General features: G+C 40.3%; 3 protein-coding genes across 3 annotated transcripts; all 3 read right to left on the bottom strand.

Annotated features, from left to right (window-relative positions):
* Window positions 1-225: 225 nt before the first annotated feature.
* Window positions 226-21482, bottom strand: tfg (trafficking from ER to golgi regulator). The gene is made up of 8 exons (XM_034694031.1): window positions 21316-21482; window positions 18317-18530; window positions 18129-18212; window positions 13188-13334; window positions 11718-11885; window positions 11439-11585; window positions 1596-1688; window positions 226-1501 (listed from the first exon to the last, which is right to left on the bottom strand). The coding sequence occupies exons 2-8, from the start codon at window positions 18498-18500 to the stop codon at window positions 1077-1079; spliced, it is 1248 nt and encodes a 415-aa protein (XP_034549922.1). The 5' UTR covers window positions 18501-18530; window positions 21316-21482; the 3' UTR covers window positions 226-1076.
* A 1157-nt stretch (window positions 21483-22639) lies between these two features.
* jagn1a (jagunal homolog 1a) lies at window positions 22640-25247 on the bottom strand. The gene is made up of 3 exons (XM_034693814.1): window positions 25034-25247; window positions 23778-23878; window positions 22640-23662 (listed from the first exon to the last, which is right to left on the bottom strand). The coding sequence occupies exons 1-3, from the start codon at window positions 25175-25177 to the stop codon at window positions 23200-23202; spliced, it is 708 nt and encodes a 235-aa protein (XP_034549705.1). The 5' UTR covers window positions 25178-25247; the 3' UTR covers window positions 22640-23199.
* A 7499-nt stretch (window positions 25248-32746) lies between these two features.
* On the bottom strand, window positions 32747-41625 carry col8a1a (collagen, type VIII, alpha 1a). Its single transcript, XM_034694042.1, has 3 exons — window positions 41551-41625; window positions 34954-35251; window positions 32747-34683 (listed from the first exon to the last, which is right to left on the bottom strand). Exons 1-3 carry the CDS (start codon window positions 41623-41625, stop codon window positions 32747-32749), a joined length of 2310 nt encoding a protein of 769 aa, XP_034549933.1.
* Between the last annotated feature and the right edge of the window lie 19323 nt (window positions 41626-60948).

The following is a 60948-nucleotide window of genomic DNA, read 5'->3' as shown; positions in this document are numbered from 1 at the left end:
GCCACATGTCCCAGCCAACCACAACCCACAGGCAGGAAAGCAAAATAGAAATACCAGCATTACCACAGTTTTCCATATCAGGGTGGAGGAGAAGAGGAAGAGAGAAGCCAAACTTAACAGAGACATGAACTCAGAAACCACAAGGAGAGAGCGAGTGTTGAGGGAGAGACAGAGGAAACGAAGGGCCAAAAGCAACTCGGTATCAAAACAAAAAAGGAGTCCAAGTGGGTCTCAATCATTTATTAGGTTCAAGAAAAAAATGTTACAGTTTGTACATAAACAACTAATCTCACTTAAAGGTGGAATTTGATTTATTAGTAAAAACCAGTGATAAGATAAAGAGAAAGAGGGAGGGATAGCAGGCTTTACTGGAGGTGATATAACAAGCTAAACAAAAGAAGCCTTCTTTATGACAGAGGGATCTACACTTCCCATCAGCCATCACTCAGCTAGTGTTCCCAACATGGGGCAGTTCAGTTTTGTTGATACATCATTAATACCGACATGGTGGTGACATTGATCAAATAAAGAAAAAAAAAACTCAACAAACAGACAAAACAAACAACAAGGGTAACTCTCATTAGAGAGTGTGTTTTTTTTATGAGTGCATTTCCACAGAGTAAACAACAGGTTGAGATGTCTGTCATTGACATGTATGAAAAGTGCAGAATCTGGTTGCTGATCTCACTCCCCAATGAAGTGTTACCATGAAGAAAAAAAAAATGATGACAGTTGTTGTGCAACAGCCTGTTTTGGTCTTCCAGGTGTGTGCATACAGACTTGTTACATTTTACATTGACAGATACAGGAGGGCAGAGCTGACAGTGGCAGAGAAAATAACACCAAGAACAAACACCGGGGCCAGGACAGAGTGGTAATTTGGACAGACGGCATACAAACACTAACCATCAGACTTGGGGAGTTTCTTGTTTCATATTTGGATTTGATATTTTGTACGGGGGGGGGGATGCAGAGCAGTAGTTTCCCGCACCCACTCCAAACAGTTGGAGCCACATAACAGGGAAGGGGATCTAGGGTGTGTATGTGTGAGGATCAGTAACATCCGCTATCCTTTTTTACCGGTATCCAGGGCCTGGCTGAGTGTAGCCCTGGCCGTAAGGGGGGCGGTTGCGGGCATATGGGTTAGCAGCTCCTGGTGGTGGGGTGCTGCCTGGAGGTGGGGTGTATCCAGGGCGGGGTTGGTACCCTGAACTGGGCTGGGAGCCAGGCGGCATGCTGTAGTTGGCGGGCTGTGAGGCCTGGGAGGTATAGTTTTGGGGAGGGAAGGCTCCTGGTGGATACTGCTGGGCTGCCTGAGATGGATGGGGCTGCTGCTGGCCACCCTGGAAGCCTGGAGCTTGAGCAGGAGCTGGGGCAGGGGCAGGAGCCTGGGAGGAGGGGGGAGGGTAGTTCTGAAACGGCTGCTGCTGCTGCTGCTGCTGCTGCTGTTGTGGTGGCTGTGGTGGGCCGGGCTGAGGGGCTCCGGGTTGAGCACTGTATCCTGCAGAGAGAGGGAGGAAGTGATTGTAGTTAAGGAAAGGAGCATCAAATATTTCATCACTCATTCATCACCCCCGGACTGTTTTTGGTCTTACCAGAGTACTGCATGCCGTACTGCTGCTGTGGTGGGGCACCTGGTTGCTGAGGTGGGTATCCACCTGGAGCCTGGTACTGCTGGTACACCTGACCTGAAGACACAGGGACAAGACTCATGAGTACACGAGAAACAAGATATATTTTAAACCATAAGGAACGGTTATCTGTAGAATACAATCCCCCTTAGGTATGCATTATATGTTGCATGGAGACTCAATCCAGATGTCATTAATCCACTTTCCTGTACAGTGAACCACATACACCTTCAGTTCAAAAACTTTATTATGATGTACCTTTATTCTTGACCAATTCCAGTGTAATTTAAAGGGATATCTCAGTTTTTTTGAAGTGGGGTCATATGAGTTACATTACACTATTGCTCCTGCAAGCCACAATGAGTGCCAGTGAGCTCTTCCCCTTTAATGAGAAAATTCCCAGAGGACCAGCAGGCAAGCTAGGCTATTTTCTCTGGGCGTGTGACGGATATATCTGTGCTCATGCAGCGGAAGAACACCGGGGTTTCTGACGGCAAACTGAATAGCTCCAATTTTTTTTTACCGGTGCATGCAATTGCACTGTGATGAGTGCCTGGACCATATTTTCTTAACTTTGGCGAAATAACACGAAATAGGCGGCCCCGTCGGCAGAGAAAATGGCCTAACTTGCTTGCCTGCCGGTCCTCTGGGAATTTTTTCATTAAAGGGGAGGAGCTCACCAAAACTCATTGTGGCTCGCAGGAGCAATAGTGTAATGTAACTCCTATGACCCCCACTTCAAAAAAAATGAAATATCCCTTTAAGTGTGACTGTCACCTCCATTATCATATTAGGTAGATTCTGTACAGCATCCCTATTCAATTAGAGGCCCGCGGGCCACATGCTGCCCGAAAGCAACTGCCTAGTGATTGTGACTTGGGTCCGGCAAGAAGAATTTTTTTACTATGACTGACAAATGTTATTCTTTTATTGTGTTTATGCCCTTTTGGATGTGGCAATACATTAATAAACATCCAGTGTGTTTGTTATCTTATCTATTTGTTTTTCTTTTAAATAGTTAACTTTGCTCACTGTCTGCTAAAAATGTCTGGCCCAGCTCATGTCCTTAGTCTGAAAATCCGGCCCGACCAAATATTTAATTGAAGAGCCCTGCTGTAGAGGCTCCATTTCAGAGCATTTAGTGAAGTTGCTACCCGTGAAATTGAAGAAACTGATTTTATCATAACGGCACAGCCGGTATAACTTTGGAGCAAAATTTTGTGAAGCCTGATAAGGTTTTTGGATTGATTCTGAGTAGCAGACATCTCCTGTCTTGCATCAAAATAATACGAACACGCACTGTTATTAAAGCCATATCATTTTAGTAATAAAACCCACTGAGTTTATATCTGTGAACGAAATGTTCTGAGCGGTTTTGTTCCAGACGAGAAGAAGAGGAAAGATTACATGAACATCCAGGAGACAGACACATTCCCACCTCGTGAACATCTGGATAACGTGCCTTGAGATGTCATATTCATCTTGCTGGTTGCATTTACACGTAGCTCTCACTGACATCAGGTCCAACATGTAAATAAGCATAAATGAGTTCTCTGTATTCTCACGAAAAGCACCTGTGCATCTGTTCAGAATAGCACACAACTGCTCCGGTGAAAACATCTGCAACCACTTCATTGCAGCTATTTGTTGAAAAGGGTCCAGTACCCACAAATATTTCTCTATGCTACATTACAGTGAGAATTGGCTCCCAGCAAGAGAACAGCACGCAGGTGCCTGAGCAGATATAAACACATGAAGAGACAAAGACAAAGATTTAATACTTCAACAGTGATGCTAGCATGTTTTCCCTGTGGATATACTTTAAGAGGACAGATGTAAACAACTCTGTATTAGGGTGCAGAGCTGTCCTCTGCTCTGCCAGACAAGTCTTATGTTTGCAGACAATAACTTCCTGTTAGAGTCTTAGCAACATGTCTTCACAGATCCTCACTGCCTACATGCACATGTGGGGGACTGTCAACACTGTCTCTACAACTTAAATCATCTGAATAACACACCATAAATATCAACTTTTATCTCCATTAAAACCTGGAGCATGAGGTTACACTTATGAGGGTAGCTTGATGAGTAACCATTAACATTATGCTTGACAGTTCAAATCACCATTGCAAATCTTTTTTTTATGTTTCCAGAACATGGAAACTTTTACTCCTTGTTATTTTAACTCATCAAGTGTTCCAATATTTTCTCTGAATGTTTAGCAAATACGCGAGGAATTGGCAAACTAGTGTTCTCCCTAAAACGAGGCATGAGCTGTACTCCCAAACGCCCCGCCTGGCATGGAAGTGGGGTGATGAAACTTGTAAAGCAAAATGAAAGAAAGCATAATGAAGCAAGGCACGTGTGGGTTTGCAGGTTTTTGAAAGTGCTGGTTACACAGTTTGTACACTCTTGAGAGGTTTGAAAGGAAAGAGGCTGAAAAGTGACTGTCGACACTTAATTATTAAATCATTTCTTACTGTCAGAAAACTTTGATGTCTTGCGTCACATTTTTTTATCCAATCTAGAATGTGCACGAACATTCGTTGAAATTGAGGTAGCGGGGCGTTGTTTGCCTATCGGTCTAAGGGCACACTCCATATACAGAGGCTATAGTCCTTGTTGCAGCAGTCACAGGTTCAACTCCCAACCTCTACCATTTGCTGCATGTCTTCCCCAACTCTCTACTCCCCACATTTACTGTCTCTCTCAAGCTGCCCTATCCAATAAAGGCAAAAATGTCCAAAAACATAACTTTAAAAAAGGGATATGCAATAAATTAACAATAAGTTAAAGCTGCTGTTGGTAAGAATGGTGTAAAAACGTTGCTTTTTTTCTGCTAGGTTAATTTAGAACAAAATATGACAACTCAATTAGGTATGTCCAGGCTGGGGTTAGCAAATGTTTGCTAGCTTAAACTGTTTTCAAAAGATTACTGCTTTGTTTGTTTTTGCTAACTTAGCAGTGCCCTGGTGTTAGCTTTGTGCCAAATAAAATTACGTGCTCGTGAATTTATCACAAGAACACATTTGATGCCTAAAGCTCAACTAGTTTTCAGACACTTTAGGGTAACATCTTTGATACAAACTGTGGGACAACCATGAGAACTTAGTTAGCTCTGATTTTGTTTACTTTATGGCTGATGTTCAGCATAACTTACCAAGACTCATTTTAAACATTCAGACACTTATGTTTCTGTTATTTGCTTCATAAAACAGTGAGTGAGTTCTGGAAATATTTTGTTAAACTAATTAACCCACAGTTAAAGCTGCTGTTGGTAGGAATGGTGTAAAAAACGTTACTTTTTTTCTACTGGGTTTGGAGAAAAGGTCATAATGCCCATTGGTACTCATCGGTAAGTGGAGTAATTTGAGACTGTTTTCCAATGCCTTTGTATCAAGCAATGTTATTATTCCCCTCGTTCCCGTTATGACGGACCAATCATAGCTAATCTCTAATCCTCTGTCCTGATTGGTTAAGGGGCAGCCCCTACTACGTCCTCCGATTGGTTATGAGTCCGGCACTATCATGACTGCACACGCCGATCTGTGTTGGTGGGCTAAGAGGAAATCTGGTTGGGAGGGAAAGTGTTGACATTCGAAGTCCCTCTCTCTGAACAGATGTTTACTCTGTGACTACCAACAGCAGCTTTAAGTGTGCATATCAGTTCTAGTATATAGTTCCTAATCTGTCTGCAGTAAGTTTTTCACAAGACCTACATTTTTAATTTGTCTGTTCTCAATCTAAGACAATTACAAAGCAAAGCAGGAGTGCTGTCCTTATTCAGCACAAGGACTTTGTGAACTTGATCAAGCTTACTCTGATTATTCAAACTGTACACACTCTAACGTATAAGTCAAGTCTGCAGCATGGTTATGTTCATAAACTGTGTTTTTTCTAAGTTATGCATTTAAGTAGTCTATTTGCAGAGTGGTTTCTGCATATTCATACTGCAATGGCTATAAAATATGATTGATCGTGCAGCCTTATAACCTTTCACAGATCTGATCTGGAACAACTAAATATTTAGATCGGAACAGTCAACCTCAATAGGTTCTTTTTTAAAAGCTATGAAGCGATGTGGCAACCATCTGTTACCTCACTGACAGCACCTTTAAAGTGAACACCATGGTCTTTATTGACCGAGGAGGCATGTGTGTTAAATTGGCTCCTCCACTCTATAATCCATTATGTTTGTTACGTAAGGCTGATGGAGTGATTCATGGCAGCTCCTTGACCTGAGGATTTCATTGTACTCCAGTGTAACGGAGAGGTCAGCTATGGGACTGCTGAGTGCTCACGGGATGTAGTGATGACCGGGGGGTGTCGGTGAAGAAAGAGCTGCTTTGCTTCAGGAGAAAGTCCCAAAGTTAAGAGAAAGATGTTGGTTGGAACAAAGAGACACTTGGCTGTAGCTCTGCTGACCTCCATGCATGCCTCAAGAAGGAGTCATGAGAACCAAGTCCCATTTTTAAATAAATATTTTACACCGATCACACGTCTGCCCATCTGATAAAAACCCTCAGGCTAACGTCGGAGCTGTTGCTGCTGCAAACACGTTTTTATGTTTCTTTTTCTTGCACAGACGTTAATTAGAGCCAAAAGCCTATCAGCAACTGACAAACAGGTTGAAATCTTTAGCATCTTCTGGAACTTGTTAGCAGCATATTTTTGTTAACAAGGAAACTCAGTTTGCATTACAAGGGAGCTTAAGGCTACTTTTTAAAAAGGGCCACACATGCTCTGCTGGCATCGATCTTAAACAATATTTATTTTAACTCATAGACTGGAGGCTCTGATTTGCCTTGAGACTGCTGTACTGACAAACAGTCTGTTAGAGTGAGGACAGGGTTGAGTGGGAGAGAGGGCTGGGTAGAATTTAGTTTAATGTCTCAGATGAGACCATCTGCAGCCTTGGGTGTAAGAAAGAAGAGGAAGGGATGCAGAGATTAAGAAATGTTTTTTCCAAGTTGGATTTGGAGATTTTTCTAACAGCTTGTAACAAGTTGTTCTCCAGGAAGAGGTGCTGTTGAGCAAAATATCACTACACTACTGATCCCTACGGGGGGAAATTGTTGTAAAGGGGTTTGTTGAAGTGTAGCAGGCTTCATGTTTGCCTGAACGGGAGCTTTAGTTGAATTTTGTCCTAACAGGCAGTAAGTCTGCATAAATCAGTGAATATAGCTGTCTAATTTCTATTGTTGTTGTTTTCTTGTTTTTCTTTCAATTGTGTTTGATGCTTTAAAACTATTACCACCAAGCTGCTGGCAGTTCTGGATCAGGTCTTTATAAGGTTTAGTCTTTGCATGGTATAGTTTCAACCTGCATTTGAGGATGCAGCAACAAAATGTGCTCTCAGACTATAGTTTTTGGATATGATTTTAAGCCCATGTGGTGACTTCTACTGCAGAGTCATGTGTGTTTTTAATGCAGTGCTGCCTGAGGGCCTGAAGATTACGGCTGTCCATTATCAGTTATTGCTGTTGTCTCTTTTGTACAGAAAGGTATCCAGATTCTCTAAATCTTTGAATGGTATAATGTGGGGATGCACTGAAAATTTCCGGCCGAAAATGGCCAAAAAGTGCATTTTCGGTTTTCGTCTGGAAGACTTATATCACCGAAACAACATGGCCAAAACAGAATGTTTTGATGATGTGACAAGACTCGTCATTCTGAACCAGATGAGGGGCATGCACCCTCGTTGTCTGATATGTTCAATGAGATCCTTGATTTTAGTGAGGTTAGTTCACAGTCATAGCCATAAATGCAATGGTAGGGGCGACCGGGGACAGTTGTAACATTTTTGACATTTCTCTCAATAACTTTGAGCTCTTTTAACCCAGTGTGTTCAAACTGCTATAAAAACTAGCTTCAAGTGTCTGCTCATAAATGGCCTAGAAAATGTCTGTGCAACACAAACAGAAAATGCATGGCTTAATCTCAAATCCAAGGAGTGAAATGTTACAACTGTCCCCGGTCTCCCTACTAATAATATGCATAACAATTTCTTTCGGTGTTTTGGTTTTCGGCCTTGGTTTCCTCATTTTCGGTTTTCAGTTTTGGCCAATAATTTTCATTTCAGTGCATCCCTAGTATAATGACATGGTTGATGTAATTCTCAAATTCTTTGAAATTTTACAAATCTTTTACATTTTTCTGGAATTGCCTAATTATGTCTTCACCCATTCTCTCACGGAGCTGGGATCCTCTTCCCATTAATTCTGGAGTGTCTTTTTTATATCCAGCCATGTTACTACTGTGTTTCAAATTAATGTAATTAGTTGGGAGATGTTCTTCAAGGTGCTTTTTTGTAGCATTAGACAACTTTTTCAGTGTTTTGTTGTCCCTGTCGCCAATCTGTTTTTATCAACATTTTTACACAGCATCCACTCTTATGGGATGTTGCGTTTGTAGAAGTGACTCAGGTGGGTGTATACTGGTCATTGTGTTACCATGTCTAAGAGTTGATTGGTAAAACTGGTGGAAAAATCAGTAAATATATCACTGATACCAATTAGTGAAGAGATGTGTAGTAATGATTCTCTCTCTCGTTGTCGTCAACAATACGACATGTACATGTCCTGTCATTCCTTTCAGTCAGCTAGACATGCAGAACCTCTACAGACTGTCAGACCTCCATGATAGCATCCCTACATCTGGACACCTAAGCCCTGTAAACAAGTACTAAAAAACAACAGCCACAACATATCGCTTGGTAGACAAGACAGCCTGTTGTTGTTCTCCTGCGCTCATGTTATGAAGGGAAGAGAAATAGATGGGAACAGATTGTGGGAACAGCTTGTGTTGAGCTGACTAACCCCCATGAGTGAACACATCTCTCTTCTGGACAAACGCAAATCTTTTTGAGCCCCATGGAAGGCCCTGTGATGCTACCAAGGCCAAACCACAAACCTCTAGTTAAAAGAAGGAAGTCGTACCACATGTGAGCTGATCCTAAGTACTGCAGGTGTGGTCAGGACTCAGCAGTGTCTGCACACAGAGCATGTTACAGCTCTCATGGTGCTACCAAATGCATCTCCTTTGTTTCAGTGGATTCCTAATACGACTCGGCCAAACCACAAGCTGAAAACAATCCGCTCCTCTTACTGCTATATGATACACTTCACCTCTAAGGCTGCACCTGTCTGGATCTTTCTTCACAACACAAGAAGAAACAAGCCAGACACCTCCTTCAATAAGATACTCAGTTATGGAAATCAACCCGTGCTATTTGAACAGCAGACATTCCCCCTTCTCTTGAAATGGATCCAACAGTGGTACTGTGTTTAGGAAATTGAGTAAAATGAGCTGTGTTTGTTTTTGCCAACACACAGCCGGATTCAGATTTGTTTTGTTTATCTTCATCTCTGCCTTTGGTTGAGGTCCAACATGTCTGTGTTAAAGATCTGACACAAGGGAGAGCTGGGATAACGTCTGCCAAGTGAGATAAACTCCATGGATACTCTTGTTTACGCAGTGTTGACTCAGATTCCAAAGTGGTGTAACTTGAGCTTGATCAGCAAAACTCCGCTGCTTTGAAAGAATAGAAGTGAATCCAAAAAAACAAGGAAGAGACGTTTGCTTAAAGTCTTTGAGTAAACTAAGTAAAAATGGCAGTTTGGTGGTGCCTGGCACATTACCTGGTCCTATTTTTTACTAGGAATGCACCGAAGTGAAAATTCTTTGCCGAAACCGAAAACCCAAAAATGAGGAAACCAAGGCCGAAAACCAAAACACCGAAATAAATTATTATGCCAATTATTATTGGGGAGACCAGGGACAGTTGTAACATTTCACTCACTTAGATTTGAGATTAAGCCATGCATTTTCTGTTTGTGTTGCACAGGAATTTTCGATGCCATTTATTGGCAGACACTTGAAGCTAGTTTGTATATGTGTTTGAACACACTGGGTTAAAGGAGCTCAAAGTTATAAACAGAAATGTCAAAAATGTTACAACTGTCCCCTTTCTCCCCTACCATAACATTTATGGCTCTGACTATGTACTAACCTCACTAACATCAAGAATCTCATGAAACATATCAGACAACGAGGGTGCATGCCCCTCATCTGGTTCAGAGAGACGAGTCCTTTTTTCCTGTGCTCTGTTCTCCTTCTCCTGCACTGTGCACTTCTCCGTCTGCAAGCGGGTTCTCCGCATCAATCATGGCCTGGATCATTTCTGGTGCGTGCTGCTTTACTCCCACATCCAAGTAATGATCTTTATAACGTGGATCAAGTAAAGTCGCGATGAAGTGCAGAGGATCCGAACAGATCTCAGTGAAACATGTGCTGACAGACTCTCAGAGTGTACTTTTCATTGTTTTCACTCCGTGGTCCGTCTCAACCTCTTTGCTTATAAGACGCTTTAGTGCTGCAATTAGAGGAATAACGGATGCAGAGATGTTGGCCCTTATCCAGACAAGCGCATACTGGCTGCATTTTTTGCTTTTGTCATCACAACATTCTGTTTCGGCCGTGTTGTTTGGGTGGTAAAAGTACTTCGGCCAAAACACGAAAATGCACTTTTGGGCCATTTTCATGCGAAAATTTTCGGTGGCCAAATTTTCGGTGCATCCCTACTTTTTACCTTAACAAAACAACACACTGATAAGTATCCTCTTCCCACATGTAAAGTTAATTGTTTCACTGCTTGCTAATATTAGTTTTGTTTCTTGTGTATAACTATTTCTTCTTTTCTTCTTGTATGCTTTTTTTTGTTTTTTTTCTATTTTTGCTTTTACATGTTAGAAATAAAGACATCAAATCAAATTTGTCCTTCTGTATCTATCCCACTGTACTGTTTGGCATCTAACATACAGTAGGACTACACCTTGTCTGACAGACTCTGCACAGAAAAACCGTCATCTTCCAAAAACACAACTTTGTGTAGGAACAGTAAGTGTCTGACCACAGCTCACAAAAGCCTTAACTCATAAAAACGACACAGTAAAAATAATAATAGCTACACATGATTCAATAAACTCTAACTTTTACTGTCATAAATGTAAATATGTTTTTGTGGTTTTTAAATATAGCCTGTTGGTTTTGTGGTAGAGATTCCTTTATTATTTTAAAGCTGAGAGAGGAAGTTGGCAGCCAGGAGGCGGACAAGGGTTGCCCTGGTGATACAGATGGAAATTAGCTTGTGGCTAACTCTGTTAACTTTTTCAGCCAAATGTATTTTGACGACTCAGAACTCTTACTTTCCTTCAATGTGATGTCTCTTTCTTTGTTACATTATACAATGCTATGTGATTACATCAAGATTCATTGTACACAAATCTTCTCATTCAAAAGAATCATGTCATGACTAACTTTTAAATGATGGAAAAAAAACCTGAGTTTAGTAACTTATTTATCTGGGTGATAGTCTGTTGTATCCACAAGAACAAATACAACTACAAAAAAATTAACAACCTAGCATTTAAATCAAGTAATACTCGATAAAACTCAACAGGGGAAGCATATTTAGACAATTTACCCTCGATTTATTAGACCTGATGCAGAACTTCTCTGGAAAATAACAGCTTGGATCGTTTTTTTAAAGCAACACATTACAACTCACTCGACAGGGGTGACATTTTTATGAGGCTATGTTGGTGGTTATGTAGGAAAAACGTCCCATATAACAGCACCACCACTACATGAGGTGTGATTGCTTAACCACTTGTACTAAATGGTCTTGAATTCCCTGTGGTCTTTTGAATGTAATCCAGTTGTGAGTCTAACAGCAACAAGTACTTTCATATGTGTATTTGGGATTTCCTTGGAGTATACAGTTGTATGTGTGTGTGTGTGACTCACCATCCATGCTTGCTGGGGGTCCCTGCTGTACTCCAGGATAGGGGGCCTGAGGTTGTGGGGGCACTCCTGGCTGAGGGGGTGCAGATGAGGCGGAGTTGATGCTGTCAGGGGTTCCCGAGCGCTCCTCTGGGGCAACCGCTGGGGGAGCTACTCAAACAGCACAGAGGGAGACACACAGGGTTTGTTTTATTCTTCAGATGACAGCCAATAACTGACTCAACATCAAAGTTAAAGGTATTCTCTGCTGCTGTTTTGTATGTGTGTTATAGTGTGCTATACCTGGGGCCTGGTCTTCACTCAGGCCAAAAGCGGAGATGACATTCTTGCTGACCTCATCCTGGTTTTTCAACGGGTCGAAGGCTGACATACTGGCTGCGCTGACTGGAGTGACCTGTTTCGCTGCGGGGTCTGTTGCCAACACTTTGCCTTCACGTCCGTCCACTGATTCTAGAAACAGGAAATGTTTGAGAGACAGCAGAGACACAAACAGAATGAGGTAATTTGTGTAGGAGTGTTTTCAAAAACTGTTGGATCTGAGAGTAAACACTGTCTAAGCCTCATAAAAGTCCTTCATTTCAATGCTGCATTTCACTGAAAATACACCTGGCCAGATTGCAAACTCTGAATCTTCCCTATCTAAATCAGTCCTCAAGTCAAACATGAATCTATACTTGGTGGCACAAAGCTTGTTTGGACATGGGCACACGTTCCTTACAACAGCTTTTGTTACAGTTATGATGGGTGTTCTTTCAGACTGAAACGTGTGGGTGTGCATGATTGCATTCAACCTGAAAAATCAACAATTCTCCATATGAAAAGAGTTATTAAATTATTCACACAATAACTGGCTCTCATAAACCATCTCAGTGCAGTGCTAGTATTCCTGTGGGATATACATGTGGCAATATGAACAAGATTTAATTGTTGAGGAGGAGGCTGAAGAGCCCGGATCAGAAGGACAGTCCATAATGTTAAAAACATCAAAACACCTGCATTGGTCTTTATTTGACAAGTACAAACCTCCAGCAACTGTAGCTTCTGTTAACATGAAAACAGAGCATGCACAACAAACGCATCATACATGTCTTGGATTTTTGTAAAAATGAATGAAACCAAAACACAAGCAGGGGATTTCTCAAATAAAAAAATACTGTGTTCCTACTGCTCTACGATTGGCTGATCTGAAAGTCTAGCTTCAGCCTCTTTATGTGTGTGCGGGCTTTTTTTGGCTTCTCCCGAAATTTCTCGTCATTAAAGTTAGTAGTTGCTGAATTTACTTCAAGTCTGTATCACTCTGGTTCTTATTATCAAGCACCAATGTTTTTGTTTATTTTTTTGTATTTGCAATGTGACGGCCTCGGGCTGGCCTTTGTTTGTGGTTTTCCCCCTTTCCTGGCTCAGTTTTTTCAGATAGTTATGGGTGGAGCCTTCCAGTGAGCTTGTCAGTGATGCAGCACACCTGAAGAGGCTACAAAAGCAGACCTGCAGATCTCTCTCTCTCCTTCCTAGCCTGCAGACTGCCTTTACTTTTTGTTTGAGTTTGAGCTGCTGGCCAACAACACATTAACATACTTAAACTCAACACTGCATACATTCATGTACACTGTAAAATGTTATGCACTCTATTAAATTAAAACACTTTGTACTGCAGACTATGTGTGATCTCCCTTTTTGTCACACTCTTTTGAGCCAGGTTGTGAGAGCATTAAAATAACAGATTAGAAATAAGATGTGTGTAGGACTGGTTACCACTGTCAGGTGCTGTGGCAGCCACACCAGGCTCTGAGGGGGGCTCCAGGCTGTCCAGGAGGTTGTTGACTTTATTCCTGAGCTCGATGAGCTCCCTGCGCAGGTGCTTCACCTGACTGGACTCCAAAGGCCGCGGCTGACCATTAACTGTGGAGAATGAAAGACGAAGACACAGGTGAGAAAAAAATGTATGTTGTGTTGATTGTTTAGCGTATGTCTTTGCTCCATCTCTGCACAGCTGACTCTACTTGTGTGTTTGACCTCATGGAGGTTGATGGATAGAACTCGGCTCGTGATCGCTTTTGCAGAATAAAACAATCGCCTCATCTGTACCGTTATTAATGGGGCGTTTTTCTGCATTACTGAGTCTGGATCTCATTAGTTGCACTCATTTCCCACTTGGGGCAATGTTGTCTTGAACTTGAACTTCTTGTTCACATAGATCTTGGACTGGATCTGGGTTATAGCCATGAGTTCTTAGGAATATCTGGGTCAGACAGCAGAGAAATGTGTCAGCAATCCGGCAGATCACCAAACCACAAGTAGAAAAACCAAAAAGGGATTGTAGAGGAACGACAGCTTGTGAACTTTATACTGGGGCTAAATGATTTTAGTGAAAAACAACCAAAGAAAGCCAAGAACACACTTTGTTGTTCTCTGCATCAGACACACTGAAACCAGTGATATATATTCAAGTCACCAGCACTTTAAAGAAGAACGTTATACAGTATCATCTGATCGCATTAAAAAACACAGATAGAAACGTTGTAGTTCATTGATCTGGAAAATCTCTCAATTAAATATTATGAATGATGATCTGCCTCAATTCTATTGGCTCCATGCTGTAAATACCTGGGATTATAGAGATCATCTATCACATGGCTGCATCTACAAAGCCTTTCATAATAACAGTGAGGTGGACAGAGGGAGTGAGAGCTTCATCCTCACACCTTCCAGCCAGGTATTAAGCTAATGATGGAGCGGGGTAATGCTGGACATACAGGGCACTGGTTTAACTCTTAGTTTCATTATTTCAAAAATGGATAAGTTACAAAAGAGCAACAACGTAGCCCCCATACAGAGTGAATGAAAAGATATGAGCCAGGCTGAAAACATGTTTTATTTTTCTGTAAAAACTACAGGACCTCGTGAGGATTCCTCTGCATCTTACTGCCTTTATTATCATTTTACTTTCAATCCCATTTTATTTTCCTTTAATTGTTTTCCTCTCCTAACACCTCATGTACTGCCTTTATAGCTTTAATTCATCTTGATCTGTTTATTTATTTTACAGCTTTTATCTGCATATCCTTAAATGCTTAGCTCTGCTTTGTATGGAGGCCCTAAAAGGACATGATTAAATACATTTATTTTCTCTGTCTTCTCAGGATAACAAGTTAATTTCACTGGTTTTCTCAAGATCTCGAGAAAACACAAAATAATATTTCATTTAATCATGTTATTTAAGGGCTTCCATACTAAAAATAAAAGCAGAAATTGTACACATATGGTAAAGAGTAACTACAGGTAATAGGAAAGGCCTGTTTTCAGTTTCTGTGGGGTTTTTTTGTTTGTTTTTTTCTCAAACATTGTTTAGAAAATTTTGCCTAAGTAAAGAATAAAAATCAATATTGTTACAAGACATTTATCTTACAGGTTGAAGATTAAAAACACAAAAAAAGAGCTTCGTTCTCTGGATAAAACGATTTAAATGATCCCCTTATAGAGAAAAATAAGTAGAGATCTTGAGATAAGCTTTGTGAGAAAATAAAATGTATTTAATCCTGTCCTTTTAGGGCTTCCATAGTTTTGCTTTTATTTCACCTTATTGCTTTAACCCCTCTTTTAATGCTTAATTCCTTTTCATTGCTTGTAGCCCCTTCTTATTCTTTCTTTCCTTTTATGTTTTCAATTGTCTTACTTTCTTGGTCCCTTTGGTCTCAGTTCTCATTGTTGGGTTCTTGTGTTGCCTGTGTTGAATCATTGTTTGGGTATTTTGTGTTCTTTTTCCAAATGTCTGATTTTAATTTTGTTTAAACTCTGTCTGCCCTCTGCCTCTCCTCAAAATCGGTTGCATTAACACAACTACATTTATTTACATATTTTTTTAAAGTTATGTTTTTGGGTACCCTTGCCTTTATTGACAGGACGGCTGTAGAGAGACAGGAAATGTGGGGAGCAGAGAGCGGGGGAAGACACGCAGCAAGCAGTCGTGAGTCTAACCGGCGACCTCTGCAACGAGAACCACAGCCTTCGCATGTGGGGCGCCAAGACCACTAGGCCACCAGTGCCCCAACACAACATTTTAAACTGTGTGACAAATTGTTGTTATTGGCTAGAAAATGTATTTTAATAAACTGGATTAAGGATAAACCGCCAACTGTTACGCTGTGGTATCAAGAGTTATTTAGGGTCTGGCGGCTGAATTTTCCTTGTTTTGAAAGTAGGGTATGGCACGGGGGCAGTATTTCATTTATTTATGTATTTTTCTTGTATTTTTTCTTCCTTCTCTTCTCTTTCTAATGTAAATTGCTTTACATAATCCACTCCTAATGCACTGTTTTAAATGTGTAATGTGATATGAAGGCAAGATGTAGGATTTGATTTAATTCTCTTCTGTTTGTGGAAAAACAAAAGCAATAAAACTGTCTGCTGTGTTTGTATTTATGTGCCCTGCCGTTTGTGAAGCACTTTGTAAACCGTGGTTTTTAAAAGGTGCTATACAAATAAAGGGATTATTATTATTTGCAGCCAGACTCAAGTGGACAGTTATGGAACTGCAGTTTTCTGCACTTCTGAAATTAAGTAAGTTGAACACATTTAATCCTACTTGAACCTTATAACACCGTCAATCTGTAGCAATTGATAAAACAGTTCCTTACAGTTCTGTCGACAGTCTTACCCACAGCACACGAGTCACTCAAACTCCTTTGACCCCTTATTTTCCAAATATAAATTGTGACAGATGACAGCTTGACTGGAAGCAGAGCACGGGGAACAACATCATGTTGCCATTACGGATTCAAGAGTGAGCATGTAGTACTGTTATTTTAGCTTTGTGTGAGCTGTTTGCAGATTTCAAATCTTGTTTAGCTTTTTGAATTTGTAAGAGACAAGGCCATGGTGTGTCATGGTTTTGATTTATATTGTTTTCCCAGCTGATGGCAATATTCTGATAATATTTTGTCAGATTAGAGACTCAATATCTTCAAGTTTGACTTTTGTGCGTCACTTTGTTCCAATACTGGGGAATCTATGGCACAACTTAAGGTCCTGGTGGAAGGGAGGAAAGCTCAGAAATATGATTTGGATTATGAAAATACTACAGAAAGCGACTTTTTGCTGCATATCAATGAATGAAAAATTGCTCAATGAAAATTGAAAGCACTTTGTGTTATCAAAAAATCTGCAAAAAAAATATATATATATGTAATATGTATCAAATATATTTACTCATAATGTGGGGACCTTTTATGGAGCGCTTTCAGCAACTTCAGTCAATTTAAGAAGCATCCTCCTTCTTTGTCTTTGTCCTTACAATCTTCATCTCTATAACCTTTTTTTACATTCTTTTATTTTATGTATTCCCACCCAAATGTTGTTTTTTCTTGTACCACTATAATCCTCAAAAAATAACTGACAACCTGACTTCCAGCACTAGAACGCTGTTTACTCCAGGACTGTTCTACTAATGTTTGCACTATGGAACCCCTATATGGACATTGGGACTGTTGGGTTATGTGGGAAGGGTTTTGTGTTAGATCAAGTTGATCTCATCGTGCAGTTTTCTGTGTACATTTTGTATATTTGTTTAAATAAAAAAAATGAAGGCAAAAAAAACATTTAATCATTACTGTACAATGTGCCCATTATCTTCCTTTTCTGTATTATTATTATTATTATTATTATTATTATTGATAGGATTTGATATAGCACTTTTGTAGGCACTGAAAGTCGCTTTACAGAAAGTGCAAAAAAAAAATCAAATATATAAAACAAAACGAAGACAGAGGTGGGGCTGGCGTAAAGGTTGTGTTGTAGGCTTTTTTTGAACAGGAAGGTCTTGAGGTGGTTTTTAAATGATTGAAGAGAGTCAGAGTTGCAGATGTGTGGAGGGAGAGAGTTCGAGAGAGTTGAGGGCAGCGATGGCAGAGGCTCTAACTCCCTCAAATTCTGTAATTTACTGCAACTCAATCAAATTTTTTTTTTTAACGCTACATCTATACATGCTTTGAGGGCAAGTTTGGATGAATGACGTGTTTATATTTTGTGATGATCAACTTTCTGTTAAGGAGCAGTGATCAAAGTTAACATTATTTACCCATAACCGAAAATAATTGCAACTACAGTATGTAAAAAAAGAAAGACTTCCTTATGCAAGATTTTGTTGCTCCACAGAAAAAAAGCCCACCACCAAAAGTACCAAAAGTTAAAGGGTGAGGCTAATTGTTGGTTTGGAAAAATGATTAATCCTTATGTGGCCTACACCCAAAGTCACACAGCTAAAGCTAACTACTGAATGGTTTTGGATCAAGTCGGACCTGCACTGTTTTAAGATTAGGATTAGGAACCTGTATAACTGGCCAAAGAGTGCGTTTGTGAGAGCATCCTTGTACCACCCATCACTTCCTTTGTTGACTGAACCAGTGATGAGGAACCTTTTGAAAACTCCAGCCTGAATTAGTCAGAAGGGAGTGCAGAAAACTGTCCTTTCAAAAAAAAGGGGCTGAGGTTTGTTGTGTGAAACTTAAGCTGGACTGCCCTCCAGTGACTGCTTGCTGTAACAGCTGCGGGAAACATCTTTGAATACGACTCATCATGAGGTCACAATCACATGATTTAAAGCAAACAGCACCTAGGGGCTGTATGTTTGGACTCCTCAAGGCAAATTTCGTATGTGTTTGTGTAAGTAAGGTCAACAAAAGTGAATGAAAATCTTACCAAACAAAGTGAGTTTGAGTATTCTACTGCACTGAATGGCGAAGGACAAGTCAGAGCTGTCGAAGATAGTGATGAGGTCGTCATCTACAGAAATGGAAAAGAGAGATCACATGATTCACTGTAGAGGAAATGATCTTCATCAAAGATCTTACGGATGATTTCAGAAAATAGTCGGATTCCTGACTTACCCTCGTCCTTGTACTTAATAGTAACCTCGTCATTACTCTGCAGCTTCCCTCTGAAGACACGCTGCATCATCAGCACCAGCTCATCGTAGGTGATGTCTTCGTTATGGATAGGGATGCGTCTGATGTCGTCACCCAACTGGGCTTTGATGATCAGCTTCCCGCTCAGGTCCAGCTGGCCGTTCATGGTGCCGTCCGACCTCTTCTGCTCCCACCACTGAAGAGAGATGAAGTAGTTTAAAAAACTATTTACTAACAAGTCTATTGTCCTCAGTCTCTGATCACTTCATACTAATTTGAACCTATTTGAAATTCAATCATGCAGCGATGACTAACCAGCAGGAAAGTTATTATTAAAACGCAACATGCTGAGCCAAAGTAAGACTGCAGTTTTATTTATTGGTATAATTTAAATCCATCTTTGTAAAATAGTATAATTGCACATTACACAAAGCAATAGCATAAATATATCTTTATCATTACAGTTGTGTTCCAACCTCAGGAAGGCTGATTGCATATCAGGAGGTTAGAAGGTCAGAAAGTACGATTACGTTAACGGGGATAACAGGACTTCTCTTTATTAAAGACTTGATTTGAAAAGTCTGAATCTTTGACAGTCTCCCTGCAAGGTACTGAAAAATGTCCTCAAGTCACTTTATCCTTATACTACCTAAAATCACATCAAAATCAAATCAGGACTCTTCTTGTGCTGTCACATATCAGTCAGTTTCACTTGAACTGCAGAGTCTAAGGGTCAAACATGACTGAGTGAGGTGGCACAGACTGTTCCCCTGTTAGACTTTGACCAAAAATATCAATTGATTTCAGAGATGATCAAAGCTTTCTATGTTTCGTGAACCTCTGGAGGAAAGAAAATGTGTTCTATGTAAACGTAAAAGTTAGAATTTCTTTTCCCATGTTATGCTAATGTATAACTGCAACATCCTATATATATATGCAAACAACTTATACAGTTTAAAAAAATACTTCCTATATGAACTACCTATATAAGCTAGCCTTAACCTACACTTTCTAACATGAGTCTTGAACATCATATTTATTCTCAAATGTATTATTTTTTGATACAACTAATAAACATGATTCAATACACTTTTGCTTCACATGTTTCTACATGTCTTGTTGCCAAATAATCCATCCTAATCCATTTGTTTTCATGTCTTCAGTATCAGCAGCAACACAAATATTGTGTTTGTATCCTGTTAAATTGTTTGTCTACATTTAAACAGTTGTGGACAAAGTACACAGCTTCATTACTTAAGTCAAAGTATAGATCCTACTGGTCAAACATCACTCCAAAAAAAGTGAAAGTTGCTCTGTCAGATTATTACTTGAGTTAAAGTACTTGCTTTTAAAAACAGAGAAGTATTCAAAGTATTTTTTAAACTATCTCAAAACTTTGTATTTTCACAAAGCATGAGGCAGTCAAGAATACATAGGAGTACATTCTGTTGCATTATGTTTATCTAGAAACCATTACTTGAAATCTCTAAAAACTACCATGGAATAAAAACAGACACTAAGTTACTCCAAGCACAGACAACTTAGTTTGAAATGTTCATCTGGAATGAAACAAATGTTACGTAGCTCAACACGCTTTCTCAGGTTGGACTGTGAATGTTTGTATGTTTGTGCAGAGTGGGAAACAAGGGGAACATTTCACACAATACATATCATTCTTCATTTCAAAAACCTCTAACATGGGCTGAAGATATGGCCATGGGTGCTCAGGTGGAGAATTATAGCCATCATTACCACCTCTACATGAACTGCCTGATCTGAGTGAAATTTGCTCTGTGTTTGAGCCACCGTGGAGATGCATGATATACAGGTACGACTAAACCACTGAAACAAACAGAACTACACAAACACATTTTACTGTCTTAGGGATCAGATTTCAGAAAAGAGAAGGAAATTCATGAGCTGACTTCAAAGCAAAGGTAGTGAGTAACTAGAGCATTGATAGACATGTAGTGGAGTCAAAAGTACAATAATTGTCTTCTGAATGTAGTGGAGTAAAAGTAATAAGTTCCCCCCAAAAATAATACTCAAGCAAAGTACAGATACTCAAAAACTGTACTCAAGTACTTTGTTTCTGTCCACCAGCAGTCTAACATGTCAACGTAGCTCTCTGATTGTGTCATGCCACCACCAGTAGGATTAACTCTGACGTTTCTGCTGATGTTTCAGGCCTGACGATATAGACCCGAGTGGATTTAATTCCAGAAAATGCTCCGGCTTTGGCTCTCCATGCCAGATGAATAATTGGCTGGATGCTAGGGATTGTGTGGTAGCTAGCTTTTTTAGCATGCACTTATAGTTAATGGAGACAACAGCAAGCTGATTTCCACCAAACTGGCCCTACTACATTAACGATTAGGAGCAGAGTAGAATCACACCTTTAAATGACAGCGTTTAAAGGCAAGTGTGGAAAACAATTGTGAAACATGCTCAGTCATCTGTCAGCGGCCCATAACCAGCAAACTAATGAGTGCTAACGCTTTCAGGGCGATTTCTTCAATGTGTCAATTGTGGAATATCATGCTGAAAAACACTCATAATAGTTGATCTCCTCTTCCATAGCTGCATAAATGTCAATGAATCAATCTGCTCTCATTTCACTTATTAGCAGTCAAAAACAGTTTCGTGCGTGACCGGTTATTGAAACATGACATGAATCTTCAGCCCTGACTAAACCAGAAATGTCTTAGAGTAGACATGTATCAACTGTGTCTTCCCCAGAATCCAGAACAGGTCGGATAAGTGTGTTTTTGGGTAGGTAACTTCATTCGAATCTTCTAGTCTCGACACCTGTTTAGGCGAGCTAGCCTAGCGTTAGCTCACTGCGCAGTGAATTCAACATACATAGCTAGCTAGCAAGCTAAACACTTAGCTAGCAACATAACACCAAACAGGGAGGACATATAAGTGTAAACTAAGTCCCATTGTCACTGGAGCCCGAACAATGTTAAGTTTGTTTTTACCTAAATCAGACGACTTGACCACGCTGTGTTTCACAGGTTCTCCCAAACCGTGAAAGTAAAACTGGTAGCTAGCCTAGCTTAACCCGGGTGCCAGCATCAGGAAGTGTCCTCCAAACTGTCAACGTCAACCAGTACGTGGCACTCATCCTGCGCAGTCGCAGATCAGCTGGGACAAAGTACGATGATTGACTCACCTGACAGTAGAGACAATCACATCAAATGTATTGAGTTGAAGAGTTGTCCTTTGATTGTCACTGTTTACAGTGCACATTTGACTGATGTATTCAGATTAAATACAATACAATTTGACGTTTGGTGTAATATTATGGAGCTATTATTGTGGCAAAAGTATTTAAATATGTATAATAATAATAATAACAATAATAATAATAATAATAATAATAATAATAATAATAATAATAATAATACATTTTATTTATAACGCACCTTTCGTTTCAAGAAATCTCAAAGTGCTACAGGCACACAGTAAAAAGGAGGGAACAAACTTGAACATTTCTTAAAAAGAGTACTTAAAATAAGTTAAAAGCCTCTTTAAAGAGGAAGGTCTTTAAATGTTTCTTAAAAGCAACCACAGCCCGTGGGGTCCTGAGGTGGCTGGGCAGGGAGTTCCACAGACGTGGTGCAGCAGCACAAAAGGCCCGATCTCCCATGGTCTGGATCTTGGTTCTGGGAGGGTGGAGGAGGTTCTGATGTGCAGAGTGTGAATTCTGGGTTGGGGTTTGCAGGGTGAGGAGTTCTTTGAGGTATGGTGGGGCGTTTCCATAGATGCACTGATGGGTGATAAGTGATTATGATCCACAAATGTGTACAAAGATCCACAAATGGGTGAAATGATCCACAAATGCATACACACATCTAAAAATATGTAAACATATTTACAAATGTGTACATGAATCCACAAACTTGTACACAGGTCTGTAAATGTATAAGTTACAAGTGCACACTAGTGATGAATTTCTTAAAAGTCTAAGTGTTTTTTTAGCAATGACCTAAAAACACACACAAGTCCTCGCTTACAACTGAGGCATTCCTCTCATTGGCTGTCTGACTTTAGTTAAAGTTCTGCCATGTATGATCCACAAATGCGTAAAAACACACTTGTGTGAGGCAACGGTTTTAATCCCCTGAACTCAGGCTCACAGGTGCTGTGGATCAGTTCACACATTTGTGAATCTGTGTTTAATTGTGAATCTGTGGACGTATTTGCGGATCTTTGTACAGATTTGTGGATCATAATACACATTTACAAATACTTTTGCTACAATGATAGCTCCATATAATATGTAAAACAAATACATATAGCTGAAGGTGTTAACTTTTTTAATTTTTCAATGGCAGACTCAAAGATGCATTCTGTATAAAATACATTTGGAAGATAGCCTTTTATGGGAGAGGCAAAATCATCACATTTAAGGCAAAGGTAAAACTAATAAATTAAACAAATAAAGTATCCATTTTTAAGCTATGATGTATCTCTTGAAATAATTATGTCAATTGTGTAATTGTATAAACATAAATGTAAAATTCAAACATGTCCTGGTCTTTCTGAATAAGCTGTTGTTCAATAAAGAGGAAAAACTGCTGTTATGACTCATTATGAAGAGAGTGCAAATGCAGTGAATGCCAAAATATGTGGGCTAGACACCCATCATCTGCTTTCGATAAATAATGAGGACAAAAGATTCAGGTATGTACATGATACTACTTCTTAACCTATTTTAAATATGTGTATGACAGCAGTTGTAGTGTAGGTATGATGTTACATTATGATGAAATAAATAGAATATATAGGACTCATAATTTATGCATAAATACAGATTTAAAAAGAAAAATGATTTTGCTCAGTAAAAGTTTTTTCCTCCATTATTTCTTCTTCTTCTCCTGAGTGGAATCGAACCATGAGTCTAACAGCTTTTTCATGTAATATAACTGCCAGGCATGCACTTGAACAGCAACCACCATGATGAGGTACATAACAGTCACTGCGGAGAAACCAAAAATGAAGCGGTAGGCTTTTCCGTGGCGATAGAGCTGCTGTGCTACAGGAAACATCTCCATTCCACCATAAATGAGAGGTGCCACAGAAAACAGCCCTCCACTGATCATGGATATGACCAGGTAGCTGATATTGTTCTTTGGAAGTGAAAGGCTGCTGCAGAGTAGAGGCAGAAGGCTGAGAAGGTAAGGGTACTCCCACTGGTATGGCATGGACACTGTGTCGTGTGACACCAGGTCGAAATGGCTGACTGTCATCTGTGCTGCTACCAGCAGCCAGATGAGAAGGTGGACCAGGTTTAACTTCCGCACCTCTGACTTAAGGGAAGCACTGTAGAAGAGATAACAGATACACTAGATGAATGAGTGATCCTTGGTGTTAATTTAACTACTCATAGTACATCCATAGTTAATGGCCAATATTCAAAGTAGATGAAGATGCTTGCCTCATTTGGTACTGTGGTGCCACCCTTTCTCTGTGTTTGAAGTCACTTCCATTGGTACCAGCAGCTCTGGGTCCAAGGCGTGATGTCATGATGAGGAAAACCTATTGACACACAAAACAAATTGTCTTACAGACACCAATACATTAAAGTACAAGCATTGCAACTGTTTTCACATAAAATTATGCAATTAGTTTGTCAATAATATATCTAATATATATGGCTTTTATGCAGAGTTTAACAATTGTATTACTTACCTTTTACTGTAATATTGATTTAAATGTTGCTTTATTATTTTAGTAATTTTAACTGTTATCTTATTCTATTTTTATTTATTTATTTATTTAATTTATCTACTCAGTTTTATTGATATTTTTAGCCTTAGTTTTATTTTCAGCTCTTATCATTACCCTTTTTAAATCTATTTATTTCAAATATTTGTATTCTTAATTTGATGCTTTAACCTATTTTAAATTCACATATTTTATTGTTGGCGTGCATTAGTTTCTATTTTATTTTGTTATTTTAATTTTTCATCATATTATTATTATCAATATTTTCCCCTTATATGTCTTGCCATTATTTTATTTCTGCTTCTTTCTTGTTTTTCAATCACTGTAAAGAACTTTGGGTTGTATTTGATTTGTATGAAAGGTGCTATATAAATAAAAAAATACAAATAAAGCTTGATTGATTGATAGATAATATATAATCAAATACAGCCCAAACTCATTCAAGATGTTACAATTGTCAATAAAACAATGACATTAACATATCCTTCAAACTGGAAGCTTTAACAGTGGAATATTTTTGATTCTGTGCTTAATCCAACAATTTATCAATTATCAAACTAGTCCCACACATTTTTTCTTTTAATGTAACAAACCCATTTAACCCTTTTACAAGCTAATAATATATAACAAAGGACCAGAGGGCAGATTTAGCCACAAAAAAATGCTATCAGAAGGGAAAAATAAGAAAATGACACAAAACCTGCCATGATAAGCGAGGCTACTACCTTGTTCAGATACGAAGGTGAAACGAATATCTAACTTTGAAAAAGACTCACATACGACGGATGATATGGACTCTTTTACCGATTTGAGGAAGGTTAGCGTGTTAGCTGCTACTGCTAGCTTTCCTATGTCTACATTCCCTTTACACGCACACAGTCTCTGTCTGGACTGTTCTTCTACTGTTTATAAAAATCACAAATGAGCATGACACAATGATGAATTCAGTTCAGTTATGTTGCTTACCGTTGCGTATTTTCTAAATCGTTTGGCTGAGTTCCTTCTATGATCTGTACCAACAAAAGATGAGATGAATGGATGTTGTGAAAATCTCTGCGCATGCGCATACACTCCTAATCCCCTTAGCACCTCCCACCGCAGCATCAGCATCTCTCATCAGGCACTAGTGATGTGTCATGATCAAAAGCTGCGGATCTGAATCAGAAGAGCCGCCTCGCATCCAGAGAGAGCCGGCTCCCAGCTTTTCCTTTTGCTGCTTAGCTCTCACAGTGCTCAGCCCCAACTCTGCTAACAGCAGAACTTTGTTTTGATTGGCCAGTATGGCGGCCATGCGGCCAATCACATGTGAGGATATAGGATACAGGTGATGGAGGGGAGGATGTGTATCGTGGCTTCATCTGTTCCTTCTGAGAGTGTTAGGGTTCGGGTTCTTCTCAAAGACAGGGCAAATTCTCACTGAAAGGAGAAATCGGATCAGCCAATCCAAGCTGAGGCATCGGATTTTTCTCAATGCCAACCTGAGGACATTAATGATGTCTGCTCAAGTTTGGTTCTGGTTCTGTTTGCTTGAGTTGAGTTTGGTTCTGGTTCCGTTTGCTTGAGTTGAGTTTGGTTCTGGTTCTGATTCCATTTGCTTGAGTTTGGTTCTGGTTCTGTTTGCTTGAGTTTGTTTTTGGTTCTGGTTCTGTTTGTTTGAGTTGGTTCTGGTTCTGTTTGCTTAAGTTTGGTTGTGGTTCGGTTCTGGGTTCTGTTTGCTTGAGTTTGGTTCTGGCTCTGTTTGCTTGATTTGGTTCAGGTTCTGTTTGCTTTAGTTTGATTCCGGTTCTATTTGCTTGAGTTTGGTTCTGGTTCTGTTTGCTTGAGTTTGGTTCTGGTTCGGTTCTGGTTCCGTTTGCTTGGGTTAGGTTCTGGTTCGGTTCTGGTTCGGTTCCGGTTTTAGTTCTGGTTCGGTTCTGGTTCGGACTCATTTCTGGTTCGGTTCTGGTTTGGTTCTGGTTCGGTTTGCTGGGGTTCGGTTCTGGTTCGGTTCCGGTTCGGTTCTTGTTCTGTTCCGGTTTTGATTCTGGTTCGGTTCTGGTTCAGACTCATTTCTGGTTCGGTTCTGGTTCGGTTCTGGTTCGGTTCTGGTTCGGTTCTGGTTCGGTTCTGGTTCGGTTCTGGTTCGGTTTGCTTGAGTTTGGTTCTGGTTCGGTGCTGGTTCTGGTTTTGTTTGCTTGTGTTTGGTTCTGGTTATGTTTGCTTGAATTTGGTTCTGGTTCTGTTTGCATGGGTTCGGTTCTGGTTCGGTTCTGGTTCTGGTTCTGGTTAAGTTCGGTTCTGGTTCGGTTCTGGTTCTGGTTCGGTTCTGGTTCGGGTTCGGTTCTGGTTCGGGTTCGGTTCTGGTTCGGTTTGCTTGAGTTTGGTTGTGGTTCGGTTCCGGTTCTGTTTTCTTGAATTTGGTTCTGGTTCTGTTTGCTTGAATTTAGTTCCGGTTTACTTAAGGTTGGTTCTGGATCTGGTTCAGTTCGCTTAGGTTAAATTCTAACCCTAACCCAAACCCTAATCATAAACCTAACCCTAACCCTAACCCTAATCCTAACCCTAACCATAACCCTAATCCTAACCCTAACCCTAATCTGAACCCTAAACATAATCCTAACCCTAAACATAATCCTAACCCTAACCCTAATCCTAACCCAAACCCTAATCCTAACCCTAACCCTAACCCTAATCCTAACCCTAACCCTAATCCTAACCCTAATCCTAACCCTATCCCTTACCCAATCCTAATCCTAATCCCAACCCTAACCCTAACCCTGATCCTAACCCTAACCCTAATCCTAACCCTAACCCTAACCCTAATCCTAACCCTAACCCAATCCTTACCCTAACCCTAACCCTAACCCTAATCCTAACCCTAATCCTAACCCTAACCCTAACCCTAATAATAACCCTAACCCTAATCTGAACCCTAAACATAATCCTAACCCTAACCCGAAACCTAATCCTAACCCTAACCCTAATCCTAACCCGAACCCCAATCCTAACCCTAACCCTAACCCTAATCCTAACCCTAACCCTAATCCTAACCCTAATCCTAATCCTAACCCTAACCCTAACCCTAACCCAATCCTAACCCTAACCCTAACCCTAACCCTAATCATAATCACAACCCTAACCCTAACCCTAATCCTAACCCTAACCCTAACCCTAACCCTAATCCTTACCCTAACCCTAACCCTAACCTTAATCCTAACCCTAACCCTAACCCTAACCCTAACCCCAATCCTAACCCTAACCCTAACCCTAACCCTAATCCTAACCCTATTCCTAACCCTAATCCTAACCCTAACCCTAACCCTAACCCTAATCCTAACCCTAACCCTATTCCTAACCCTAATCCTTACCCTAACCCTAACCCTATTCCTAACCCTAACCCTAACCCTAACCCTAATCCTTACCCTAACCCTAACCCTAATCCTAACCCTAACCCTAACCCTAACCCTAACCCTAATCCTAACCCTAACCCTATTCCTAACCCTAATCCTAACCCTAACCCTAATCCTAACCCTAACCCTATTCCTAACCCTAATCCTTACCCTAACCCTAACCCTATTCCTAACCCTAACCCTAACCCTAACCCTAATCCTAATCCTAACCCTAACCCTAATCCCAACCCTAACCCTATTCCTAACCCTAATCCTTACCCTAACCCTAATCCTAACCCTAACCCTATTCCTAACCCTAATCCTTACCCTAACCCTAACCCTATTCCTAACCCTAACCCTAACCCTAACCCTATTCCTAACCCTAACCCTATTCCTAACCCTAATCCTTACCCTAACCCTAACCCTATTCCTAACCCTAATCCTTACCCTAACCCTAACCCTAATCCTAACCCTAACCCTAATCCCAACCCTAACCCTAATCCTAACCCTAACCCTAACCCTAATCCTAACCCTAATCCTAACCCTAACCCTAATCATAATCTGAACCCTAAACATAATCCTAACCCTAACCCTAACCCGAAACCTAATCCTAACCCTAACCCTAATCCTAACCCGAACCCCAATCCTAACCCTAATCCCAACCCTAACCCTAACCCTAACCCTAACCCTAATCATAATCTGAACCCTAAACATAATCCTAACCCTAACCCTAACCCGAAACCTAATCCTAACCCTAACCCTAATCCTAACCCGAACCCCAATCCTAACCCTAATCCCAACCCTAAACATAATCCTAACCCTAACCCTAACCCGAAACCTAATCCTAACCCTAACCCTAATCCTAACCCGAACCCCAATCCTAACCCTAACCCTAACCCTAATCCTAACCCTAACCCTAATCCTAACCCTAATCCTAATCCTAACCCTAACCCTAACCCTAACCCAATCCTAACCCTAACCCTAACCCTAACCCTAATCATAATCACAACCCTAACCCTAACCCTAATCCTAACCCTAACCCTAACCCTAACCCTAACCCCAATCCTAACCCTAACCCTAACCCTAACCCTAATCCTAACCCTAACCCTATTCCTAACCCTAATCCTAACCCTAACCCTAACCCTAACCCTAATCCTAACCCTAACCCTATTCCTAACCCTAATCCTAACCCTAACCCTAATCCTAACCCTAACCCTAATCCTAACCCTAACCCTAACCCTAACCCTAATCCTTACCCTAACCCTAACCCTATTCCTAACCCTAACCCTAACCCTAATCCTTACCCTAACCCTAACCCTAATCCTAACCCTAACCCTAACCCTAACCCTAATCCTAACCCTAACCCTAACCCTAATCCTTACCCTAACCCTAACCCTAATCCTTACCCTAACCCTAACCCTAACCCTAACCCTTACCCTAACCCTAATCCTAACCCTAACCCTAACCCTAATCCTAATCCTAACCCTAATCATAACCCTAACCCTAATCCTAACCCTGACCCTAATCCTAACCCTAATCATAACCCTAATCCTAACCCTGACCCTAATCCTAACCCTAATCCTAATCCTAACCCTAACCCTAATCATAATCACAACCCTAACCCTTACCCTAACTCTAATCCTAACCCTAACCCTAACCCTAATCCTAACCCTAACCCTAATCCTAACCCTAACCCTAACCCTTACCCTAAACCTAAACCTAAACCTAATCATAACCCTAATCACAACCCCTGTTTCTGTTCTGTGGATATGTTTGCAGTTTTATTGTTAAATTGTGCAATAAAAAAGTTTTATTAAAATAGTAAACAAAGATTAGAATGGTTTTGTCAACCCAAGTCACTTGTTGAATAAGAACAAGGGGGCATTATTTGATATAATCTAACCTCATGAAGTCAAATAAAACTTTAAAAAACCTACAGTTTACTTTCACCAGATTCAACCACACTTAATGCTATGAAAATATGACAATGACTAGGGTTTTTATTTATAGACAGCTGTTTAAATCCCACGAATAGCCCATTGTATATGCTTTTCTAACTTATTAATCGTGCATCCACATTGATTAATCAAGGCTCATGGTTTGTTCCGGAGCTGCTGCCCACTCAGCATCCCAGGAACTAGGGGTGCAACGGATAAAAAAACTCACGGTTTCGGATCGGATCATGTTTTTGAGTCAGGGATCGGATTATTTTTAGGATCAGCAAAAAAAAAAAAGAAAAAAAAAAGACAAATATAACTTTGTTCTCCATTTATTTTGTAAAACACCTGTAAACTTTTGCCCATTAAATAAAAACAACCATCAACTCAAAATGTACTGTGGGCCCAGTCCTGCGTCATTCACTGCATTTCATGGCATGGCAAGTGAAGGAGCAGAGGAACTTCAAAAGTCTCACTCCATTCTTCTTTCATTTGCTGATTTTCACCGTCCACTTTTCTTTGAGCTGCAAACTTGGAACACACCGTTTTTGTGCATTCTGGGGTCCTATAGCTGGCAAAGTGCCAATATGCGAACTGCTCCATAAACGAAAGTGAAAGTTAAAAATTGCACTCGCAGCATTGGACTCTGAGTGAACCAGTAACAGCCTGTCTGCGTATTGTTGACATGGAGACAAGTCCCGGTAAACACGCGGTGACCCGACCTAAACACAGAGTGAAGGGATAACAGTTCGGGGGCCACAAAGAGGCGGCAGGATGCGCCCCGTGGGCCTCGTATTGACGGCCTCTGGTCTAGTGGGTGCGCGACAGAATTTCATAACGTGGCTCAAGCACATTCAGTATTCACTGTATTTGACAGGGAAACCAAAATGCTCCCATACATGTGACTTAAGAGATGCAGGAGGGTTTTCAAGGCCCTCTGCTCCTTCACTTGCCATGACTACCGCTGTGCTTGACGAGTGAGTGTGGATTGAACATGCAGTCATTAAGTGAACACGCGCAACTTTTTTCATCAACCGATCCGTGGACCACGTCCGTGCCGAACCGTGGAGAGGCATCCGTACAGATCACGGATAAACGATGATCCGTTGCACCACTACCAGGAACTGCCTGCTGCTGACAGACAGCTGTGGTCCAAATGTAAACAGAGACTCCCCTTTTTTCTAGAAAGGAATTCTGAATGTATGTTTATATATTCAGACAATTTTAGTTATCTTATTGCAGTTATAACAAAACAAAAGAAAAGCGTAGTAGAAAACTTTCAGACCCATTAGGGCCTCCCCTCCCCACTTGGGCCCTAGGTAGTCAGTCCCACTTTCCCCCCCACTAAGACGCCCCTGGTTATGACTCCACTTTGCTGCTGCTGTTAAGAAGCCAAGGCATCTTATGCATTGCACATGGGTAGCCCATTTATGATATATTTTATACCTGAGTAAAGATGACCATGGTTCTGGTGTATTGCATGCTGCATTTTGTTATCTCATCAGTGTTGCTTATTTGCATCTGATTAAAACATTACCAACAGACAAGGTTACTCTTTGAGGGAATCAGACTCAAAGTGTAGGTACCATTGTCAAAGAGGCAGCTCCTATAATCGCACAAGGCTTTGTCCAAGAAGTTTTATTTGCTAGTGGGTTTATAAATATACACAACAACAATTTTAATTTAAACATTTTTTATTTAGAAAAACATGGAAAATAATAACAAAACACAAAACATAAAGACAACAAATCTTTGGCTATGACATTATTGACAATAATTAGCACCGTGACAATATTACAAAATTAGCACCATGTTTAAAAGGAGAAATGGACCTATGTTTTCCTTTGAAAGTTGTAATATTTTATGTTCTGTCATTGTATGGAAGAGATCATAAAACAAAATAATAAATTATGAACAGAACTGTTGTTTTGCATCCTGCAGCATTACATTTTTTCTTTGAGTCAGTTGAAATACTTTTAATTGTATTCTTCTATAAAACTGTCTGCAAGACAAATTTAATATGTAAAATATAGGATGCTGAAGAAATTTCATTCACAAACAACAATCCACAATTAGATTTTTTAATGCAGCATCCTGTCATGTTTAATAAACTGCCTTTCCAAATGATAATGGATTTGGGTTACAAAACAGTTACAGTATATAATTTGCTGAATGTTAAAAACAAACTGAAAAAACGAGTATTGTGTATCCCGTGTTAAATAAAATGCTGTAGTTACAACTGTACAACTGTACACACTGACAGGTAGGGTTTGTGCTTTCTGATATTTACCATGACCTGCTTACACCTGTGTAATCTTGCAGGTTAATTTAGCGATACAGAGTATGGTGTCACCTTTTCCTCATATTATGGTATGGAGTGGTTTTCATAGTTCTGGGCAACATGGTATGTCTGTTTGACCTTTGCAGTTTTGCACAAAATTTAATAAATCTACATGCAAACATTGAAACATACATTGAATTAATAATACATTCTCATTCTCTGAATCTCACTCATGGGAGCAATTGTCTGTCAGCACCTTTTATCATGCGTGTGCTTATTTCATTTTGACACTCGCACTTTATGTGCTCCTACAAACACATCAATTGCCTTAAGAATCCCCCCCAAACCAGAACAGCACAGGTGCTATTAGGTTGATAATCATCCTTTGATAATCAGAATTAGACTGAATACAACTGACCTTAGTCCAAAACTCAATCATTTGCTGGTTGTATGGACAGAAATTCAAATACTCAAAATATATGCCCCAATAGCGATAATGCGGTCTTTCTGCCTGATGGCCATTATGAACAGCAATGAAACAGTTTTTATAAAAAGAGAACATTTTAATTCCCTCCCAAAATGAATACACCGTAATGTTTCTGACTGAAATTCACATTCTTCACAACATTGGATAGCTGTATGTTTTTATGAGGGGCAGGGTCAAAGTTCCACACTGTTTCTACATCATTGTTTGACTTGTGTGGTTCGTTGTAAATTCTGTCGCATACATGATACATATTTCTTTGATTTGGTCCCACAATGAGGCGTTTGTATTTAATGACCCTTTTGGGGTTTATCACTTAACTTTGTGTATAATACTTTTCAACCATTCAAGGGTGTGACATCTTTTTTAATTTCCCCCAATTATAAGATATTAAGGCTATACAGTATGAAAGCTGCTGTATATGCAGACAGACATACCTCATAGTATTTTATAATTACTGCTTATCTCTGATGACTAGATCAAAATTTGTTGACTTGCGAGTAACAAGGTTGGTCATCTCAGGTGGCTCACAACCAGATTTTCTTACATAAAAGTATATGTTCCCAGTTTGCACTCACTGGAGCTTTTCCTGTCCTGCAGTTGGTGGTTTTACATTGGATACAACAAATACCCAGAAAAGGAGGAGTGCACATACTGCCCAGCATAAAGTCCTGAGGCCTGATCTGAAGGCAACTGTATATACACAGTGTCCCCAGGTTGTAGAGGTAATACTGCACTCCCTGATGCTTGATCCAGGAAACCCTTCTTGTATTCATCATAAGTATACATCACAGGCTCGTTGTTCCTCATCAAAGCCACCCACACATTAGCTCCTTTGCAATGAACATGGTAGGCAAAGTAATAAATGCCTGGCATATCACAGGTGAAGATTCCTGTCTCAGGGTTGTAGTTTTGGCGACCATTGTACAAGAGCTTTTCAAAGATGACTGGAGTGCCCACAGGTGGAAAAGGAGTCGTTGCTATAGCTGTGAATGCTGGCATTTCCAACCCACTGGGACCCATTGCCTCTGCCCCATTACCTCCATATTTGCCCATCTTACCATAACCACCAGTCTTAACACCATCTAGCCCAGGGCCCATCTGAGAAAGCACTCCAGCCATGTCAGGAGACAGACCAGTTTCTCCAGGTGGACCTGGGGGTCCGGGAGGCCCAGGCTGACCTGGTTGTCCAGGGGATCCTGATGGACCCTCTCTGCCTGGTGGTCCTATGGGACCAAGGAGACCTGGAATGCCCTCACCTGCAATACCTGGTGGACCAGGAAGACCACCGTCTCCTTTTGGTCCTGGAAGACCATAAGGCCCAATTGGTCCTGCTGCACCATCCATTCCAGGAATTCCTTTAGGACCTTGAGGCCCTTCTTCACCTGGAATTCCACTTTGTCCTTTTGGTCCAGGAAGTCCTGAAGAACCAGGATTACCAGGTAGACCTTTATGCCCATTGTCTCCTTTGGGACCATTTGGTCCTGGTGGACCCCTTGGGCCAGGCTCTCCCTGCTCACCAGGAAGACCATCCTTACCAGCTATCCCAGGAGGACCACGTTCCCCCTGGGCTCCATCAAGCCCTTTAGGTCCTCCTTCACCACAGTCTCCCTGAGGACCAGGTGCACCTATACCTCCTGGGGGTCCAATTGGGCCAGAAGGACCTTGTGGACCATTTGGTCCAGGAGGTCCAAGCATACCAGGTAGTCCTCCATGGCCCTTGTCTCCTTTTGGTCCTGGAGATCCAGGTAGCCCACCCATACCTTTATCGCCCTTTGGTCCTGGGAGTCCTGGTTTACCAAATCCGGGCAGTCCTGGCTTTCCAGGCAAGCCAGGTGGTCCTGGATGACCTTTTGCACCTGGCATGCCTGGCTGTCCTGGCAGACCGTTTTGACCTGGCTTCCCTTGACCAGGTAGACCTGGTGGACCAGGCTGTCCTCCATCACCAGGTGGCCCAGCTGGCCCTTGCTCTCCAGGATGCCCTTTCTCTCCTGGAGGTCCCAGTGGCCCGGGACCCCCGTTCAATCCTGGCTTACCAAAACCAGGCAACCCCCTTGGCCCAGCAGGTCCTGGGGGCCCTGGGAAGCCTTTGTGACCAGGTTGGCCTGGCAGACCCATCCCCTTGTCTCCCTTGGGTCCTGGTAATCCTGGTAGTCCTGGAAGACCTTTGTGTCCTGGCTCACCTTTCAGGCCTGGCTGGCCTGGTAATCCCTGTACCCCTGGTTTACCTATTCCCGGTAGTCCAGGAGGTCCTGGGGGACCCTGAGGCCCTGGCTGTCCAGCTGGCCCTTCTTCACCTCTTGGACCCATTTCTCCTTGGGGGCCTGTCTCCCCTATTCCTCCTGGCTTGCCTTGTAGTCCTGGCAAACCTGGTTTTCCCACTGCAGGCACTCCAGGTGGACCAGGAGGTCCAGGTCTTCCTAGGGGTCCTGGCTGTCCATTCCCTGGAGGTCCAGGAGGTCCTTGAGGTCCCTCTGGCCCAGGAGGCCCAACTGGGCCTAGTTCTCCCTGTGGAATCCCCTCAGCACCGCTAGGGATTGTCTGACCTATGATAAATGACATGAACATCTCTCAGAACCAGTGATGAATTTGAAAAGACATGGACAAAATTGTGATTATAAGTTCAAAGACCAAGTGCCCTCCTTCACACATAACCAAAACATATTAATGAAATGTCATTAAATGCTAAAAATAAAAATACATGTTGTATTCACTGGCATCTCAAGTAGCATTGTAACAATTTAAAATATATCATTTAAAACTACTAATATTCTTGTGGGTTGTTAATTTCTGATGATGGAAATGTTTATTTTTACCTTTGTCTTGACCACCATTGTAGCTGCCCCCTTTACGAGGATTTTCTTTGCCCTTCTGCATTGGGATCTGGGGTAGCTCCTTCCTGTAGTGGGGATATTGCATGTAGGGCATCTCTTTGCCAAGGTACTGCTGTTGGGGGTAGCCTTCTTTGCCCATGCCCATGTGGTGCTGCATTTGCTGGTATTGCTGAGGGTGTTGCTTGTGTCCATAGTATGCCCCAGCACTCACATATGTGAATACTACAAGCTGTAGCAGTGTCAGGAGGAGGGGGGCAGGGAGGGGAGGCATGGCCAAGGCCTGTATGAAAGGTAGAGTAAAAAAGGTAAGTACACAGTCAATCATATTTGAAGTAACAAGGATCACCCAAGTCATTGCATTGAAGGGAAAGAGATGCCACCCTTTGTCTCCCTCTGTTGGAGAAACATTCAAACTACATTTTGGTCTTGTGAACAGTGGTAGTGTCACCTTTGTGAGATAGTCATAGACAGCAATTTATAAGAAAGCTTCTTTATTAGCCATTAACACTGTGTTACAATTTAAATGCATTTCTAAAAGTGCCAATTAAAGGGGCATAAAAAAGGGGCAAAATACAACTTCAGCGACAATTACTGCAACAAAAGCAAATTTCTTGTATCAGCACTTGTAGCACTTTGCAATTTATTGATGAACAGGTTTTGCAGACTTTTCGGTGGAAAGTTGGATAGCATTTTGAATTTCAACATGGATTGCCCTTAGAAAAGTCTTCAGTCCTTGAACTACCTAGACTGCAAGAGATGTGTGATACAAAATAACATTCCGAAAAGGAAAGGCTGTGCAGAAATAACCTTGTAAGGAATTAACACCTTGGATTGTCTTTGGCTCAAAATCAGACACCCTCTTAAGTGACTTATGGGGGCAGTGATGTATATACACATTCATATACACAAGTGTTCCAGTTAAAAATAGTTTTCTTTATTGATAGGGCTGCTTGTATCTTTTCTTTTCTTTCTAATGGTTATATATATATAATCATGTGTTTGTAATTTACAGCCCAATGCTTGACAGAGAAAGGGGCTGTTCTTGTCAACAATATGTATGATGTAAATTACTCAATGACATGCCTTCCCAGGCTGGGATGAACTGCATTTATTATGGTGTCCACAAGAGGGAGCCATATTAAATATAACAAAGCCACTGTGATGCCTTTGGAGGAACTGGCTGAGACGCCTATAGTCCTATATAATATTTATTTAGTCCTGCTGTGAAAAACAATCCAAACAATGGCTTACACATTCAAGTGCTGCATTAGATTGAGAACTATTGTTTTTACTTACGTTTTCATTCATTGCCTGACATTTTATTTGTATTTTTAAAAGGCTGTGATGTATCTGCCACCTCAGAAGTAACTTATCATGGTGCACACTATCCTGCTGATTTTATTGGAGTATTCTTGTCATTTCTGCATCATAGATATTTAATTTGGCTTGACACTAAAATACCCCAAAACTATTTACACTAAAAAATTATTTGATTAGAAATACATTCTGGGTTTACATTTATTTAACCAGGAAAACCTCATTGAGATTAAGAATCTCTTGTACAAGAATGTCCTGGCCAAGATCGGCAGCAGCACGTTCCAACAAAGTTACAGACAAACAACATAGAACTCTAAAAGATGACAACATATCATGATTTTCAGAACAAAAGTCATCAGTCAAAGGGGGGGGGGGGGGGGGGGGGGGGGTTGCATTAGCTTCCTAGCCCAAGACAAATTTGCTTTCAGCTGTCCTTTGATTGAGTTTCTTTTTACAATAGCCTTTTTCACCCTGTCTAAGTCAACTCATCTCTTGCCACACTTCCCGTCTAGGTTAAACTGCACACCTAACCCCAATTTTATTCATTCATCTCCTCTGTAGTTTTCTAATTCACATCCTAAACCACATCCCCAGCGTCCACTCCATCACTGGCTCTTTGGATCTTTCCAGGCCTTTGACCTTTTCTCAGTGGACTGGTGTTTTTGACATGGCCATGCCACTGTCTCCCTTGATGAGAGCTGGCCTTTGAAAGAAGCAAAGGTAGTTTCCACAGCGACAGAGGCCAGACATGCCAAAGAGGCCAGATGAATGCCACTGTGTTTCCTCAACAAGAACTAAATCCAGTTTTTTTTTTAATGGAGAAAATGCATGTTTTTCTAGTATTGTAAATAGTGATACCAATCTGTGTGGGCAGAGTAACCTAAGAGGTTAGCTGTTTCTATTGTCTTGGTAAGGCTGTGTTAAGATCCTAGGATGTTTACATGGACAGCATCTCGGACAAGACTTAGCTTTCCCTACCCTTCATCTACTTTCAAAGCTCCTGTAAGAAGTTTGAAGTTGGCCTCATGCCTCTTTATGCCCCCAAAAAGCAAAAAAGACCATGAACAAGATCAGTGGCTATTTCTATACAGCTATTTTTAATGTCTGAATCCACTGCAGGGAGGGTAGATGTCAGACCAAGTGATCAACTGCAAGCTGCTGATGAGAGCACATTCACATGATCTGCAGCTTAGTGAGTGATACGTTTTGACATTTGACTGTTTAAAGAAAGCAGAAAGAGATTCTTTGTCAAAAAACACAAATTTTGCATGAACAAGTCAGAATCAGCAAAGACTGCTTTGTCCACAGGGGGGCGCCAAAATCAACACATAAAGTTCTTAATTGGTTTTAAAACAAAATGACAAATTAAAACCCAAATATATCCACTCCATGTCGATGCTGTCAAATGTACAAAAACGTCTCAACAAGTTAATGTTAATTTGATAAACTAATAGTATATCCCCTATTATGAGCACATAAAAAAAACTAAATGAAAAATGTTACCACCCCTTAAAAACATCAGTGCCCAGTGTTGAAATGGGGTCAGCTGTGCACGTGCGTGTGTGCGTGTGTGTGTGTGTATGTGTGTGTGTGAGAGTGTGTTTTTGAAGAGTTTGAAATAGTCAGACAAAACCTGTGACTACAGATCAGAGGCACCGCACGAGTGTCTGTTTAGTGTCACAAAGCAACACCATGATGTTGTCATGGTGACCACACAGAGTGATGGAAACACCTCCTGTCTTTACCTGCTGAGAGTCTCTCCAACACATTATTTTACACAAGTGTTATGTCCAGGGTGACTTGTTTACACAGTCTGAACAGTCAAATCCACATTTTAACTTCTTGCAGAAGAAAACAGAGAAAGAAACAAAGGACTGCATAGCAATGAACGTATAAAAAGCTGGGGGCGTCCCTTGAGATAAATCCATACAGTTGTAAGAAGTCACAAAATAATGTGACACAACTGTGAGAAGTCGTGAGTGACATGTTATGAGCTGTTACTCACATTTGTGAGATTTACAGTTTTGATTTTTATCACACTGGTGCTAAACCATTTGGCCCCATCAGTGATGACTCTCTGACAAGCTGCTATTTGTTACAGAGACTAAACAGGAACAGCAACCATGTTCTACATTCTCATACCAGGCAGATACCAACACTGTCACCCAGCTCACACCCTTTGCAAAAGTGGTGTGTTAATGAGGCCAGAAAAGATAGTCACGTGCTCAGTCAGTAATCAAACTAATCCAGCTTGGGCACAGTTCAGCAACAAAGTATAATTCCAATAACAAATCACTACAAATCTTGTCCTTCTCTGTCGCAGCTTTAATATGGGTGTTGGTTGGCACTGCAGTTGATCACCACCAAGTGCGATCTTTGTTGTTGAAAAATGGAGCAAACCACAGCTATGCTAGTGTCTGGTGCTATGCTCAGACGATGTCAAGTCCATCATCGAAGTTTAAAATGCTAGTTTTGCTAATCAGTACTAAACAGAATGTACAGCTGAGGATGAAGGATCAATCAATCAATTTATTTTTAAAGTTTAGTCATGAAAGAAAAGTCAGTTTAGTTATTCATCAGAAATTGGTGCTAAATAGAAAGTTAGCTTACAAAATGATCATGTGGGGCACTTAAATATTGGAGTCACGATTGATGGCAATCCATCCAAAAAAAGCTGAACCCTACTACTTAAAAATACAAAATTCAATCAAACTGTTGAGTTGTAGGAAAAGTAAGGAGATAATAATTATTTATCCTTCTGGGATCATGAATGTTAACGCCTGTTTATTTTTGATGTTGTCGAGATGTTTTTGTATATTTAACCATGTCACTTTAGGGTTAGTATTGGGTGTGCAAATACCAATGCAAAACTAACCAACTAACTAACTAACTAACTAACTAACTAACTAACTAACTAACTAAATAACTAAATAACTAACTAACTAAATAACTAACTAACTCAGGCAAAAAACTATACAAATACAAATTCTCGTTTCTAATTCCATATATTCACAGAGGCAAGTCAATTTGACATCCATTCTCAGGCACATCAGATATTACTCCTTAATACCAGACGTGCCTGCAAAACTCCTCCCCTCCTCCCTCCTTGGTAATGTTTCAGTCCAGATTCTGCCTGAGCATATTCAAAAACGTACTTTTGCAGTGGATTTCTGAGAGACCATTTAGCAGTATGGTAGCTTAGCTACTAGGCCGCTAACTAGGTAACAAGCTATTTCCTTTAATTTAGTTGAATATATTGATTGTTAAGTGAGGTTGTGTGATTAAAAAGACCTTGTTGTTGTATTTTAACACATTGAGAATCTTAGTGCTGTCATTCTGTTTAAATATGGTGAGTTAGCCTCACCATCAAGGCTACAGGTTGTTTCTATCAGGTTCCTATCCACCCGTAAATAAATACCATAGACTGCATAAAATATGGACGTAGTATCCGTGACATCACCCATCTGTTTCTGAAGAGCTGTTTTGAGGCCAATCGTCGGCGGCAGCCATATTGCTGCTGTCGAGCGATTGTGAGGTAAAGAGGCGGGCTTTGAGCCTCCTAGAAAACAGCAACAGTGTTCCCGCCTGCCAATCAAGTCAGCTGTGCCTCTCATTGGAAGACTCGCAATCTAAATATCTTCAAAATTGCAGCGCTGGAAAAATATTCAACCCTCGTACAGTGTGTGCCTGATCGAGAAATGAGCTATCCAGACTACACTCGTCTTTTGTACCAGGCTGTAAACATGTTTATTTCTGCTGTAAAGATCGTCTTTTTCCCATTCATGTGTATGTGGTTTTTGTTACTGCCGGAGCCAGCCTCAAGCGGATCCTCGATGAACTGCAGTTTTTAGCACTTCCCCATTGGACTCATATTTTTAGACCGGAGGTTGCCGCTTGATAAATGAACTTCCTTGCATCAACACTAGAGGCATTAACTGTTTATTTACAGATCTACAGACATCAGTCACATAAGTAAGAGGATACAAGACTTCAAGGCTCAAAGTGGCGTGCCATTGAACAGTTCCTCTCAGAAAATACTTGTTTAATACTATTCATGGAGACCTGTCTCCATGTGCCCACTGGGTGCAAAATATTCAGTTGACATTATATCCTTATGCATCAGCGTCCAATACCTAGCACAGTACGAAAGCGAAACTTAAGTAAAATGATGTCACATTTGCTCCAGCTCATTGAAGTTTTGAATCAGATTTTACCCACTACAAGGACCACAAGCAGGTTCAGACTCTCATTTTTCAACATCTGCTGCCAAAGTCATGTGTGTCTGGTCACACACCACTGAGCCCACAGCATGTCCTGCCTGCTCCAGACAGTCTCTAAAATAAACTAACCTCAAAGTAGTCTACATTGTTTATGACGTGTGTGCATGTATGTGACTCTGTTTCTGTCTTCTTCCAGATGTCCATCATACTGATATCTTATGTAAATAAAACTCAGTAGTTTGTGTGTCTGTTGTGAGAGGACTCTTGGGCATCAAGCGTAATCACTGCAGTAGTTTGTTTTTGCTGAGTCAACCTCCGCTCTGTTGAAGCTGAGGTATCGGCTTCTGGGGTTTATATCAGCTGCTATCTTGAGAAAACAACCCAATATTACTCATTATCACAGCAGCAAAGTAAATAAAATGTATAGATGCATGTCAGCTCAAAGTTCCCATCGTTATGCACTTCTTAGCATGCATTTAACAGGTAGATTTAACAGTCTTCTGAGCTCTGAAGTTTAGCTTTGCTTCAATTTCAAACGTCTGAGGGATTCAAGGATTGGGAAGAAATGAAAGAGTGATTAATTTCATTCCTGCTAGACAGGAGAGATGAGATATGGAAAGAGGAAAACAGCAGGAAATCCTACTGTCATTATGTGTTAAAGCCAAAGAATTTAAGGCCACAACAGAAAGCTTTAAACTTCAGAGCAGTTTACAAAAAGTTATGTGTGTAGTTTGTATGATATGCATTTGTATCCAGTGATGTTGGAAAGGAATGGTTACTGGTGGTCTGGGTTTCTAATTGTTCATACTCATGCACACACATACATATAAACACACACTGTATATACATAAAGTAATAGAGCATGTTCTGGACAGGACATCCAACTCACTCAGCTTCAGTTGTGAGAAAGTCTCTCAAAAGCAGTTTGTAACCTCCTCTCTAACATATTAGACTTACAGAAGATGGAAATATCAGCTCTGTGTCTCCAGACACATCTGTCAATCCTCTCTCCTCTGTCAGATGGAGACATCTCTCCTCTCACCGTCTCCTTTTCTTCCTGTGTCTCTGTGCGAACAGAGCGATGCCTGTTCTGCACAGTCTTCACAGTCTGTCTCATTTCTGTCAGTTTGCCCTCACTGGCCCATTTTTCCCCATTGGGAGCAGCCCGATTCCTTGACCTGAAGCCTCTCTGTGACCACGCAGAGCAGGTTGGAGGTCAGAGGCCAGAGGCTGTGTGCCTCTTTAAGCCACCTTGCTAAGAGAGAGCAGAAAGGTGCTGCAGAAAGGTCTGCTTGTGCTGTGATGTGAGGAGGAATTGATCACATTCAGGGCAAAGATTTCAAACTGACCATTCAAAGATTTATCTGGAAGGCTTGGTAGAAATACTTGAAGACGATTCACCTCTCCACCGAAAAGCTTCTTCAGTTCCACATGGACTGGTGGACGGAGCTAGAAAATATAAGCCTCTGAAAAATGACCAAACTGAGCATTTAATTTTTTGGTGTTTCAAGAGTCCTCTCTCTCTGATTTACTTCTCATGTTTTATGTTGATGTATGAAAGAAATTTTACAGCATTTAGCACCTAAACAGTTTTCTATTTCAGCCAAATGAGCTCTTTCAGTTTCTTTTTTCTGCACATAAAAAGCAGCCTGACCATAAGCTGGTGTTTAATTCCCTTGAACATGTCTGGCAAACCACTTCGCTTTCCTCCCCACACCGCAAAACCATTTACAAATTTAACCTTAAGCCAGCGGTACTCATGCACTCAGTCTTGGTAAGAGGCCTGACGTTGTGGTTTCTCAGTGAAAGGGGAAAAAACATTTGCAGCTCCTCGGCTCCCTAAACGCAGCTTTTATCGCAAAGCACACCTCGTAAAATTAACACCTCCTCAAGTCACGCTGCAAACGTCCTCGTTCAAACAAACCCCATACACAAAACCGAAAGAGAAACACAGCTACTCCACACACACACACGCACACACACACTCTGCCACAGCTGTGCAGCTAAATGACCAAAGTGTTTGCTTCTTCCCCTCTCCTCTACCCGACCATTATTCCTCCTTTTCATTGCACCCTTTTGTCCCATACATTCCTGAAGTTTGCTGAATGATGTGCACAGCAGGGTACAATGTTGTACACACACAAACACAAATACAAGCACACACTCCAAAGGAAAGGTTACTTATTATGCACATAACTACCTATATTTAAGACTCTCATCTTCTGCAGCTCGTTTCACGCAGTGAGGTCACTGCATGGACCATGCACTGATTTTGAACTGTGATGCAATGCAAAGTTAGATGCATAAAGGAAGATGGAAGAGAAAAGAAAAGAAAAAGTTATGTATATTTTTACATTTCAAGAAATATTATTTCATGATCAGTACTTGTGAAAAGATGATGAGTGATGCTAAATTCTCCTTCAGAAACCAGTTTTATGATTTCATTTTGCACAGTATGGTTTGCACATTCATATATATCCTTGATTATCATGCACACAGATAAGTTCTGAGATATGAAATATCAAAATAATAAATTGATGGCACAAAAAGCTTAATTTCAATCCTGTTAAAGCAACAATAATTTGAAGAGTAACAACACTTTACATCTTATTTCTCTCTGTGGAGAACAGCAGAGCTATGTAGATGCAAAGTAGCACATACAGATGATAAAAATGCATCAAAATTTTTTCTTTACAATACTTGAATTTATACTCATATATTTAAATACAGTGGTCACTCTAAAAGGCCTAGATTTGTACAGAAAATGGCTTTAAAGAGTTGTTGAAGCAACCTATATATCATAAAAAAAATCCTAGAAACAAGCCTTAGAAGAAAACACAACTGCATCATTATTTTGTGAAGCTCAACATGTGAGCTCTTTCTTGTTGAGTAGGAAAACTTCTGTATAAAACCAAGCCAAAAGACTGCATCTTTTAGCAAGTGAATCATTTGAAAGTCGCTCTGACTGAAAAAAAACAAATCAGATGATTTTCTTATCCAGAGAGAGAGCATGAAACAGTCCAGAAATGAACCCAGAGACACAGAGCAGCTCAGAGAAAAGTGAGTGTGTTTGCTCTCCAGCCTCTTCTCACCAAACTGCTGCTTTGCCCCCGTCACATACATCTGACAGTTTGGCTTCAGCTTTCTGCATACACACATGCACACAAAACACTTGAACGCATATTTGCCTTCAGCGCAGGCATTCTCTCACAGATGGATGTGCAGCTCATACTTCAGCTCTCTGGAGCCCTGGCTGGAGAAAGCAGACTACAGTAGGGATGCTGTGGATGCAGCAGCAGGTTTGGAGACAGTACTCAAGCTTTAGAGGGGATCCGTCTGCTCTATTCATGATGATGTGCTGAAGTGATGCTAACTCTACAGCAATTAATGAGGCTTTAAGAAGAATCACAGAATATAGTGCTTCATTTCACATTTTAAAGCTCCTGTGAGGAACTTTTGCTTTCTGTCAATGTTGGCACCCCCTGTGGATAAAGCCATCTTTCCTTATCTTACCCTCTACATGCTTCAGTAAAGGACAAAAAATCTCATCCTGATAACTTCTGACCGCAACAATGATCTCTTATTGTGATCACTTAATACAGGAAATGTAATAAAAAGGATGTTTCTTTGGCTGCTTCGCTGACACCCACCCCTTGACATCAGTTTCCAGCATTAAAATGTATAATATAAAAATCTTCAATTTTGTCACAGATGGTCTTGTTTGCTTTTGTAGATCATAAAGTGGCATGGATATTAATCAGAATCAGAATCAGTTTTATTGTCGTTGTACAAGTACAGTGAAATTTCGTCTGACTTCTCTCCGTTTAAAGATAAGAGTTAAACAAGAATATATATAGAAAAGAAATGTTCAACAAAGACGACAGATTGGCCATAATTCTCCTGTCAGCCACCACCTCCACAGAGTCTAGGACTGAGCTGGCTCAATTTTAGTCAGTATCATAATCTGCAGGAAATTGGGGCTTTAACTAAAGCAGCAGCCCAAAGCAGCTGACACTGGCAGTCTTTATTTACATCTGAAGTTAAATCCTTTTCAAAAGACTGCAACAGTAAGCTGTATGCGTCTTCCTATATATATTCTTGTTGAAATTATTGTACTGTACACCTTTTTGTTTGCTGCTGTAACTCCATGAATTTCCAGGTTTGGGACGATTAAAGGAGTATCTTATCTTATCTTATCTTATCTTAAAGAATCTCTTTGTGATCAATTATGTATCCACTTGAATATTTGCAATTGGGACTCCTTTTGAACTGATATAATTCAAAGTTAAGCCGACTGATCTGAAGATGTATTTAATGCTTGCCACAAATTGACAACTTAACTCACAGAATGGGCAAGCAATTTCTAAAAAAAAAAAAAATAAAACAACTGTCTGCCAGATGTGCAAGAAACATTAAGTATCATTTATTTTTGTAAATCAAATGACTAAAACGGGAAGAAAATTCATGTGAAACTCACAGGAAGATTATGATACTTCTTACAACTGATTTTAGCAAGTTTTTAAAAATGCAATATAAAACTCAGACATTGTTTCTTCAAAAATATCGAACAAATCAAGTAATTTAATTGCTAATGAAGTCTAAAATAAAAGCTAAACATTATTAAAAAGAGAGTGCTTACCGTTGTGAGTGGCCGTTTATGGGGAAATAATCACTGCAGTCAGACAACTACCACCAAATGCAGGCGGACAGACAACCACACAGAGGGGAACCCTGGGATATGTGCTCATAAGAGACGCACACCTTGTAGACACAGCTTATATCAGCTGGAGGGTGGAGCTGCACAAGTGGGAGGGTGGGAGACGAAGAGGAAGGGAGGGATGGAGACCTACTTGACTCAGAGTAAATACAACCTCCTGAAAAAGTAATGCCACAATTTATAGTGGCAAAACATGTTCACATCCCCCTGCTGAGCGCCCACAGTGGATGACAATGATAAACAGGAATGTTTCCCTCATTACCGATGTGATCTACAGGGCCACCGTCTGCAGTAAAACACAGCAATTCATTATTCCTGTGTACAGAGTCCAGACACACTGGAGCTGCTTGTTCAAAATCACCTGTCCTGGCACTCACCTGGGACTAAACTAAAGCACAGCCAAGGATATATGCTCTGTTACACACACATACACAAATAACTCAGAATTGAACAGTAAAATGAACACTTAGAGGGGATAATTGTGCGTAAGGTATATTTAAAGGTCTTGAGAAATTTCCAAATTAAAAATATGAACGCGTAATTAGTTATAACAAAATTCCACATGAATATTCATGTAAACAAATGTTTTAACTGCTCATGTAAGGATGCTAATCATATTTAAAGCATTTATGTTAACTTTATTGTTGATTGAAAAGCAAACAAGTAGTATAATTTTTCTGTGATGAAACCATTGATTCTTTTTTTTAAATATGTAAAGCACTAAATCTACAGTTCATCATACTTTCATCAGAGACTTCATGTAAGAAGCACAAGTCTCTGAATCAAGACAGAAAAGCCAATGTGAAAGGGTTGCAAACTTGCAGTCTCTCTGATGGCCAGCAGGGGGGAAACTATCATCTCAGTAAATGTGCTGAGACTTTCTAAAAAAAAATTCTGCCCATTAATACAGAATCAGAAAAACAATCCATCTATCCAACAGTGAACACCTCAGCCATACAGATAGACTTCATCAAAGTGCGGCTAACAATCGACTAACACCATGCTACATCGCAATTTCCTAGTTGCGCAGTAAACAACCAGCCAGAGCGTGGAAAAAAAACAAACTACATTACCAGAGTTTTGTGCATGCTATATGTTTCCTTTTTTAATCATTTTACATTAGCCAAGTATCAAAGCAGTTAATATAAGAATTAACATGAATAACAGACAAACTTTGCTGACCAAGTGCTAGCGTTAGCTGATTACTCAGTATTTGCCTGACAGAGAAGCTAGAAAATAAATAAAGGGGTTAAAAATTGCAAAGTTAAGCTTTGAACCAATACTTGGCTTCACTGTGGCTTTGTCCACTCCTGTTATGTAGACAATTTCGATGATTTTCAAATGATGCTTCATGTATAGCCGGTGGTACAATAGCCTAGCCAATAGGTCACACAGTTTTGCTGTGTTACCCCAAGTCTTTAATTTTAACCCTCCTGTTATGTTGTGGGTCAAATTGACCCTTTTAAAGTCTATTTTAGGCAATATATGCCTTCCAGCTAAATGCAGTATAAAAATCTGGGCAGCATGTGACAGAAGAGGAGCCGTGTTAATTAATCAACATCACTGCACACAAAGAAAAAAAATCATAATGTAAAATAAAATTTAAAAAATATATGCCATGCAAAACTATTGTATTTATATTTAGGGCTTTCCAGTGTACATTAAAAAAAGTTTTAACATAAGTTTTAATGAAAAACAAGTGAGTTATCCTCATTGAACCATGATCCTTGAGAATTAAAGAACACCAATGGACTAAATATTGATTTAAATGGTTAGTAATGGAGTTAAAAATTAGATTTAAAAAAAAAATGTGTTTTGGGATTTTTTGGGTTCTGACACTTTTGGATAATTGAATATGCCCCGGGTCAAATTGACCCAGGAACATTATTGCTGCTCCAGAGAAACGAACATAACAGGAGGGTTAAACAAAAAAGCTAAAAGGGAGGACAACAAATTCTTAATATCACTGAACGCACTTAATAGCAATGAAGAAATTCTATGTTGATCATCTGAATTTTAAAAATAAAAGTAGCCTCTAGCTAGCTAAAAAAAAAAGACTGGATATCAAATATTGCCTGGCATAGCATGAACTACTATTGTTAATGTTAGCTAAACTCTGCTGGGTTCAGGGTTTTCAGTCAGTAGTTAGTGAGGATTAGTTATTTCTGAAGGCAGTGTGGCTCTTTAGCAGTCACAGTATTGGTATTTGCAGTGTGAAGTAATGAAGGGTTTAGTTTATAGTTAAAAAATCAGAAAGGTTTCAGAACCTGTGCTCCACTACATAAATGCATCCAAATTTTTACCTCTGATACTTCTGCAATGTTACTTAATTAAATTTTAATGTGGAGTAGATTTTCCCATCGTGGTTTAAACAGCTCATATATAATGAGAGCACTGCTTCCATTAATTTGTTGTGTACACTTCAAATGTTGAAAAAAACATGTTTATACTGTTTTGGTTCAATTACTGTGTGTGCGAATCATCTCCTGTTCAACATCTGCTTTTGTCAATAAGCAGAAGGAAAAATAACATCCTTGCTTTCACATCTGTCACAGCCAGAGTGTGAAATATTTAACTAGCATTAAACACGCCTGATGAGTGCTTAGAGGAAGCCTTCAGTCACAGCCAAGGACTAAAAATACCCATTTTCTCTGAGCTTCTTTGTTGGGGAGTGACGGCAGACACTTTCCAGGGCAGGTTTGACACCTGTCTACAAAAACCTGACGTGTCCAGCCACTACCTTTTACACATCACATGTACCTACAGCATGACCGTCTGCACTGTACCTCAGCGCTGACTGTTTGTTTTCTCTTTTATTTCCTTTGCGTCAATCGCTCTGCTCTTTGCTCACATGATTTTAGATACTGAACAGAGACCAGCAGTGTTTGAGGGTGACTTATTGTGTGTGGGTGTGTGTGAATGAGAGATGGTGGGTGCGTGTGGTTTCAAAGTGACACAGTGGTGTAAAAGGGTAGATGTCCTGTCGCATCTCCAACAGCTTAGTGCCAGCTTAGACAGCTCAATACTCTCAGCTTGACTCTCTTGCTGATTTTTTTTGTCTTTTGTGATAGCGATATTATATTCTTTGTGGTCCCCAAAATGTGTTTTTTATGTTGTGTGTATGTAACAAAATGAGAAACACACATAGCTTGTAATTGTTCCCCGACCCACCCACTCAAACAGAAAACTTATACAGATGCAATAAATGCAACACACACAAACACAGGCACACACTTTGAGTTGCGGTGTGAAAGGTACACGATAGCCAGGGGGTAATGAGTTGTGTGTGTTTGCCCTTGTGCTTCAATTCTCTTCCTGTTCCATTAATGAAGCCTCAATGGGCCTCACAAATGCCTCTCAGCAGCCGGCCTGCACCTGTTGTACTGTACACTACTATGTGTGAAAGTAGACCCTATGCTCTGGTAAAGTCTTGTACTTTCCATTGTGTCAAACTCTCCTTTCCCAATTTGGCTTTGTTTTTGCTCTTTACAAGGCGAGGGCAGCAACCACTGGACAACATGTCTTAATTTAAAGCTTCACTTATTAACTTCAACAAATGAGGATAATGTATATGCGGCAGTGTCAACAGGCTGAAGTGAAATGTGACGGACTCCTTTCTGCGGATTGATCTGATGTGACGTGTGTGTCGGGTCGTCTCTGGCATTGCTAAAAGTTAATTAAATTGTTTTGGGGTTTTGACCAATTAGAATCAAGTATATGATACAGTTTGGTAATGATAGAAGATATGACTGAACAAGTAATGTGAAATTCACACTTCTGCTCTACAGAACACAGATAAGGTTAGAAACTAGTTGGGAACACATTATGCAGTATTTAACTGCTAAGAGCTAGATTTCAGTTGGTGGAGACCAAAACGGAGCCAAAAGGAAAGGGATATGGTCTAACAGTCCGACAAGATTATGCATCAGTGTCATACACAGCTAGTTCCACCACCGCCAAGTGACTTAAAAAACAGATGATCTGGTTCAATAAAATCAAAGGCAGTCATTCCAAAAACATTGTTTTGTCCTTCTTGGTGACACAAAAGCCAAAATATTGTATTTCAGTAGTGTTTTTTTATTTTGGACAAATTTACTGTTTTTTCGCAATGCTACCAGAATAGCTGAGACAGAATAAAAGGATTCTACTGATAAAACACAAGCGAGATAGGGATTTGATAGGGACTCCTTGCAGATTTACAAACTTCCCAGCGAGTGTGAAGAACTTTTGGTTTGTGTTAATGTCAGCACATTGCAGTGTCTCTTTGTGGAACTTGTCCTATTTATGTGTAAGTAGAGTTTCTTTTAAGAAATATTCATCCTGCTTCCTTACGATGCTCAAACATATCAGTCATTGTGAATAAGTGCTGTGGAAAATGTGAACTAAGGCTGTTTCATCAGTACACTGTACCTGGCTAATTTGACACCTACCCCCTGTCAATGGTTACATGGGTTAAAATCATAGACTGTATAAAATATGGACGTAGTATCCGTGACGTCACCCATCTGTTTCTGAGAGCTGTTTTGAAGCAAATCAACGGCAGCAGCCATATTGGTAATGCGGAACTCAACTAGGCAGAGTGTGACGTAGTGTGAGTCTCTTAGCCAATGGCTGTGTGTTCCCGACCGGGAGTCACGTCAGTCATGTCCTTATTTTGGCAAAACTCATAATCTTAATATCTTCATAACCGTCATGTTAGAAAAAATACACCCCCCGTACAGTGTGTGCCATTAGAGAGATTAGCGTTGTAGGGCCAAGCCGTTTTTTGAACATGTTTATTAATGCTGCAAAGATCGTCTTTTTCCCATTCATATCTATGTGGTTTCCGGTGTTTCTGCAGCCAGCCTCAAGCGGATTTTCGATGTATTGCAGTTTATATCACTTCCGCATTGGCTTCATCGTTTGAGACCGGAGTTTGCCGCTTGGTTAAAATGTACAATATAAAAATGATTAATCTTCTTGCTGATGGTCTCATTTGCTTTTTTAAGTCATAAGTCGTCATCACTATAAATTTGACTTGGTTTCACTACCAGTTAAAAACTCCTTACAGGAGCTTTAAGTAAATTTTGCACAATCTAAAGTTTAAAGTTAAGATTTAAATTGGGGCCACTTTCATCCTATATGTAGTGTCTATACAGTATGTTTTATATGAAGTAATGTGCAACTGAATATACCACATGCTAAACAGTTTCACATCAAGGGAAAAATTAATAGCCTTATAATTTATTGCTAGCTTAAAAATATACAGTAGTTTACCACAGTCTGGGAATAAGAGGCATGATGAAGCCCTGGGGAAAAAACAGTAGACACATCATGTTTTTCATTGCTATGTATATATATAAAAAATGAGAGCATGATTCCTACTTGGGGCTAAACATACAAAACAAATATATCAGAATTCCCTCATACCATATACACATTTTATGTATGCTTACTCAAACACAGTTACACGCAATACATACTATAGAGTGTCTTTGTTTTCCCACCAGCTGGCACGCCACCTCAGCGCCCTGAGAAACTTTATGATGCGTATTATGCATGACATTGTCCAGAGCGCCCGATGAGAGTTATACTAGGAATTTGTGTTTTTGCTTGCAGTATTCCCCTGGAGCACCACTTAGAGTCTGAATGAAAGCACTTATTTGGTCTTTTATAAATGTGGCATATCAATAGTCAAAACAAGGAAAGGGCAGACAGAGTGGCATTTCAGCCACAGTATGGATGTCAGTGTTTTGAAATGTTTTGAAGTGCTTTTAATATCCTGAGTTGTAACTTACAGAGTCATCTATGCCCAGTCTGTCATCTATCACTGTCTATCTCTTGCTTTTAGTCTGAAACTTTCACAGACAATTTTCTATGACCTCTATTTTTCAAACTTTGTGTGCCTGCGTGATGTGAATACATTCACATGGTAATCAAAGGCTTTTAGGGTCCCAGCAGTTTACTGTATCAGCTTAAGTGCAACATGATGTATTTTTTAATATTTGCACAGCTGTGTGTTTACATTTTACAGTCATAAAGCAGGGACAATCAGTCCATCACCTCGGTAACTCACAGTAAAGAATCTGTTTCTAACAGAGTAAGGGTGGCTATCCCATAGTCCTGTCACATATTCGGATGACTTTATGGCATCAGAGTTTGTAGGGTCCTCACATTCCTTGCACCTTCTCTCTTCACCATGAGGCAATCTCAGAATTTGCAGTGCAAACAGGAGTAAACATCAGAAAGTGTCTGTGTCACTTTGTCTGTTAGGGCAGAGCGCTGTGGAATTTGGACCTGCAGGAGGGCACCCAGAAATACTGATAGCTAATAACTAGAACTAGTACCAACAGGAGAATTACCAGTAAAACAAATCACTGCCTGAACCATATATGCATTTATTTTTGTAATTAAGTACCCTCATGTGACATCATTACCACTTTTGGAAATGTATGACCTTCTTGCCAGATTCTGATCCCACACTGAGATAATATTTACCTCCCCGTGATGTCACCCATGGTATCCAGCTGCTTTGGGATTCTTTCACGAGTCAGCAAGCAAATCAGGGTCATAACTACAATGCTTTTCACCAAGTGTGTGATCAGCTTCTTTCTTTTAAGACTTTTACTATTTTGAACTTTTGCCCCATTGCCCACAACAGTGAACCTTGACCTTCCTTCCCTGACCCCAGAGGTCACACTGAACAAACCTTCTCTTACGTGGACAAAGTAAGGGCAGACAAAAACCCCAACATCCAATGATGCCTGCATGGACCTTGTCACAGCAGCTGTGTGCAATAATTTCACTCTTATAAAAAAAGAGTTGTATAATGCACTCTAATCAGATTTCTTTCACCAGAGTCTTAAGGTTACATGTAGTCAGATGTGACTTTCCCCAGAGTTTTCAGATTGCATTAACCCTCTTATGACCAGAATTATATTCAGGCCGCCTGGATTTATTTTGATTTTATGGCTGTAGAATTGTCAAAAAAATGTGGAATGAGTGAGTGCTTCTTCCCCTTTTTCCAAGATAACCTCAACTTTCAGTATCCTGCAGTTATTCAACATTATTGTGTGTTTATGACACTATAATAACAGTTAATAACGGTCATTCTGCGGAAGTCCTAGTGGCAACTGTAATGACAACTATATGGGCGCAAAGGTCTATTTGCCCGCTTTCTGGTGGTTTTTGAATTTTCTACATATCTTAAATGGTTCAGGAGTTACGGTTTTGAGAGTATGCATGTCAAATCCTGTTGGCGGCGACGGTTTGGGAAAAAGAGGGTTAAGTCAAATTACTTTCAAATGTGTGAATCAGATTACAGACTATAAGATTACTTTCACCAGAGTATTCAGATTATGTGCAATAAGAAGACTTTCCCCAGAGTTTTCAGATCACATGTACTAAAATTATTTTCACAAGACTAATGATAACATGTAATCAGATGTCTTTTACATGTATAATCAGATTACATATAATCTAATCAGATTACATTCACCAAAGTATTCAGATCCCGTTATCAGACGACTTTCCCTAAAGTAATCAGATTAAGTGTAATCAAAGTACTTTAACTTGTGTAATCAGACTATTTGTAATTAGATAACTCTCACAAGGGTATTCAGATCACATGTAATAGGGTTAACTTACTATGTCATCAGATAACATGCAATCAGATTGTTTTTACTATGAAAGAACTTGATAAGAAAGTGACTGATCAATGAAGGGATTTAAAGAAGGAAATCCACCTTCTCTACCCGCTCTCATCCTCCTTCTATCACTGCCTCCTTCTTCCTCTTGCTCTGCCCATAGACTGTATAAATAATGGAAGTAGTATCCGTGACGTTACCCATCTGTTTCTGAAGCGATGTTTTTAGAGGCCAATCGTCAGCGGCAGCCATATTGCTTCTGTCGAGCGATTATGACGTAAAGAGGCGGGCTTTGAGCCTCCTAGCCAACAGCTACAGTGTTCCCGCCTGTCAATCCAGTCATCTGTGCCTCTCATTGGAAGACTCTAATCATATCTTTGAAATTACAGCGTTATGAAAAAAATTCCACCCCCGTACAGTGTGTGTCGATCGAGAAATGAACTATCCAGACTACACTCGTCTCTCTTACCAGGCTGTAAACATGTTTATTTCTGCTGTAAAGATTGGCTTTTTTTAATGCGGTGTATGTGGTTTCTGGTACTTTCGGAGCCAGCCTCAAGCGGATCCTCGATGAACTGCAGTTTTTAGCACTTCCAAATTGGACTCACCTCACCCTTGTATATCTCTACACTGGATTTGAACCCAGGACCATTCACTTGAAGGCAGTCCTATTCACCACACCACATTGCTGTGTTGCAGTGCCTGCTTGTTTGGGAATTTTTCATTCCACACTTTGGATTAAAAAGTTCAAAGCAAAGCTCAAACTATAGCATGAGGACAAATTGTTTCTTTCCCATCTATTATTGGAAAACTGTGTTTGGGATTCAAACCTGGTACCATTTGATTGGAAGGCAGCAGTCCAAACCACCACACCAGTAAGCTGTCTGGCAGTATTTGACCTTTGAGGAATTTTAAAGGGATTCATGGTGTTGCAGAGGTGAGCACTGTTGCCTCAGCAAGAAGGTTCCTGGTTCGAATCCCCGGCCGTACAGGTCCCTTTCTGTGTGGAGTTTGCATGTTTACCCCGTGCATGCGTGGGTTCTCTGTGGGTACTCTGGCTTCCTCCCACAGCTCAAAAACATGCTTGTCAGGTTGATTGGTCACTCTAAATCACACGAAAGTGTGAGTGTGAGTGTGTGTGTGAATGGTTGTTTGTCTCTACATGTCAGCCCTCTGACGGACTTGTGACTCCAGCTCCCTGCCACCCCAAAAGGGATAAGCAGTGACAGACAATTGATGGATAGAAGAATTTAGGCAATAAAACATATTACATAACCTTTTTTGGTTTCATAGCTGGCCTGCTAACAGATTTACTATAGGTCTAAAGCTGCTTTGAAGTTAGGCCTACCAGTTTCACCATCATCCTCAGGTCATGATGGTCATACTGTCGCAGCCTTCAGCTCACACCTGCTACACTCAGGGTGGGTACTTTTCGTCTCTTGCCCCCTTTCATGGGTCTGGCAATAAATCACTGGCTTTAAGAGTCCCCTGTGTCACTTCAAAAATGCCCCTCTCAACACCAGCAAGAGCAAGAGGTTTGTTATTCAGTTTTTTAAGAAAACAAACTTGTTTCTAGCCCAGTGGGGCTCCCAGGACTTGTCCCACCCGCCCCAATACCTCCACCCCATGAAACAAAATGCACACTGTGGGGTTTGAGAAGTGAGGCATTCCAATGAGGTCAAAATCCCATAACCTTTACTTTATCTTGAAATAACCAGCCATTTGTCATATGAGCAGTGCTTGAATATACAGTAGAATTTGGGTTAATGACCATAAAAGCTATTTGATCACATATTTTGGCAAAGTCTTTCCCAAGGTGGAATAAAGCATCTAATATATGCCCAACCAGAGGCTCTCATGGCTGTGGCCCATTCACAATGACCAAACATTTTGACCCCACACCCAAGTCTCCACTCAGTCTACCCCAAGAGTTTAGCTAATGGCACAGACAAAACACGAAAACATTGACTACAAATATGTATTCATCCCACTGTACGTGTATGCGTGCCTCTGAGTGAGTAGTGGGCTTATTTAGCTTTGTGAGTTTGGTGTGAACATACATGTGGTTCACACACTCCCTCGCTCACAGCTGGCCTGCACAGTGACAAGTCTTCACACAGCAGTGTTTTAGTAACACTCCCATACATGCACACTGACAAACACATGTGCACTGTTTCTTTTCTATGGTCTCTTCATGCCGCAAGTTGAAAAACACACTTACAAAGCTCCCGGCCCACAATCCTTTGCCTCAATCAACAGGCTATAACATTCCAGTTTCTCACCCAGGGCTGACCAATGATGACATCACTCCTCTGACAGAGACACGGGCACACCATTTACAAGGTATGAGGTGGCTTGAAGGGTTGAGACCAATTCCAAAGGCTCTCTCTCTAATGGGCTCATATAAAAGCAGCATGTTATTAGATGACATATTTTACAGGACTTCAAAAACAAACAGATCAAATCAATGTTTCTTGAAGGAAGGAGTGTTTGTGGAAGAGGCAGGTGAGCATATTCGCAGTTGGAAATCAGTTGAAGAGACTTTTATTGAAATGATTCAGTGAAGATTAAATGCCTGTGTTGTTGCTAATTGAGACTTAGCTAGCCTAGCTTAGCAATAGGAGAGCTGGCATGGAGTAAAAGCTGATATGCCTCTATAGAGTTAATGATCTCTATTTCCCAAACCTCTGTAGTTTCAGCATATTGTTTCTTGTTTTCTAACAGAGTTTTGTCCAAGTGGTAACTTTTAGTGTAGAAAGACAAGACTAATGCGAAAGAGTAAAAAGCTGCAGTTCCTAGAGTGTCCACTTGAGGCTGCATGCAAAAACCAAGGAAACACCATTCGAGCCCATATTAAAGTGTCAATTTTTAAAGAAACTTACTACTACTACTTACTCTAACACATCTGTTTTGATATCTCATCTGATTGTAATAATAGGGGGCGTGGCTTACTAAGAGCTTATTTGCCATATGGTTTAAGACCCACCTTAACTCCACCTATCAGCCTGTTGCAAGATTAGCCAGAACTTAGCTGGAAACAGCATTTCCACCATAGTAACAGCCATCATTGGGCCTCATAATGCCTTCTCACAAACCAAAAGGAGACGTCACTGTCCATGTTTTAAGCCCATTGTGTTGACAATTATGCTTAAAGGGAGACAAATTAAAACTAGAACAGCTTTCATATTTAGTTGGTAGAGTGATGATGTCATTCATATTCAGCAGAGTTTGGTTGCTTTTGGCTCTTTGCTGCTCGCCTCAGTTGCCATTATTATGTTTCTACTATTGTGTTTCTATTTTGGGAAACATCTTTGCACATGTTGTAGCGATATTAATCCCAAAAATGTAAGCATTAAGGAGGCGAGGGAAGACTTCTCTCCTACCCCACGTCATCCCATTCTCAATTCAGGTAGAGCTATTGTAATAAACGTATTCATTCATCAACGTAATTTTGCAAACATGATAATTATAAACTGGAGATCCAGGTCTGACTAAAAGATAATGCGATTAAGTGATATGAAGGTGCCCAAAATATACAAACATTGTTACACAACATCAAGTCAACATTCAAGGAAACTAAATGCTGATTTGATAAATTCAGATTATAATAGATATGATATACACAACTTTCCTAAGTTATGAGATCATAATGTAAACAAAGGACCCTAGCCATTACCATCTTTTATTACATTTGACATTTTTGCAACATTAAAAAATGCATTGAAATTGATTCTGATCAGATAAAAAGTTTCCAAATATGTCCTGTTATTGTGACCCCCGGTGCAGAGGACTTGTTATTGGAAGAAATCTTGATGGGAATGTAAAGTCACACCTGCTGGATAATCCAAAACACCCCACATACTCCCCCATCACACTTTGGTACTACTGCCTGTTTCTATATATCCACAACTTGGCAAACAGACAGAATGGTATAAGTAATATACTGTCAGACATGTCCGAGGGAGACGGGCAGTCTGTAGATTCCTGTCATGTTTGATTTACTGGTCAGATTTTTCATGCATGGGAGAACAAGTGAGTGAGAGGTATATTAATAGCTGTAAAGGAGGGGAGAAGAGGTACAGTACAAGGTCGTACATGGAAAAAGAAGTGAAAGGGTGTTTCTGGCTTGTTCTGTTTTCTTCTCTTTTCACTGGTAATTGTGAATGCTTGAAAACATAATGGTACTCTTGATTTCCAGCACTCATAAAAACTCTACAATTTTACATTTAATAATATCACAGCAAAAGATCAGTCAGGCATGGGTGGAAAAATACAAATGGACATCACAAGTCCTTTTTTCCATGATGGCCTTAGTGCGATCAATAGTTTTCATAGCTTTGTGTCAAATATTGCACACTGTGTTCAGGTGAGCACCAACAAAGCAAACTCTGACTGGTTTGGCTTATCTCTTTCTCTCTGCCCAAAGAGGATTTAGAGGCTGGAGGATGTTTAGCTCAAGAGAGACTTCAGACAGTGCTGTCCAGTCATGGAGCATGGAAAACTAAAGCCAATCAGGAAGCAAGCTGACTGAAAAGGGAAGTACAACAAACACAGCATGATGACAATATTACAGGCAAAAGATAAAGTTAAAGTTAGAGTCTCTTGCATTTTCGATTTTCGCATTTTCGTTTTTTATTCAAATTAACTCAAACTATTATCTTAATTTTCAGAAAAAAATCCAGAGGCAATGTTATAAATATGAATACTACTCTGATGTCTAACTATAAAAAGCTTGGCAAATAAGGCATATGGACTTTGTGGTTCGAGCGTGCATCAGAGACTATGGTCCTTGCTGCAGTGATCGCCAGGTCGACTCCCGGGCACGACCCTTGGCTGCATTAAACAAAGAGTACGGTCTGGAACTGCTATGTTTGTAAAAGTGTCTTGAGATAACGTTTGTTGTTATTTGGCGCTATACAAATAAAGATTGATATCTTCCCCTACTCTCTACTTCCCACATTTCCTGTCTCTCTTCAGCTGACCTATCAATATTCAAATAACCAATTAACTTGTGTTGTAATTACCCCAATGTTTTCTCATTTACTTTCTTACCTAGCGACAGAGGAGAAGATTGAGGCCACTTTTAAACTATTCGTTTCGTATGAGGGGGTCAGCCAACACCCAGAAATCTCATTACAGCATTAAAACTGAAAAAAATAACTGGACTGGGGCTCTTGGTTTGTAACATCTACCCTCAAAGTCTTTTTGGCGGTCAGTCATCTCCACACTAAAGAAGCCTGAATCAGATGAGAGATAAAACATCGTCAAGAACTTCAACAAAGTCAAGTTGTCTGTTAGGGGAACTCTGAATTTGCCCCTCACCTTCTTATCTCATTACTTTAGTCTTTAACCAACAATGAGGCTCTCTGACACTAAAAAGGTATCTGGTATTAGCATTCTAAGGAATCCCAAGCTGAGCAGAGTTGTACTTAACGCCAGCATCCTTTGGTACAATCTGAATTTGGTCCTAAGATTCAGGCTTTTCTCAAGGTGCTATTTTCTACTGAAAAATTACGTCGTGTTCCCCATTAGGTGAAAGGGTAAGGTATTGGGCCATAAACACAGGTGCCTGGTGAAAGGCATTTTGGGTAGGGTATTCTGCAGTGAGGTGTTAGTATGTGTGGAATGCTCATAGGACTCAGTGTTGACCTGGGACAAACAGATAGCATGCTGGGATACAGCAGATGGGGACAGGGCAGCTCTGGCCTTTTCAGTTTGCCATGTGGTACTCAGAGGCAGAGCAAAGCAAGAACTATTCAGTGTTGTCAAAAAATACATGGAGTTTATCATGAAGAAATTAAGCATCTTTAGAAACTTAATATACTACTAATGCATGATGGAAACAGTTACCAACCATATTATCTGTAAGATATGTCCAAGTAAAATCAAGACAAAGCAAGTTCTCGCCCAAATCACAAGAATAATTCCTCTCCTGACTTGTATTCATCCAATGCACAGAGTCAGAGAGACTGCCACATGCTGACAATACAACCAAACTGCACCCACAACCAAATTTACAATCTCCTGCAAAAACAACCCGCCCATCATGGTTTCTGTCAACTGGTGCCCTTACACAAATGCACTATTTAATGTCTGCCTTGTGACTGAAAACACATTGAAATAATCTGTATAATGGTTATAAATGTTGGCACACTTGTTAGCGGGGCAGAACAGTTAATGTACAGTCAGTGGTCCCAAATGGCCCATACATTAGGGCAGTTCACCACACTGCTCTGTTATTCCACCCTGCACGCACTGTTGCCATCATTAAATGTCAAACTAAGGGTTCTGACATGGCAGGCAAGCATGCAAGGTATAATTCGCTTGACAGAAATGCAGCTCCAAACTGCAGCTATATCCAAAACTGTGACATGGAACAGTCACAGTGTGTTTGCTCCAATTTGTGTATTTTCTGCACAGGAACCTGACGTTGACATATATTTCATGACACAAGTCTGTACTCACATCAGAGTCTATGTACAAAAGGCAACGGACGTAGAAGGAGCTTGGAGGCTAAAGTCGCAGCAGCAGTAGCACTAGTTGTTGTTAGCACTGATAGTAGCAATACAAATGGCTGCATTAGCTCAACTTATCGCTGCTTATTGATATAGTGAAACTCACATGCATACCATTATTCTCATTCGTCTTCTTCACTGTGTCTTAAGGATTTGGGTTATCCCTGATGTTTTCCCTTACTTTTTCCCAATGAACTGCTGTTAATTACACTACACACAGTATTACCATGGTGTTAGTAGGATGAGCTTTCCAAATCTAAATCTCTGGTAGTGGTGTTAACAGAAAGTAGTTGCAGCTTTTTGTGCTCAGTATGTTTGTACCAAGAGTACAAGAAAAAGAAATAAAACACCTAAAGATGTACATGTTTAGTTGACTTAATGATTAAATGTATCACCCTTGCTAGCTGGCACCAGAATTACTTGTCAGTTGAAAAAGTAATCAATATTTTTATTAGTGTAGGCCCATAATGCCGGTCAGATGTTGTGTCTAAGCTGCAGCGCATCCACCCACCACTAGTTGGAGATACTGCCATAATGCTACAATGCTCCACTCTGATGCAAACAAACACAGATGACAGATGATGTCTCGTTGCATGATGTGTGTTGTCAGTATTTTGTACAGTGACCCTGAAGGTCAAAACACAACAAAACACAACTATTAAAAAGACCTACATAAGAAAACTCATTGCTGCTGCCCCGTGGTGTTGGGGAAAGGCCTGCTACCTTTCAATCTGATGGTTCTGTGTTCAAATCCCACTATGGGCTTCCAATGTGGGATTGAAAGGATACACTTTCCTCACAATGGGATTGAACCGTGCTTTTAAACTGCTAAAAAAAATTGCGAAATTAAAAGACTATGAGGCAAGCACTGAAATGTTGGCCCGTGATGTGGTGGACAGTGCTGCTTCCTTTCAATGCTAGGGTCCTGGGTTTGAATCCTGGTGGGAACTGTCCATGGGAGATGGAAATTAAACTCTTTTCTCACACCTATTTAGAACTGTGCCTCTGTAGTTAAGTATCTAAATGGTGGAATGAAAAAGACCTACAAAAGAAACCTCTTCAAAGCAGCCCTGTGGCTACCTTTTATCTGATGGTTCTGTCTTCAAATCCTAGAAAGGAAAAGATTTGCTTTTAAACTACTACAACTAAAAACATGCACTGCCAAGCAGCTCTGTGGTGTTGTCAATATGACTGCTGTCTTTCAATGCAAGGATCCTGAATTCGGAATCCCAAACATGGACATACCATTGTAGATGAGAATAAAACACTTTCCTTGTGCTGCCGATCTGATGGTTGTGGGTTCATATCCCACTACAGATTCCAATGTGTGATGGAAAGGCAACACTTTCCTCCATTCAGGTATTAACCAGATAGAACCACACAACAATGTGCAGGGGAGCTTCTGTTGAGTAACACAAATGCAAACATTAGACCACACACACCGTTAAACAGACACAGACAAATGCAAACATGTTCCATATACAGTATAGGAGTTGAGTGAGGCCAGTCAGACCCCCTAGAAGTTGACCTTCGAACCTCAGAAAAGCACAAATATACAGTTTATTTACTCAGTCTTGGGGGAT

The sequence above is a fragment of the Notolabrus celidotus genome, chromosome 10, assembly GCF_009762535.1.
Source record: "Notolabrus celidotus isolate fNotCel1 chromosome 10, fNotCel1.pri, whole genome shotgun sequence".
Lineage (NCBI taxonomy): Eukaryota > Metazoa > Chordata > Actinopteri > Labriformes > Labridae > Notolabrus > Notolabrus celidotus.
Note: the sequence above shows the minus strand (reverse complement) of the source record. Positions and strands in the feature narration are given on the sequence as shown.

Coding starts and splice junctions, on each gene's coding strand:
- tfg (XM_034694031.1), bottom strand. CDS start 18,500: ATGAACGGCCAGCTGGACCTGAGCGGGAAGCTGATCATCAAAGCCCAG. Junction 11,886..13,187: donor TGCCACAGCACCTGACAGTG/GTAACCAGTCCT, acceptor TCCTGTTTCTAG/AATCAGTGGACGGACGTGAA. Junction 1,689..11,438: donor ACCCCCAGCAAGCATGGATG/GTGAGTCACACA, acceptor CTGTGTCTTCAG/GTCAGGTGTACCAGCAGTAC.
- jagn1a (XM_034693814.1), bottom strand. CDS start 25,177: ATGCTGATGCTGCGGTGGGAGGTGCTAAGGGGATTAGGAGTGTATGCG. Junction 23,879..25,033: donor GATTTAGAAAATACGCAACG/GTAAGCAACATA, acceptor GTGTGTCAATAG/GTTTTCCTCATCATGACATC. Junction 23,663..23,777: donor GCACCACAGTACCAAATGAG/GCAAGCATCTTC, acceptor TCTCTTCTACAG/TGCTTCCCTTAAGTCAGAGG.
- col8a1a (XM_034694042.1), bottom strand. CDS start 41,625: ATGAGACAGACTGTGAAGACTGTGCAGAACAGGCATCGCTCTGTTCGC. Junction 35,252..41,550: donor CACAGGAAGAAAAGGAGACG/GTGAGAGGAGAG, acceptor CCTTTCATACAG/GCCTTGGCCATGCCTCCCCT. Junction 34,684..34,953: donor CAATGGTGGTCAAGACAAAG/GTAAAAATAAAC, acceptor CATTTATCATAG/GTCAGACAATCCCTAGCGGT.